The following is a 72,089-nucleotide window of genomic DNA, read 5'->3' on the forward strand; positions in this document are numbered from 1 at the left end:
ACCACAGATCAAAAAATATTTCTTGGTTTTCTAGATTGACTGGAAACTGATAAAGTTAAGGGAATAGCCCTCTCCTAGCTCAGGTCTTATTTGATTTGATTGATAATAGTTTATAGATTTAACTGAGTTATCTATGCATTCTAAAAAATAAAAAAAATAAAAAAAATTGGTGTTCACACATGGTTCTGGTCTGGACTCAATGCTCTTTTCTCCATACATTTCATCCACTACTTAGCATATCAATTTCCATGGTTATGCTATCAACATGCAGTTATACCCTAATTTTCAGCAAAGCCAGATGAGAGACACAAGCCTGTGAACCAGGTGCTGAATAACTTACTCATACTTAATTTCAAACAGAGAGAAAATACTTTTATAAGCAACTAAAAGCAAGCTTTCTGATTTTCTGATTAAATCACCAGAAATTTCAATTGCATCATCATGCAGCAGTAAAGGACCTTTGTGTGATTATTGACTCCAAACTCCAATTTGAAATTCATGTAGCTAATATTACTATGATAGCCTTCTTTCATTTCAGAAATATTGAAAAGAAGTTTAATGTCACTACATAATGTAGAAAAATGTAGTTCATACTTTCTTTCCTCGACAATCTAGATTAGATTATTGTAATACATTGCAGTCCAAATGCTATAGAAGGTGCACACACAAGCTCCAGAATTCCAGAGACCTTACTAGAACCATTCCTGGAAAAATGAAATCACACCTATTTTATCTACAATGCATTGGCCCCCAATAAAATCCTGTAATAATTATAAAATACTTCGGTTGTGCTGAGCTGCAGAATTTAAGCAGTCTTTGTTTAGTTATCCACATCACCCACTTTGATCAAAAGGTACAAGCTCTTTTTTGAAAGCTAATATGTTTATGAATAGTGAAGGCTAAATCTATAATTTTTGCCTCACATAACTAACCTGACTTGATCATGCAGATTTCAATTTTACATCTTCAGGAGGATCTGTCCATTTTAGGGGATACTGCCACTTATGTGTCTGCAAATGCTATATACTACACTTAGCTGCCAATATATGAGGGATACTTATTTTGAAGCTACAATCAGTAGCCAAGTATTCAATTCCACGTACCATATAAGTGCATGTACTATATAGCTGCATACAATAAATAAAATAGATCTTTTTATTAATGGTGTAGGACAATGTTTTTAACAAGGCCTTTAATGATTTAAACTGCAACCTATTACCATTCTTATGGGCTAAGAGTTGGAAATGAAATGGAATATTGGTTCTGGAGTAACACTACATTACTCATACTACTACATATTTCAAGTAAGTAGTCACATTTTTCAGAGTCATTAAGAAAGCTTTCAAATAAAATAAATAAAAATATATAGTCTTAAGATTTCAAGATTTTAATTTTATTTTTGAGAGTGTATTTGAATAGACATGCAAATTGAGACTACATTTAATTATTAGAAAAGTTAAGGTTAAACTAACAGAGGTGAGAATAAGCACTAAAAAAATGTGCTCTAGCAACCATTTGCTTTGTTCCCTGGTCAGTAAGAAGCTTGCAAGGTTCTTCTAGCCATCTCAAGAACTCCCTCCTTGGTTTTGTTTCCCCCAATGAAGCCATTGGCATGAACAAAGACACAATCAGGGATTCCACTGAATTCAGACAAGGCATTGTCCCTAAGCCCACACCAGTCCTCCAGCAGTGACAGCCTGTATAATGAGTGGATAAATAAAAAAAAACCTGATAAATAACAGGAAAATGCCAAAATTTATTAAAGTTATCACAGTACAACATTAGTTCTTGTGGTTAGATTTGGACAAATCACAGCCATATTCCAAATTCTAGTGAAAAGCGTTCACAGAAAAATAACTACAGTAAATTAAAGCAATGAATAAAGCAATCAACATACTAGTTAAAAAGTGTTTTCTTCATGCTTACCCAAATCAAAACATATAAGTTCCTGCTTAGCACTGCCTTTGTATGTACATTTATGGGCAAATGAAAGACATTCCTTCAATTCGGTTTTTATTTTAGAGGGCCTAAAGAGTTGTTTGGCCCTCACCAACTTCAATAAACAAACAAATGACTACAGGTGTCAGCAATAACAACAAAAACGTCTCATATTTCAAAATACTTCATTATTTTCACAAAAAGTAAAGCATCTTTGTTTTCATGGCGATGTGAATCAGTGTCAGAGTTCCAGATGCTGCCAGTCAGCTAAATGGAATTTCCCCATTTTTTGCTCACAGAAATGCAACTCTGTGTGGTAAGGCTCATTGTGTTACCTTGTGTGTTTACATAACACAGAATGGTGCAAGAACTCTGCTTGTTTCTAATTACTGCTCATTGCTTGAGGAGTTTTTGACAGTTAGGTGCAGACCATTTTATTTACCACTGGAATTCACCACAGTTTTCATTGTCAGAGTGTACATTCCCATCAGTGGTAATCCTAAATCGGCACTTTGTGAACTCTACAGGGCTATTAGAGATCTGCAGAATGCTCACTCTGACGGAATGTTTAATACTGTCATGTTATATTATAATTATTATAATTATTATATTATTATATAAATATTATGTTATATTATAATTATATTATAATTATATCATCAATACAGTAAAACCTCACAGATCCACGTCTTCTTTATAACATTTTCATGCTTTTTAATGTGAAATTATTAAGAAAAAATTTGTTTATTAATTTGGTAATATAAATATAAAAGTAAAAACAAAATATCAATATAAATAAAATATAAATGTTATTGTAATGATATTGAACGTCGCCGATATCAGGTATGTACAGTACAGCCATTACAACACGCTATTGGCTGGAAGGGTTGGAAGTAGCCAATCACAGAGCATTAACAGTTTTACCTAGCAGCTGATTGGCTGGTAGCTACAATGCTTTGTATGTATGATGTCGTTTCATCTCCCTGCACCTTGTGCTCGGTTCAACACGTGCGTATGTTCTGTAAGTGTGAATAAGTGATCTCAGATTTTTCCTTGGTTTTTATACAGGTGATACTGTACTCTATTTTTATGCCACACATTTATTTCTTTTTTTAAGGTTAATGTATTAAGCTAACATTTAAATGAAGTTAAAGTGTTTTGGGAGCATGATTGGGGTCATATTTACAGTACAGTAGCATTTTTAGTGACTCCACCGAACATCCGTGAAACCTCGTCATTCGCGATGGGTCCTGGAACGTAACCTCGTGGATGTGTGAGGTATTACTGTATTATATATTATATTAAATTATTATGCACATGGTCAGGGAGGTTGCGACCAACAGCAATTCCACCAACTTTGAGGAGTATTTGCCATCAGTGACCAGCTACATCGGCAAGTGCGTCAATGATGTGACTGTCCCCAAAGCCATCACCATTCACTCCAATCAGAAGCTGTGGATGACCGCAAAGCTGTGTGCGTGCTGCTGAGGTCCAGAGACTTTGCTTTCAGAGTAGGTGGCAAGGTGACCTTAACAAGAGGCCCGAGCCATTCCGAGCCATCAGAGAAGCAAAGCATGCACATGCCCAGAGAATCCACAGCCACTTCTATGACAGTGGTCACCACTGTCATAGAAGTGGCTGTGGATTCTCTGGGCATGTGATTGGGCATCACCTGTGACAGTGATGCCACCCTTCCTGATGAACTGAACAACTTCAATGCTTGGTTTGAGATGCAGAACAATGTGGAGGCGAGGAATACCATCCCTCCTCCGAAAGATCAGGTGCTCTGTCTACAGCTGATGTGAGGGGAACTCACATCAGCTGTAGACAGAGCTGGACCATTTTTGACAGGGTGCTCAGGGAGCATGCAGAACAGCGAGCAGATGTCTTCTCTGGAATCTTCAACATTTCCCTGAGCAGCACCATTGTCCCTACCTCACTCAGTTTGGAACATTGGCAATACAAGACATGGTTGTTGACTTCAGAAGAGCACAGAGCGATCATTCTCTGAATAACGACAGATCCTCCATGGAGATCGTGAAGAGCACAAGTCCTTTGTGTTCACCTGGAGGAGAATATTACCTGGTCACTCAACACCAGCTCCATCAGCAAAAAATCCCAGCAGCATTTCTCCTTTTTACAAATGTTGAGGATAGCCCATCTCCCTCCACCCATCCTGACCCAGTTCTACCGAGGAACCATCGAGAACATCTTAGTGTTCGAAAGACCCTACAGCTGATAATGAGGACAGCTGAGATGATCAGAGTCTTTCTTCCCATTTACACAACACGCTGCATCCTCAAGGCCAACATTGTGGATGACCCCACTCACTCTTCACACTGACTCCTCACTCTACTGTGATCTGGGAAAAGGTACAGAAGCACTCACAAATACTCACTGTTCTCAAGCTATCAGACTCCTCAACACCCAGAACCAGACTGAACTGAAAACGAGTGCACACACATTTTATATACACCGATTAGCCATTATGACCATCTGCCTAATATTGTGTTGGTCCCCCTTTCTGCTGCCAAAACAGCCCTGACCCATCGAGGCATGGACTCCAACTAGGTCCTTGAAGGTGTGTTTTGGATCTGGCACCAAGATGTTAGCAGCAGATCCTTCAAGTCTGCGAGATGTGGCCTCAGTTGATCGGACTTTGTCCAGCACATCTCACAGACGCTTGATTGGATTAAGATCTTTGGAATTTGGAGGCCAAGTCAACATCTCAAACTTCTTGTGCTCATCAAACCATTTCTGAACCATTTTTTGCTTTGTGGCAAGGCACACTATCCTGCTGAAAGAGGCCACAGACATCAGGGAATAATGTTTCCATGAAAGGGTGTACATGGTCTGCAACAATGCTTTGGTAGGTGGTATGTGTCAAAGTAACATCCACATGGATGGCAGGACCCAAGGTTTCCCTGCAAAACATTGCCCAAAGCATGACACTGCCTCCGCCACCTTGCCTTCTTCTTATAGTGCATCCTGGTGCCATGTGTTCCTCAGGTAAGAGAGGCATCATCAGACCAGGCCACCTTCTTCCATTGCTCCATGGTTCAGTTCTAGGGCTGCAACTAATGATTATTTTGATAATCGATTAATCGGACGATTTTTTTTTTTTTTCGATTAATCGGATAAAATCTAAACAATTTTTTATTAGATGCTTTGCTTATTATAACTATATAAAACCCTAAATCAGGGTATTTGTGTGTCAAAGTATACTTTTAAAAAATGCAAAAGACACATATTGAGGTTAACTATTTTTTAAACCTTAAATAAAACATAAAAGTTTGTCCAGTTTTTGAACAGTAAAACTTCTTTAAATATCCAAAATATAAACAAACAAAACAAAACAAGCATTGAGTTATACTTGTATAAAATTCACATCATAAAATTAGGACAGGAAAACGTTCTGTCAATGTTCAAAGTTGTTTGTTTCTTATTCACTTTTCTAAAATTTAGAACTGGAATGCAAAAATGTCAGCATGTCCAAATGCTCTGGGTTGAGGCTGGGTCTTTTTTTGCAAGCTATGTAAACTGAAGCGGAGAACAGACACTCAGATGATGTTGAGGTGCCTGGGATACACAAGTAGGATTTAGCTAATTTGGCCAAGGTGGGGTATTTATCTTTATTATCTCTCCACCAATCCAAAGGATTTTCTTCCTTGGCTAGGGGCCTCTCAACAAAGTAAGCCAGGACTGCATTTCTTATTTGAGGTCCTCCTCAGCTTTCTCCTCTCTGCTATCTTCCTCACTGCTGCCTCCAGACTCAAGGAGTGAGTCAAGCAAAGACTTTGAAGATATAGCGTCTCTTCTTATGGCTGAGGTGGTTGTTTGCTGCTGCTGCTCCATCTCCTTTCTTGCTGCAAGTGCTTCAGTTTGCACTTTAGCCTGCACAGTTATAATTTGTTCAGGTGACAGAAATTTCAGTCTTCTGAACCTTGGGTCCAAAGCAAGGGAGAGAATCCCAGGATTATCTACCTGTTCAAAGAGTTGCTTTCATCTGTTTTGAAGCTGCTCAACTGCTATGGCTTGGAAGGACTTCACTGGAGCCGAATCAAAAGCAGCACCTTGAGTGGACTTCAACAGCCCTTTCACAAGTGGAGGCAGTGAGGAGACTGCTACATATTCCTGCCCGATCATAAAAACAGTTGCACATATAAAAGGCTGAAGAGCAGTGGAAAGCTCTTCAAGCAGGCTCTACTGATCTGGCTCCAAATCAAGATAGCATTTGCCTCTGTGTGTGATAGATGGGTCAGATAGAGTAGCAGTTAAAGGCCACCTCTGCTCAATCAGTCTGTTAATCATATAGAATGTATTGTTCCATCTGGTATTTACGTCCTGAACAAGCTTGTGCTCAGGTGTGCCCATTTGCTTCTGTTTTTCTTTGAGCTTACTGCAGACTTGCTCACTTTTTTTGAAGTGCTCCACAATACATCTGCAGCTCCAACAGCTCTTTCAATTGCTGTGTTCTTTAAAGCAGCATTAATCACCAACTGCAAGGTGTGGCCAGTGCAGGATATACTGGTCCACCCATGTTTCTCCTCTAGTAATTTTTCAGCAGCCACAATATTTGCACCACTGTCATGTACGATGGCAGTAATTTTCTCAAAAGGGATTTCAAATTTGACTGCTACTTCTTCCAATCACTCTGCAATGTTGGTTGAGGTATGTCCGTCTTCGATTGGCATGGAGGTAAGGCGGACAGACATCATCTTCCAGTCATTCCCAATGTAAAAGCATGTAATGTCAAGGTATACTCCGGTGGCAACACTTGTCCATATGTCAGCAGTTAAAGCCATTCTGCTGTTGGTGGTGTTTATAGCAGACTTGATTTAAAAAAAAAAAGAGGAAAATATATGCATTGATGCACAAATGCATAAGCATTCACTGAAAACCACAATAGTTACTAAAAAATTTAATATTTTACTGCTGCTATTATTTGCTGCATTGTACCATTTTAATTCAAGCTATTCTATGGTAGCGCCATCCATCACTATGTTACGAGCAAGGCTAATGCGCAACCACCTGATGCTTCCGAGTCAAGGCAGAACAGATCTAGTGCGACTGTCCCGAAGTTAACAAACAAACATTTTACACAATAGCACTTAATTAAGCGATACCATTTTCACATGATGAGGACATATAGTTTCTGCTTACCGTGCTGTTTCGCCTTCATCCGTGACACCAGTGTGTTTTCTTTTCATGTGCTCGTGCATCACTGTGGTACTTCCATGCCACACAAGCTCAGTTTTGCATAACTTGCAGTTTACAGTCTTCTTGGTTGCGTTTAATATAAAATGCTCCCATGCCTTGAATGACTTGGGACGCACACTTTTACCTGCTGCTGGTTGATCTGTACTCTCTGCCATTTCGCAAGCGGCTGTGTTATTTTGCCGACACACTCCCCCGTAATATGAGCAACCCAACTAATCGATAACGGCAATGATTGACAACAAATGTCATTATCGATTATTATCGATTTTATCAATTAGTTGTTGCAGCTCTATCCAGTTCTGATGCCCATTGTTGGCGCTTCTGGTGGTGCACAGGGGTCAGGGGACTGGTCTGCAGCTATCCAGCCCCATACACAACCAACAAACTACGCACTGTGTATTCTGACACCTTTCTATCAGAACCAGCATTAACTTCTTTGTTGTCTGTTGGCTCAGACCACAAGGGCCAGTTTTCTCTCCCCATGTGTATAAATGAGCCTTGGCCACCCATAACACTGTTGCTGGTTCACAACTGTTTATTGCCTTTTGATAGATACTGACCACTGCAGACCGGGAACACCCCACAAGAGCTGCAGTTTTGGAGATGCTCTGATACAGTCATCTAGCCATCACAATTTGACCCTGGTTAAACTTGACTCGCTCAAATCCTTACACTTGCCCATTTTTTCTGCTTCTAACACATTAACTTTGAGGACCGAATTTTATATATACAGTAATCCCCCGTTTATCGCGGGGGTTACGTTCCAAAACCACCTGTGATAAACGAAAATCCGCGATACACGGACGCCACCCCAAATGCAATACTGCAATATACCGGGACCGCGATGTAGCGGGAGATATATATATATATATATATATAAAAATAATAGGAGTAGACACACCTGCCCAGACTGTAACACCACCTCAACAGTGGCTCTCCTTGATGTCTCTAACATCGTTGGAGGCCATCATTTCTGCTCAATGTGAATCGACTTTCATCGGAGAACAGCACTGAGGCCCACTGGTCCCTCGTCCAGCGTGATGGTGGTGTGGTCAGGTACCCTTGCAGGTCATATAGCACGCAGACCACGCTGATGTAAATGGATTTGAATGGTCTGATGTGACACTTAGGTGCCTCTCAACTCCCTTAAATGTGCCTGGAGTTGAGTGGCATTCATCATCCGGTTCCGCAGGGCACTGTTCACAATGAAGCGGTCATCAACGTGGGATGTGGCAAAAGGATGTCCACTTCTATGCCTTTCCGTGACTCTTCCAGTCACTCTGTATCTCTGTCCCAACCTGCTGATGACACACTGTGACACTCTAAGCTCAGTGGCCACTTCTATCTGAGAACATCCTGTTTGAAGCCTCGCAATGGCGAGGTACTGTTGATCAATTGTTAGGTGTTGTCTTGGTCTCATGATATCATGTGAACTGCATGATGAGGAGGACTGTTTAAATACCAATTCTAATTAAACCAGAAAATTTATTGGTCGATTCATGGATCAAACACCAGTTCTGAATTTTGCCATTAAGCACCTTGTTAGAGAACAGCAAGTTATGCAAAAAGTACTGAAACACTGAACAGTTGGACATGTGCATTTAAAAGTGTAGAGAAGGTCAAATTAAGTTCACCTGTAAAGGTTATAGTGCATTTTAGGGGCATCCTGAAATTTCACCCGAAAATCCTTAACTTTTTGTGAGTAGTGTATGTATAAATTACATACATACATACATACATACATATATATATATATATATATACACCCACACATATATATAATTTATTAGGGATGCAACAATACAGTTAACCCACGGATCAATACATACCACGTTTTTTTACCCACGGTTTTCAGTTCGGTTGGCAAATTAAAGTTTTTTTTCATTATTCTTTGCTTAGGTGACAGGAACAGTAAATATGTTAAGGAGGAAAAAAAAACTGGTTTTAGTTGCAATTCTCTTAATTTTACTTAAAAGCAAAAATCAACTTGTACACATTCATAGTGTACTAAAAATAGTGCGATATAAAAATTAGCGCTTGTATGACTTTCTTACAGGGGACGGGTTTGGAGTACAGCGCTCTTTTTTTCCCAATACGCTATGTAATGAACAGTAAGGGTGAGATAACCCTGTTGCCCGTGAGGTCCAACTATCTGTTATTAGAGCAAGGCTTTGCGCTTTAGCCAATTCTCGATTTTTTTTAGCCAGTTTTCGATTTTTTTGCGCGTTTTTTCGTAGAGGTCAGGAAAAAAGGCTGTGTCGGTAGTGTGTAATGTGGTTTGAGCACTTTTATAAGTTGCCAAAAGCCCACATCACCGATCACCCAAAACGGCTGCAAAAGCAACTTCAAAGAAGTTAACTTCACCTGTTATGGAAGGTGTTAAGTCCTGCTGGCACACACTGGACTCTCCACTGCCCATTTTGGTCTGGGTAGAGCACAAACTTTATTGTGATATCCAGTACAAGTTCTTTTTCCAACAAGAAGAGATGTTCTTTCCACGGGCATCCACCTTGCGCCAGCAAAACTATCTCTCCACTTGCATCCACCTAGATATGAACAGTTGGTATAAGAATAAGCATTGTAACATTGAAAATAATTATTGCAAATCTTGGTTACCTGATGCCTTGTCTTAATTGCACTCTCCACCATCACTCGTGCTGGGAGCCATGCATTTTGATAGTACTGCAACCGGTCTAAGAATTCCGCTCCCACCAGGGCAATAGCTTTGTTAAAACCCTCCTATGTGAAATTTTATATATATATATATATATATGAGAGAGAGAAAAAGAGAATCAGATGGAGTAGTATTCGTTTTAGGTAGGTTAAGTTAACTGATGTGAAGCACCTAAAAATGCAGGAATCTTCAGCACACCATAACTAAGAGAAATTATGATAAAATTATAAGTACCTGATTGTTAGGCTACTTGCAGTATCAAAGTAATAACTATAAGGCAATAAATGTTAAATTAAATGAGATTTATTGAAATACAGGAAAATTTAGAAACTGTAGTTAACTACATATCTTGGAATAACTAATTCTAAATTGGTACAGATTGCTTCTTTTTTACTGGATTCTGTGACTACAGTACCACCGCAGTGTGTTCTGAGCTACAATAAAACATTCCTGCTGAACACTACTTCCGAGTCCACTGGTCTGCTTCTGTGAATTCACAAAAGAAATTGGAACTAAACAGAACGACATAAAGTAGGTCAAACACACTGTTGGAGTAAAACTTTTTTGACTACTGTAAAAATGTAAGGTGAACTATCCTTGCTTTGTGGTCCTGATTCATTTTACAGGATTTGCAAGATGCAAGAGTTCTTTTTTGTCTACATCAAGCAGCAATCATCCTTTCTACATCCCTCTAAGCTGAGTGGACTATACAAGGCATAGCAGAAGCCCCAGGTGGCTGAAGTTTGTTCAACACAGTCCAGGGTTGTTTCCTAGTAGACTGTCCTCCTACAGGTCAACTAAAAGTTGACAGTATGAACAATTCAAAATGGGCTATAAACATTAAAAAAAAAAAAAAAAAAAAAGCTTACAACTAGAAACATCTAGGCAGTTATCTTGTAGTAATCGCTAAGCAGACATATAACAACAGAAAGAAACCAATGAGAAATGTGAGCTTATAAAAAGGATTAGTTGTTCTTTAATGGAAAAGAGGCATATCTGAATGCCTGAGAAGAAAGTAAGGAACTAAAGGACTGTGGACAGTAAAGATAAACTGTAACACTACAGCATTCAAAGACAACCAATATAAATGTTTTCTTCAAACTTATTATTTGCCATGATAATTGGTGATTACATCCCATTGTCAGCTGATCAGACAGCAGCATGCGATGCCATACACAACACTGTGGCTACGCTACAGTGTCAACACCCTGAGGCATTTGTGTCCATAACCAGTGATTTTAGCCATGTTAATCTGTTTTTTTGACTGTTTCACACAGGAAAATAGAACACTGGAGCGCATGCAAATGTGAAAGACGCTTACAGTGCCACTGCAATTCAGATCACAGTCTTGTCTTTTTAACACCTCAGTATGATCCTTGCAGTTTAAAGGCAGCCTGTCTCCACGAAGACTGTGAGGGGGTGGACTCAGGAAGCCAGTGAGACTGCTTTGAGACAACAGACTGGAATGTACTTTGTGAACTACATAGGGATGCCATTAATAGCGTCACAGACTATATTATCTTTTGCCATGACACTATTATCCCTACTGAACTGGAACTGTATTATATTATCTGAACAATAAGCCTCGGATCACCAGTGACCTGAAAGACCTGTTAAACAAGAAGAATGCCTTCAGGTCTGGTGACAGGAAAGAACTTACAACAACAAGAGGATACAACAGCAACTGAAGACAAGACTGAAGGAGAGTAAAGACTTGTACCGGCAGAAGCTGGAAAATAAACTTCAGCAAAACAACATCAAGGACATGTTGATAGGCATGAAGCAGGCGTCAATATGAAGTACTATCAGCAGGGGGGCAGCTTGGACAAAGCCAACAAACAGGTTCAGCACAGGATCCCCTGCTGGGCCATCACATACGCGAACAATCTTTACACCCTCTCAGACACCAAATACACATCCACAGCAACATCACACAGGCTTTTTGAGTATCCCTGACCACTACCCCCCAATTCCTACCTCCAATGGGCCGTGCACATCCACTTACTTGACTGTGACAGCCAACCAGGTGAGAAGACAGCTGTAAAGACATGATCAAAGTAAGGCTTCAGGCCCTGATGGTATTAGTCCCAGTGTTCTTAAGTCCTGGGCTACTCAGCTGTCTGGTATCCTGATGTACATCTACAGTCTGATGCAGGAAAGGGTACCGGTGCTACAGACAATATCTTGTCTAGTTCCAATACCTAAGAAAGCCACCCCATCTGTCCTCAGAGACTACAGACTGGTTACTTTAAAGTCACATGTCATGAAGGTGATGGAGAGAATAGTTCTAGGTGAAACTCGCACTGGACCTATTCTAGTTTGCATACCAGCCTCATGTGGGTGTCAACAATGTTTTCATCTATCTGCTCCAGCATGCTGACTCCTACCTGGATGGCAGTGCTGGTACTGTGAGGATCATGTTTTGTTTTGTTTTTTCTTCTAGTGTCTTCAACACCATCCAACCATTCCTACTGAGTGAGAAGCTGCTTAGAATGGGTGTCAACTCAACACCATTCTGGACTGCTGACTACCTGTCAGATAGGCCCCAGTTTGTGCGACTGGGGGCCTTCCCTGTCTGACACAGCCCCCTGAGGTGCTTCTCTGTTACTGACCACTGTCTTTTCTCCATTTCTGTTCACTCTGTACACATCAGACTTTCAGTACAAATCATGCCACCTGTTTTCTTATGACACTGCAGTGGTGGGGGTGTATTAGGGATGGACAGGAGTCTGAGTACAGGGGACTTCTGCATAACTTTGTGGACTGGTGCACTAGGAATTACCTACTCCTAAATGTGATTATGACCAAGGAGATGGTGGTGGACTTTAGGCTGACTAAATCTTTGATAGAGCCCATAACCATCACGGGTGAGGAGGTTGGAATTTTTCAAGATTCAAATAACTATTAATCCCAGGGGGAAATTCCTTAATTGGGTCACACTTAAATGACTGCCTGGACTGGAGGACCCATATTGATGCTATATACAAGAAGGGGATGTGCAGACTATTTTCCGAGGAAGCTCGGATCTTTCAGTGTCTGTAACAAGATGCTGGAGATCTTCTACAAGTCTATCGTAGCAAGTGCCCTTTACTGTGTTGTGGTATGCTGGGGGGGCAGCACCAGGGATACCAGCAGGATTAACAAGCTAATTCGCAAGACTGGATCTATCATTGGACACAAAATGGAGACGTTTAAGTCAGCAAGGAACAGGAGGTCACTGAACAAACTGCTCTCCATCATGGACAATCCATCTCACCCACTCTACAATACACTACAGCAGTGGCGGACTGTCAGGGCCAGCAAGGCCTTCTCTGCTGGCCAAAAAAGCAGTGATCTGAATCACTGACTTGCATGTTAATATATTTAATATATTTTTCCATGAATGTGTCTATTCTGTACATTTCATAGCTTTTCTCTTGGTTGCGCTGCTTCCAATAGTGTATATTTAAAAGAGTATTTATCCAATCATATTTCAGCTAGTGGCTGACATCATGTGTTGCCAGGCCTTAAGGATCAATAGTGCAGGTGCCCGTAGCTTAAAGTAAGTGGCAATGAAATTGTTCCATTAACCAATCAGATTTTGAGTTGGCATCACTGGAGCCATGTAGAGGGCATACGATTATCTCAGCAATTTCACGTCTTTTGATTGGACAATTGGAGTAGTCAGAGGCAGCGAACTGCACAAACTAAATAAAATATATATATTTTAACTCACAATGGCAGACAGAGGAGAAGAAATCGATTTGGTCACGGACATCCTTACAAATGCATATTCAAGGCGGACTTTTCAAGATAATCCTTTTGATTCTTTAAAATAGTTGGTAAGCTTTTTCCAGAACCATTTACACTTTTGGGTTTTCTTTTTTTTCTGGGTTTTCAGATTGCCTTCATTCCAGATCCCCGCGGTGGGCTGTGGTTTTTTTTTTTGCTGCAGTGAAAGGAAACTTGTGAGACTGAATTGTGTTAATTTGTTTTTTTGCTATATGTAATGTAATTTTATTCATGTTTGCTACAAGAGCCTGTGACACAACGCACTGTTATACATTGTTTCTATATTCGCTGCGTCTCATTTCAGATGCTGCATCTTCCAGAGATTGCAGTTTGCTGCATACGTCATCAAGAATGTCTTTTTTGAGAAAAGTAACAGTAATAAAATTGACTATTCCTTGTGAGGTGTGAAATTCTGTAGCCCGATTTCTATACTTTGCTATTCAGCGGTTGATTAATATCTATTGCCGTGGCGTCATCATGATGCTATAGAGGTGGATTAATTCAGGAAGGACACCAGTGAAGGCCTAGGTGTGAAATGCACGGCCCGCCACTGCACTACAGTCAGTGGAGCTCATTCTCCAAAAGACACATTCAGATTCATTGTCCTTCCTGAATTAATCCACCTCTATACCATCATTATGACACCACGGCAATAGATACTAATCAATCGTTAAATAGCAAAGTAAAAAAGAAATTAGTCTACAGTTTTTCACACCTCACAAGGAAGTCAATTTTATTACAGCCTGCCTTGAAAATGCTCTGTCAGCCATTGTGAGTTAAAATGTACAGCTTTACCTCAGTGTTCGATCTTAATTCGTTCCAAAGGTCTGGTTGAATACCGTTTTGGTCGAAAATCGAATAATTTTTCCACATAGGAAATAATGTAAAATGAATTAATCTGTTTCAACTCGACGGTTGATCTCACAACTCTCCTCTTGGCAACACTGATCCCTTTTTTGGAGACATGGCTACTGAAATTATACCACAAAAGAGTGTTGGGTTATAACAAGCACTCACAGATGATGCTTTCAGAACAGATGACCTGCGTAAACTGCTTCATCTCTATTGTCTATGCCAGGGTACGTCGCATGGAAAGCATGTGCGGCATGGGTGTCTCTAGGCCATTTACAGGGGGGCTTTAACATTTTTACTCAGCCCCCCTAAAAATTCTGCGATTCTCCATAAACTGTACACAAATTCGTGATCTCAGTCCCCTTTAAATTTCAGATGAAAACAACAGCAGACTTCGGTTCCTCCCCGTCTTTCTGAGGTACGACTGTATATATTTTATTTAGTTTGTGCAATTCGCTGCCTATGACTACTCCAATTATCCAATCAAAGGACAGGAAATTGCTGACGTAATCGTTTGCCTGCTAGATGGCCCCAGGGACGCCAACTTGGTTAATGTAACAATTTCATTGCCACTTATTTTAAGCTATGGGTGCCTGCACTATTTATTCTGAAGGCCTTAAGACAGATTTCTATCACCCTGGCAACACTGATGTCAGCCACTGGCTGAAATATGATAAATTTTGTAAATGTAAATACTGATGCATACTATGGTATAGTTCAGTATTCCACAAGGTTCTATTTAAGGCCCATGTTTTTTTTTCCCTTATATATGATACCTCTGGTTAACATTATAAACATGGTTGTGCTCCACTGTTATGCTGATGACACAGTTATGTCTCAGCAAAATGAGACAAGAGCTCATAGAGATAATATTACTAAGACAGACGTCTTTCATCTTCAAAATACTGCTAAGAAATATAATGTTTCCTCATGATGCAAAAAAACAATTTTATGTTTTCATTACCTATAGGTTGGACTGTATTTCTGTCTGGACTTTCCAGTGAATGCATAAGCACACTGCTGTTAGTCAAGAATGCTGCTGTTAGAGTCATAACTTGATGCAGAAGATATGAACTTATCACTCCCATCTATACTGCATTAGCTCCTAGTCAAATTTTGCATTAATTATAAAGGTTAAATAAAACTATTGACCTATAAAGCAGTGAATGGTCTTGGGCCACAGTACCTGAACGTGCTTTTGATTTTTTCATGATCTGCCATGACTACTTCAATCAAAAGGTGCAGGCTATTTGTTTTAAGTTTTTACAAGAAACCCTTATTTTGAAGAAAAAAAAAGTTTGTTTCTCTATTAAAGCTGTTTGGAAGGCACCACAGAATATTCAAATAAAGCAAACTTAGAATTCCTTGATCACTGTCACAGTGATGCATGGACTTTCCTTAATTTTCTAGAATTTATACATCATAACAGTCTATGAGGTCAGGGAAACATGTTCACAAAATGTTAACAGAATATTCCAAGATATATTGTTATTCGATGAATTTTTTAATTAACAAAATGAACAAAAAAACATAAGGGATTTTCCTTACTAACCTCTGTGTCCTGGCAATCACTGTTCCACCATGGGTTAAGATGACTGACACGAGTACTAAGAGTTGTGCTAACAGTATAACGTGCCTCTCCATCATACTGAGAAATTCCATTATCCACAGCATCAACTTCCTCCACAAAGTTCTCATACATCTGAAAGAAAAAAAGACAGCAGATTAAGACAATTATGTTTAATAAAAACATCTGCCAGAACCCCAGCATTAAACAGTGAGGCAAATGATGACAATTTGGCAGCACAGTCATGAAGCAAGTAGTAATAAGCCAAAATATCTTACAGCATATTATGGTCAGTGAACTGGATGTCCACGCACTCTGAAAATAGTCTGGGCTATATAGATAATGGGCTGCATTTAAGGGCCAAGACTTTAAGTATGGTATGCGTTATACTCTGAAAGGTGATGCTCTCATTTCCTGTACTATAGCCCAGCTTCAGAACAGGACCAGATAATCCTATAACAAGCCTAGACAAAAAGATTAACCTGCTCACTTTCTTGGTGTCTCAATCAAGTTCCACTACACTGAGACTATGACTGTTTTGATCAATGAGAGCCCAGTGGAGAGAGTGGACAGCTTCAGATACCTCAGTTCACATCATGCAGGACCTGTCATGGTCCTTTCACATCAACACTGTGGTGAAAAAGACCCGGCAAGGGCCTTTTTCCACCTCAGACGCTTGAGAGACTTTAGACTGCCTGCTAAGGTGCTTATGAACTTTTACTCCTGCACCATAGAGAGCATCCTGACGAGAAACATCACCACGTGGTTCGGGAACAGCCCCATGCAGGACAGATGAGCTCTTCAGAGGGTGGTGCGATCAGCTGAGTGCATCATCCGTACCAAGCTCCCTGACCTGCACTCAATCTACAACAAGCGGTACAGGACCAAGGCCAGGAAGAACATGAAGGACCTCAGCCACCCCAACAATGGACTTTTCTCTCTGTTGAGGTAAGGGAAGCGCTTCTGCACCCTGAAGGCCAACACAGAGAGACTGAGGAGAAGCTTCTTCCTGCAGGCTGTATGGTCTCTCAACCAGAACGCCACATAGGACTCAACTAATTGGACTTACTATGTTTCCTCAACTCATGTTGGAACACACCACAACCAACCACTCTGAACATTTGCACATTGCAGGACTGATATACACAAAAAATGTTCCTGTTTACACAAAGAGGACTTGTGCACAAATGCACTTTAAAGATGGACAAAAGATGTCATCTCATTTCACTCCATGACCACCCCGTACTGCTGCTGTCTGTACGTTGCACATTTCACACACTTTACATAGTTTTGTTATTTATTACAGTTTACATTTTTATACATATTCTACATACATATTATACCTTACCTTATTCTATTAATATTTTATTTATATTTTATTTTACCTACTATAAAAATTGTAGTTTTTATATTTTATATTTTTATATTTAATCCTTTTCTTTTTTCTGTCCTTATTCCTTTTTCCTTTTCAAAGGTCAAAACAGTCGTGTAAGCATTTCACTGCATATCATACTGTGTACGATTATGTATGTGACAAATAAAATTTGAATTTGATTTGTTCCCAAAACTAAAGATGAATGCAAAACATTTACATTTCTGGCATTTGACAGGAGCTCTTATGTACAAAAGTGCTTTGAATGCTCCATCAATGAATACATCATCACTGGTTCAGTAGGTCACAGACTTGGCATACCATCAGCCTAAAAACTAAGGGTTTTTTTTTATGTACATACAACAATACTTAAAACAAACAGGGAAAAATAAGAGCTAGTTTAAGTGCTTCAGGAAGAGGTAGGTCTTCATCCATCGTTTGAAGACAGTCAGTGACAGCTGTACAGACATCATGGGGAAGTTCATTCCACCACCTCGGTGCCAGAACAGAGAAGAGTCTAGATGTATACCTACCTTGTACCCTGAGAGATGGTGGGACCAGTTGAGCAGTGCTAGTGGATCTGAGGAAGCGAGGTGCAGTGCAAGGAGTAATAAGAGCTTTGAGGTAAGATGGTGCTGGTCCATTCTTAGCTTAGTAGGCAAGCATCAGTGTTTTGAATCTGATGCGTGCAGCAGTGGGGTGGTTTATTATAACTTAGGCAGGTTTGTGCAGCTGCATTTTGGATCATTTGCAGTGGACGAATTACATTTAGAGATAGACCTGCCAGTAGAAGGTTGCAGTTTCCAGTCTCAAAATGACAAGAGACTGAACAAGCACCTGAGTAGCCTGTGTGGATAGAAATGGCTGAATTCTTCTGATGTTGTACAGAAGAATTCGATATGAGCATGTGATATTAGTAACATGGGAAGAAAGGGACAGTTGATTGTCCATGGTTACCCATTGCATTTAGTTGTGCAGAGAAGTTACATGGTTGAGGAAAGAGGGGCGAGAAAAGTGTCTGTAGCTGAGTCCAGGGGTAAAGATTAAAAGGAGTCATGGGCAGGAAGAGATTTTTTTTTTTTTTTTAAATTGATTTTTTAAATGCCATGTTAGCTTCAATGGCTATATTATGGCAAAAGTTTGAATGTAGTTAAAACATAGGGTGATATTCAATAGATAGGGTTACATTGCTATGTAAGATAGCAAGAAGAGTTTATATAAGTTTTTTGAGGTTTAAGCTTGTTAAGAAGTTCAAAATCTTGTACTGTGTAGCTGTCGAAGATATTTTCTAAAGTGTCTTCTGAATAAAATTTCTGCCTTATAGTGCTCAGGGCAGGGCAGTGGAGTAGAATGTGTTTTATTGATGTAGGTCTTTTGCAGGCTTGACATAGTCGTGGTTCTTCCCCTTTTAGCAGGTGGCCATGGTGAGTCTCATGTGGCCAATGCGGCACCCTGTGTATACTGTTTGGTCAAGTCTACTTGAAAAGTGAGGGATTGGTCTCCTGTGGATAGTAGGGTTAATTTCATGTAATTTGTTGTGGGGGTAGTTGTCCCATTCCGCTTGCCACTTATTTGTGGTGTAAGAAGTCATTATAGGTCTGAGATCTGAAGTAGGGATTTGGCATCTGGTTAGTTCTTCATTAAGAGCTCTGTTTGCAGCATTGTCTGCTTGTTCATTTCCAGAAATGCCCATGTGACATGGGATCCAGCAAAACGTGGTGTCCAGATTCTGGCCCCTTAAAAGGTTTAGTTTATCTAAGATGCTGACAATGATGGGATGATCTGTCTTGGTCAGGAAGAGATGAAACAATGTAGGAAGCTACAGAGGAAGGGGAGATAGAGTGAAGGTTTCGATGCTGGGAGTTTAGGTAGGATAGGGAGAGTAATAGTGAAGAATACCAATTGATGATCAGAGATATGAAGTGGGGTAGCAGTCATGTCTGTAGCTGGGGAGGGACAAGTGTGTGCCCTTGTGTGTGGGAGGGCAGCTGTTGAATGACAAGGAAAATTAATTCAGAAGAGACAGAAGGCCAGAAGTCTGAAGCTTGTTGAACGGGAGATTGAAATCTCCAAGGACCATCAGAGGGGTGCTGTCAAAAGGGACAGCAGTGAGGAGTGTGTCCATTTCTTCCATTAAGTCTCCACGGGGACCAGGAGGGCGGTAGATGACAATGATGAAGAGGTTGATTGGAGAGGTAACTAAAACTGTATGGAATTCAAAAGCAGAGATGGTTAGATGAGACAAGGGGAGAGGTGTGAAACACCATCTCTGTGACAACAGCAGACCTGTGCCACCACCCCAGCCTGATTCTCATGGTGAGAGAGAGAGAAAGCATAGGTAGAGGATAGAGAAGCCGTTCTAGCAGTGCTCTGTGGGGATATCCAGGTCTCGGTTAGCGCCAAAAAAGTTGAAGGCGTAGTGGAAGGCTAAAGCTGAGATGAAATCGGCGTTCCTTACAGCAGACTGGCAGTTCCAGAGCCCACGTGCCACCACTGTTTGAGGCTGAGATAACAGATGTAGATGTGATTGCTTGAAACATAACCTCTGCTCTGTGGATGAGAGTGCTTGTGTCTGTAAGAGGTAACAACAGAGATGAGTTTGAGGCACATGTCTGTGGTCTAGACAAAGTGGGATTAAATATGAATTAAGAATGAAACAAGAAAAAGTATGAGTGAGATACATAGTATTAAACATGTCTTGACAGAGCTACCCTCAAACCGCTACAGACACTCAATTCAAACAACACAACTATAGAACCAACCAAGTTAAAAAAAAAAAATAGTACACAAATGTCAGAATCCTACCTTTTCAGATGAGAATAGATTCAAGATGAAGAGCTAAAGCACACTAACGATTGAGCTGGTTACACCTTCAACATAAATTAGTAAGCCCCAGTGCTTAATTTGTAACTGAATAATATTCGGAACAAAACCAGCAATTTCTCACTGCTGTGGCCGACACCAACCACACAACTTCAGTTTTCCCAGAACATGGTGTCACTAAATGGTGATATCGCAAGTATAATCATTAACAAGTTTCTGAATGGTCTTGTGTATTATTCTTTTCCATATATGGGCCAATCGTGGATTTTTTTTTTTTTTTTGGTAAGCTGTTCGAAATACTCTAGCAGTCATTTCAGTCCGTGCATTAACAACACTTTGTATAATTGTATACTGACCGGCTCTTTGCAAAATGCTTTCTGCTGCTATATGTGATTTAGTACAACTGTGCTCAAACACTTTTTTACGAAGTGTCCTTTGCTGTTTTGTTTTATCTGGAGCTGTGGATGTCACTGCACAACTTACCCACTCAGATGCTAATTTCATCCAAATGTTTGGTCAGATCTGAGTGATCCCACACACTGACATGTTTCACTCACTCATTCACACACACACACACACACATACACATACACATACGCTGTCAGGACATGTGTTTGTGTGTATAATACTGTGCAAATGTTTTAGGCAGGTGTGAAAAAATGCGGTAAAGAAAGAATACTTTAAAAAACAGAAGTGTTATTAGTTTGTTTTAACAATTAACAAAACGAAAATCCAAATCAAATCAACATTTGGTGTTCTGCTGCAGAATAGATTTGAGGATAATAAGATGCCTCCCCTGATGGTATTTCATATAACTTTGTAGAAGCAGTCTCCATGACTAGGTGCTTGATTTTATACACCTGTTGACATGGAAGTACGGAAGCCCAGAGAGGCCATGTGATATTTTTGCTTTTGTTTTCTCGTGATCTCGAGATAAAAGTTGTTTTCTCGTGATCTCGACTTAATTTTCTCATGATGTTTGGGACAACTGTTTTCTCGTGATCACGACAATCAGAACCGCAGTGAAGTTAGTTTGATATTCGGACATTAGAAATGACATTTGGAAGCGGTGGTTTAGGGACCGTCAACAAATTTCTGTACGACTGAAATGTGGTACTTGTTACTTATCTGACTATGTTCCCCAGTTATTCTAATTTCTTCTTAAACATACAAATGGCATGCGGCATTGCAAACAGCATTTGTTTATTTATGAATAAAAACTGAATTAATTAATTTAATTAATTAATTAATAAAAAAAACCTATTTCTTCAATAGCTTCTAGGTCATGTGACCCTGTGACCCATATCTAGTAGCAAAATGATCTACTTGGACACCTCCACAAGGTACACCTTTTTGTATCCCAAAGAATCTCTTTTTATTTAAAAAAAAAAAACACTATTTATTCAATAGCTTCTAGGTCTTGTGACCCTGTGACCCAATACTAGTACTAAAATGATCTACTTGGACACCTCCACAGGGTACACCTCTTTGTTATTCCAAAAATGTCTTCCTTAATTTTTCTTCATTTCTTTATTTTCTTCATTTGTTTAACTCCTTTTTTGTATAAACAAACAAGTCATTTTTATCATGATTACACAGCGTTTTTTATTGTAATTACACAATAGTCTTCTTAAACACACCAGCAGCATTTCCATTTGTTTTTTTCTGGCTGTTCGAAGCTGCAAAGTGCCACACTGGACCTGTTGAGATAATTTGATATATTTCATATACACTATATTGCCAAAAGTATTCACTCACCTGCCTGACTCGCATATGAACTTAAGTGACATCCCATGCCTAATCCATAGGGTTCAATATGACGTCAGTCCACCCTTTCCAGCTATAACAGCTTCAACTCTTCTGGGAAGGCTGTCCACAAGGTTTAGGAGTGTGTTTATGGGAATTTTTGACCATTCTTCCAGAAGCGCATTTGTGAGGTCACACACTGATGTTGGACGAGAAGGCCTGGCTCTCAGTCTCCGCTCTAATTCATCTCAAAGGTGTTCTATCAGGTTGAGGTCAGGACTCTGTGCAGGCCAGTCAAGTTCATCCACACCAGACTCTGTCATCCATGTCTTTATGGACCTTGCTTTGTGCACTGGTGCACAGTCATGTTGGAAGAGGAAGGGGCCAGCTCCAAACTGTTCCCACAAAGTTGGGACCATGGAATTGTCCAAAATGTCTTGGTATGCTGAAGCATTCAGAGTTCCTTTCACTGGAACTAAGGGGCCAAGCCCAGTTCCTGAAAAACAACCCCACACCATAATCCCCCCTCCACCAAACTGTACACTTGGCACAATGCAGTCAGACAAGTACCGTTCTCCTGGCAACCGCCAAACCCAGACTCGTCCATCAGATTGCCAGATGGAGAAGCGCGATTCGTCACTCCAGAGAACGCGTCTCCACTGCTCTAGAGTCCAGTGGTGGCGTGCTTCACACCACTACATCCGACGCTTTGCATTGCACTTGGTGATGTATGGGTTGGATGCAGCTGCTCGGCCATGGAAACCCATTCCATGAAGCTCTCTGCGCACTGTTCTTGAGCTAATCTGAAGGCCACATGAAGTTTGGAGGTCTGTAGCAATTGACTCTGCAGAAAGTTGGCGACCTCTTCGCACTATGCGCCTCAGCATCCGCTGACCCCGCTTCGTCAGTTTACGTGGCCAGTTTACGTGGCAGTTTACGTCAGTTTACGTGGGATACTGTCGTTCCCAAACACTTCCATGTTCTTATAATACAGCTGACAGTTGACTGTGGAATATTTAGGAGCGAGGAAATTTCACAACTGGATTTGTTGCACAGGTATATATATATATATATATATATATATATATATATATATATATATATATATATATATATATATATATGAAATATGTGTAATTATATTACACATATACAAACACACACACACATATATATAGACGTGGCATTTAAGAATGCGCGTCAGAGGGACAGGAATCCCACGACGACTCACGGCATTGTGCGGCATTGCGAGTGCAGGAAAGACGAGACCAGTAGGCGGCAGTCGTGTTTCACGTACATTGAAATTTATCAACATAACGTGGCGCTGCGGAGAGCAACTGGCGTATGATATCAAAGTACCACAAAAGCTATTTAAAAGCATTATCCATTATTTTAGTACTAGTTTTGGGTCACATGACATAGAAGCTATTAAAGAAATAATGTTTTTTTTAAATAAAAAATAAAAAGAGATTCTTTGGGATACAAAGAGGTGTACCTTGTGGAGGTGTCCAATTAGATCATTTTGGTACTCGATTTGGGTCACATGACCTAGAAGCTATTAAAGGAATAGTGTTTATTTTAAATAAAAATGAAAAAAAAGAGGTATAAAAAAAAAAGAGGTATAACCTGTGGAGGTGTCCAAGTAGATTATTTTAGTACTAGTTTTGGGTCACAGGGTCACATGACAGAAGCTATTGAAGAAATTGTGTTTTTTTTTTAAAATAAAAATAAGAGATTCTTTGGGATACAAAGAGGTGTACCTTGTGGAGGTGTTCAAGTAGATCATTTTGGTACTAGATTTGGGTCACATGACCTAGAAGCTATTTAAGAAATTGTTTTTTTTTTTATTAAAAAATAAATTAATAATAGCAAATTAATTCACATGATACATAATTAATACTATCAATTAATTCAATTTTTATTTATAAATAAACAAATGCTGTTTGCAATGCCGCATGCCATATGTATATTTAAGAAGAAATTAGAATAACTGGGGAACGTAGTCAGTTAAGTAACAAGTATCACATTTCAGTCGTACAGAAATTTGTCGACGGTCCCTAAACTACCGCTTCCGAATGTCTGTCTAATGTCCGAATATCAAACTAACTTCACCGCGGTTCTGATTATGTTGTTTTCTCGTGATCACGAGAAAACAAAAGCAAAAAAAATAATATCACATGGCCTCTCTGGGCTTGATTGGAACAACTGAATTCAATGATTTGGAGGGGTGTCCTAAAACCTTTGGCAATATTATGTATGCATATATATATATATATATATGCATATATATATGCATATATATATATATATATATATATATATATGCATATATATATATATATATACATATATATATGCATATATATATATATATATATATATATATATATATATATATATATATATACACATATATATATGCATATATATATATATGCATATATATATATATATATATATATATATATATATATATATATATATATATATATATATATATATATATATTATATATGATAAATATATATATAAATATATGCATATATATATATGCATATATATATATATATATATATATATATATATATATATATATATATATATATATATATATTAGAGAGAAAGAGAGAGAGAAATATTCTAACATTATTAATAATGGATATTATATTGTGGATATTGATATTAATAATGAATATTATTAAAGTAATAATAATAATAATAATAATGTAATATATAATGAATTGTATATGTATGTCTAAAACCACCTTCCTAATGTTGTGTAGATCCCTCTTGTGAGGCATTAAAAAACTCTGTAAGTCCTGTAAGTTGTGAGGTGGGGCCTCCATGGATTGGACTTCTTTGTCCAGCACATCCCACAAATGCTCAGCTCAATTAGACTGAGATCTGGGGAATCTGGAGGCCCAAGTCAACTCCTTGAACTCTATGTCATGTTCCTCAAACCATTCCTGAACAATTTTTGCAGTGTGACAGAGCACATTATCCTGCTGAAAGAGGCCACTGCTATTAGAGAAATACTGTAGCCAAGAAGGGTGTGCTTGGTCTGCAACAATGTTTAGGTAGATTGGAGAAATTTGTCATTTTTTTCTGCTCTCATACTGTTGTCATATGCAATGTATTGCAACATGAGAAATATAAATGCATGCGATTTACACCACTGCATCTGACACTTTGCATTGCACTTGGTGATGTAAGGCTTGGATGCAGCTGCTTGGCCAAGAAAACCCATTCCATGAAGCTCTCTACACACTGTTCTTGAGCTAATCTGAAGGCCACATGAAGTTTGGAGGTCTGTAGCTATCGACTCTGCAGTTGGTGACTTCGACGCACTGTGCACCTCAGCATGTGCTAACCCCGCTTTTTGATTTTAAGTGACCTACAATTTTGTGGCTGAGTTGCTGTTGTTCCCACTACGTATAATGAGTATCACAGTGAGCAGTTACCATCAATTACACTGATAGTAAGTGGGAGGAGAGTGCCTCACAAAACTGCAAGTACCCTTTTCCTGGCAACTGCCAAACCCAGACTCGTCCATCAGATTGTTACACAGTTAGTCATATAATTCCCTACCACTAGGGTTTTCTACATACACATGGTCAGCAATAGTTCTAAATACACACAACCAAACAAGCGAAAGCAACTTGATAAATCGCATTCTACACCTAGAAAAATGCACATGGTTTACACAAAAAAATACTTGTATGCATGATTGAAAAATGGAAGTTCAGCAAATTCAACTATCATATTGTCCTATTTGTATATTACTGTAGCTACATTCCCTTCCTCTGTTGAAACCTAAACCAGTAACAAAGGTTGGTGCTTTGAACCAAGAAATTCAAAGCACCCATTTCAATCTAGTATTGAAAGTAATAAACTTGGAAATGGTAATGGTAAATCCTTCGGGGAAAAAGACAAAACGTGGAGAAAACATGGCACAACAGCAGTGACATTACTGAGAACACAACATTCCCCTAAAATTGATGAGAAGACCAGGAGAAAACTCAGGGAGGCTGCCAAGAGGCCTACAGGAACATTAAAAGAAATTCAGCAATTTCTGGCAAGTACTGGTTGCTCTCTACATGTGACAACAATCGCCTGAATTCATCAAATGTCTGGGCTATGGGGAGGGTGGCAATTTGAACGTTTTTTTTTTTTCAAAAAACCAAAAAACAAACAAACAAACAAAAAAAATAAAAAAACAAGCCTGGCTAAAGTTAGCAAAAAAATACATCCAATCTCCCAAAACCATGTGGAATTATATGAAATGGTCTAATGAAACTTAAGTTGCATTGTTGGCCCATAAAATCACAGCACATTATTAAAAGAACACCATCCCCACATTAAAGCATGGAGGTGGCAACATCATGGTTTAAGGCTGCTTTTTGAGCTGGAAGTGCCTTTAATCGTGGAGGAGAAAATAATTTCCTGTGTTCAGATATCAGTCAGTTTCCAGCTCCAGATATCAGTCAGTTTTGGTGCTAAACCTTAAGGCTTCTGCTAAAACACTTTTTCACCTTGCAGCATGACAGTGACCTGAAGCAGACACACAAATCAACAAACGAATTGCCCAGCCAGAGTACAGATCTAAATCCAATCAAAAATCTGTGGGTTCACCTGAAGAGGGCTGTGCACAGGAGATACACAAAACTGACAGAATTAACATCCTCTTGGAGAGAAGAATATTGATAAGTCAAGAGGATTAAAAACCCGACCCCAACCCCTGTCAGCTATCTAACTATAGGCTAATATTAAACCTCCCCTTTATCTCCAAGATTGTAGATAAGGTTGTAGCACAGCTACATATCTACAGAGGAATAACATTTATGAAATGTATCAGTCAGTATTTGATACTGGTTACAGTCGTAAATGACTTCTTACTGACCTCTGATCAGAGTTGTGTCTCCTTGCTGGCGTTGTGTGATATGTGCAGCTTTTGACACAACTGACCATAATATTCTACTTAATACTGGCTAGAAAATGTTGTTGGTGTTAAGGGAAAAGCCCTCCTGGCTCAGGTCTTATCTGATCATTATCTGTTTGTAGATAAAATGGTGACTTCTCAAAGCATACTAAGGTTCCACAAGGTTCTGTTTTAAGCACACTGCCTTTTTCCTTATATATGCTTCCCTTGGTGCAATTATTCATAAACATGTTATTAGCTTCCACTGTTATACTGATGACACAGTTGATGATAAGCCAGATGAGAGGCACAAGTTAAGACAAAAAATATGTAAAGGACGGTAGACTTCCGGTTAGGCGTTACATGGAGTAGTGTGTGTTTACGGAGGATCCTGCAGAATTCCACTAAATATCGGTATTAATGCACATTGTTGCCTATTATCGAGAATCTATATTAAAGCTTATTTGGTTGGGTTGAGTTTTCCTTGCTCTGGATAAGTTAAAATGAAAACTAGAGCCAATAAACTCGGTAACGAACAGACAACGCAACAGCGGCCCGCTACCGTTAGCTCATCCATGGCAAAGAGTGATTCAGCTAGCCCCGAGGAGTGGACCGTGCTCGAGATGACTTCAGGCTGTGAAAGTGGAGTTTTCTAGTAGTCTTATTTCGGTGCATGCTGTCACTGAAAAGTACGGTGAAGGATATGGGACAGTCACTCTCTACTTGTTCTGATGATATCACCATGCTGGAGGACAAGGTGGACTCTCTATTGGCCACTGTGGCAAAATTGGAGGATAAGTGTGAAGACCTGGAAGCCAGATCTCGACGCAATAACATAAGGATTATAGGAATTCCGGAAGACAATCCCTGTACCACCCTAGCCGTCTCTGAATTACTCAAGAAAGTACTTAATACTGACAAAGACATTATAGTTGACAGATCACATCGCACGCTGCAGCCCAAGCCGGGGGAGCGTCCATGAGCTGTTGTGGCAAGGTTGCATTATCACTCAGACTGTACTGCGGTTCTGCAGCGTGTGCAAGAGGTGAGGCAGTTTAAAGTTGGCAATATGAAAATAACCATCTTTCCCGATCTCACTGCAAAACTGTTCGAGCTCGATCTGCCTTCAATGAGGTCCATCAGCAACTGCGGAGGATTCCGATGGTGAAATTTGGATTTCTTCATCCAGCCAAGCTGCATGTTACTTACGATGGAGTGGAGAAACAGTTTAACTCACCAGACTTGGCTAAAGAATATGTCAGTACTTTACTATCTCACCAGACAGAAACAAATGTTTCTTGAGTATCTGAGCATGTAAGTAGGGTGAAATAGCTTCTTGATACTATGCTCTAAGTATTGCATTGTATAATAGGCTATTATGGCCCAGACTCTGTTCATGTTGTTTAAAGGGTATTACAGTGTTTTACAAAAGACATTTTGAATATGCTCAGTGTCTGGATGTAGATCAGTCTTTGTCACGGTTTCTTGATTGAGGTAAATGCATATGTAGGGGGTTAGTGGTTAAGCTGGGGTAAAGTGGGCCTAATGTTGCAATGATTAAAATATTGTGCGTTTTTGTTATTGTTAATGATTGGGACATTCTGCAGGTTTCCATCCTTTTTTGGGTTTCTAATCATGAGAGTGAGGTGTATGGGTTGGCTCCAATTGGAGTCTGCACATAGTTTCACATCGTTTGGGGATGTGGATATTGGATGTGCATATGGGTGGGATGCATGTTTGTTTGTTTTTTATTGTTTTTTTGTTTTGTTTTATTTTTGCTTTGTTTTGCAGAAGGTATGCTTACATGTTTGTATATTTTTTCCAGTGGATTAAATGGAGTAAATGGCTAATTTTTCTGGTTCTTTGCCTAATCCAGTCTATTCCACAATTTGATTTTTACCTTGGAACATTAAAGGCATGGGTAATCCCATTAAAAGATCAAAGATTATTTCACATTTGAAGAGGCTAAATGCTGATATTGTTTTTTTGCAGGAGACAAATTTAAGAAGTCAAGATCATGTTAAGCTGAAATGCCCCTGGGTCAGTGAAGTGTTTCACTCAAATTTCAATTGGAGAGTTAGAGGGGTTGCAATATTAGTTAACAAAAGGGTTCAGTTTACTTGTACTAAGGTAATAGCTGATAAAAATTGAAGATACTTAATTGTTGTTGGCTCGCTGTTACAGAACCCTGTGCTTCTTGTTAATGTCTATGCACCGAACTTTGATGATCCTGGGTTCACGAATAGATTATTTTGGATTCTACCCTCACTGAATAGCCACTCATTGATATTTGCTGGGGATCTTAACTGTGTAATGGATCCGGTTATGGACTACTCTAGCTCTCAGTTAAGGGCTTTGTAATCAATGTCAAGGTCAATTGCAGAGTTTATGTCCAGCAATGGTTGTGTTGACCCTTGGAGATTCTATAACCCTCAAGCTAAGGTATTTTCCTTTTTCTCTCAAGTTCATCAGTCGTATTCCCGCATTGATTATTTTTTTGTAGATAGCTTATTACTTCCTAAAGTAACATCGGTTTCATACCATATTTCATATTGTTGTTTCTGATCATGCTCCTCTCAGTGTGGATATGCAGTTGTCTGCACAACCTCCATATTCTCCATCGTGGAGGTTTAATTCTCTGCTTTTGTCTGATGATAAATGTATAGATTTTATTTCAACATCAACTGATGACTTTATGGCTACAAACCAAGATGGCACAGTTTCTTATTCCTTACTGTGGGAGACACTTAAAGCATACCTCCGGGGGCAGATTGCTTATTCTGCAAATGTATATAGACATCGCACTGTAAGAGTATGTGAGCTTACTTCTGCTATTTTCCACCTTGACCAACAGCTGGCTAACTCCCCTTCACAAGTCCAGATGAACAGCGTCTGGATCTGCAGGCTGAACTTGATATCATTCTGACAACTGATGCTGAACGGCTCCTGTTGCATACTTGTAGTTCTTATTATGAATATGGTGATAAAGCTGGTCGGCTCTTGGCACATCGGTTAAGACGCCAGGCAGGTAGTCACTTGATTCCACAGATTCAGGACTCATCAGGTAATTTGATATCTGACCCAGAAGTTATCAATGCTGTCTTTAAATCTTATTATTCTATCTTATATTCATCTGAATCTCCACCGGACTCCCATGACTTGACTTACTGCAGATCTTGAAGCCCCTTTAGATATAGAAGAAATTAAACAAGCAATTAAAATGACGCAGTGTAATAAAGCACCTGGGCCTGATGGCTTTCCAGTTGAGTTTTTTAAGATATTTCAAAGTAAATTGTCCCCATTACGTTTGGGTGTGTATGTGGAATCCTTAGAGAAAGGTTTCCTACCAGACACACTAACACAAGCATCCATAATTCTGCTCTTAAAAAAGGATAAGGATCCCAAGTCTTGTAGCTCCTACAAACCTCTGTCTTTACAGAATGTAGATGCCAAGATTTTGGCCAAAGTGTTGGCTTTTCACCTGGAAAACATACTTCCAAAGATCATATCTGAGGAACAAACATTATTAGGGGGAGACAGTTATATTTTAATGTTCGCACTCTTCTAAATGTAATTCATTCCAAACATTCTGTTGTAACACCTGAGGTCGTGATTACATTCGATGCTGAGAAAGCATTTGACCGAGTGGAGTGGGAATATCTTTTCGCAGTGCTTCAAAAATTTGGGTTTAGGGATAATTTTATCTCTTGGATACGCCTTTTATATGCTTCTCCCCAGACAAGCATACAGACCAATAATGTAAGATCCAGCTATTCCTGTGCTATGCCCGATTCCCATCTGTTTCAGTTTTTACAGGTTAGACACTGTGCTGCCACTCTGTTTCCTAACTACCCCTCTTCACCTCCTATGCAAGAATGGGAAGAACTTTTGAAGTTTAACCCTCATCATAAGTCACAAATTTCAAGAATTTATGCTCAGTTATTATCTTTAGATGGGAGTGCTATTGATAAAAATTAAAAGAGCCTGGGAGGGTGAGCTTGGAGAGAATTTTGAAGAGGAATGGTGGGCCGCTGCATTGGATAGAATACGTTCTGGTACAATATGTGCTCGTCAGAGCCTTATACAATTTAAAATACTACATAGAATCCATTTCTCTAAGGCCCGCTTATCTGCAATATATTCTACTATAGAGGATAGATATGACAGATGTCAAGCATCTCAGTGCACTTTGAGTCATATGTTATTCACTTGTTCTAAACTGCAAACTTACTGGGTTAATTACTTTACAGTGATGTCCGAGGTGCTCAGGGTCAGTATCGATGTTTGCCCTGCTATCACAATTTTTGGGGTTCCAAGGGTCTGGTCTCAGTTTAGTTCCAAACAATTGGATATTTTGGCGTTTACGTCTTTATTAGCTAGGCGTCGTATTCTAATCCAATGGAAATCTGATAAGCCTCCTACCACATCTCAATGGCTTGTAGATACCATGTTTTTTCTCAAACTAGAAAAGATTAGATGTTCTGGGAAGAGTAGCTTCTTTTATCTCCTATTTTAAGTCTCTCAAATCTCTGCCTTCTGTTTAGTTTATTTATTTGTTTATTATTTTTTATTATTATTATTTATTTATTTTTATTTTTTTTAGTTCGTTTGTTTCATTTTGTTTTAATGATTGGGGTGTGGATGTTGGTTCTTGATTGATTGTACGTGATGTTTGTTAGTTGTTCTTTTCAAGTTTATATTGTTAAAAATGGATAATTGCTTAAATCTTATTTCAGTAATAATGATGATTACACAATAAAAAAAGTTTGAACCTAAAAATATGTAAAGGACATTAGACAGTGGGTGCTTACTAACTTCCTCCTGCTTAATTCTGACAAGACAGAAGTGCTTGTACCTTGGACCTTGGTGTGACCGACTCCAGTCTTTCATTTGAAGTTCATGTAGATAATATCACTAGGGTAGCCTTTCTTTCATCTCAGAAATATTGCGAAGATAAGAAATGTTAATATCATTACATGATACAGAAATATTAGCACATGCTTTTGTTACCTCTAGGTTGGATTATTGTAATGCCTTACTGTCTGGATGTTCCAATAAAAACATAAACAAGCTTTAGTTAAGCCATATCACAGCAGTTAGAGTCATAACTATAACCAGAAGATATGAACACATTACTCCTATCTTTTCCACACTTCACTGGCTCCCAGTCAAATTTTTAATTGATTATAAAATACTATTACTGACCTACAAAGCACTGAATGGTCTCACACCACAGTACCAGAGCAACCACTGTTTTTTTATGACCTGCCAAGCATACCTCGAACAAAAGGTGTTTGGTGTACTGGAATGTTTAAATGCTGTTGTCTTATCACTCTCAAGTTGCTCAGGTTTGCTGACTGTGGAGTGTTCGGATGCTTTATGTCCCAGGAAGCCCTCATGTCTTGTGCCAACTTCTGGCTCTTCCTTTTAGTTATGGCATCATAGCTAGTCTTGCCAGTCTCTGCCTGCACTTTGCACATAATTTGAAAATGTAGATTGTCTTTAACCATCAAATAATTACAAGCATACCTAATATTTTCCCCTCTTTTCTCTCTGTCCATTTTCCACTCTCTCGCTCTCTACATGCCATTTTCAAGCTCCTAGTGTTTGCAGTTCCCAGTGTGACCACTTCTTCTTTCCAGACCCGCCTGGTTTATCCTGATGCCCTACTTCTGTTTGGAATCTCCTTACTTGGTGGTGCACACTGCTGCTGGGGATGGCTCCGAATGGACAGCACGTGACCCATGGGACTGCTGTGATTTAAACAACTTGGAGACTAATGCCATCTTTGAACTGCTGAAGACTTCTGCAGAAAGGAATTAGTGTTAAGAAGGGCTGAAATGATTCCTCAAGTAACTCGAATACAAAAAATCATCGAGGCAAATTAGTTGCCTCGAAGCTTCGTTTTGCCCAATTACTGTAACTACACACAGAGAAGATTCAGGCCAAAGAAAACGGCAGAAAGTTTTCAAAGTTTGGGATCATTTTAAACTAAAGCAGACAGAAACCTCTGTACAGTGTGATTACTGTAAGACTGAACTGGTGTACCACAACACTACAAGTTCCATACTTCAATATCTGAACCGCGGTGAAGTTAGTTTGATATTCAGACATTAGACATTCGGAAGCGGTATTTTAGGGACCGTCGACAAATAAAAATTAGTGAAGAGATATTTTGGGATAACAAGAGGTGTAAGTCGTGGGGGTTTCCAATTAGATTATTTTGGTACTAATTTTGGGTCACAGGGTCACATGACCTAGAAGGTGTTGAAGGAATAGTGATTGATAGTGATCACATGACGCATAATTAATACTATCTATTAATTAAATTAATATTAATAAATTAACAAAAGCTGTATGCAATGACGCATGGCATATGTATATTTAAGAAGAAATTAGAATAACTGGGGCATGCAGCCAGGTGTGTTAAGAAATTATGTGTATGGACTCTTGTTCTTGTTCCAAGTTACCTTCCTTTCCACTAATTTTTGCCTCTTACAAAGGAATACAGTAAAGGTTTATGTCATGCTTAAGCTGTAGTTAGACTGAAACATCAAAGTTAAGTTGCACAACAAAAATGCAATGTTTAGATATTATTATTATTATTTTGTTTTAGACTGTGCTTTGTTTACCTTTTTTTTTTGAAGTAATTAAGTTTTTTATTTATATATTTGTATTTGCATTTTTAATATGTCAATTAAATGCACTAAATAGATTTAGATTTTATTTTCACTTTTGTAAAAAATAGGAAACAACTTAGTTCTTCATTTTAAGAGACGTCTTATTTTCTCTTGCATATGTAGTATTCCTCTTTAATAAAGAAAAAGTACTTCTTATCCGATTACTCAATTAATCAATGGAATAATCGGTAGAATACTCGATTACTAAAATAATCGATAGCTGCAGCCCTAGTGTTAAGTCTACAATGAACTTAGGAGCCTAGTTAAGGTTATGTTTAGTTTTCACATTCTAAAAGACTGCTTTGTCTCTTGTCAGGTATGTTGGTTGTTAATTTATATTTCATTGCATGAAGGTTTTCTTGGGCCGTTCCTGCATTATCTTCTATTCCACCAACACACCCACACTGGGCTAGTCAAATGACAACTGGTCTAAATTAGAAGTTCTTTCCCCAACATCATACTGCCCTGCCTATCTTGGCATCCTATTCTCTTAAGTATTATAAGAGTTCACCATGTAAGAATCATATGATGTTTCTCTATGCTATGAAAATGAATTGTTTCCCAAAGACTAACCAGATCCTGCAGAAACTGCAAATGTTTTTTACGACACACACCTTCAACAATGGTCAATTGTTACAGTCAATCACGCATACACACTCACAATTAATATTTGGACTGAGCCTTTTCCAATTTCATGCATCATAGAATAGGTTCTCATAACCGCACATGCAACACATTTCAAAGTCGGTGCAAATAAGAAAGGTGTTCCCATGGGCAAGCCTTAGCATCAGCCTAGACTGTGCTACTGAACCATAACTAATGTGTCCTGCTACAATGGCTCTAATGCTGGAGATGACTTAATTAAATAAACAGAATTAAACTGAATTAAACAGAGATTAATTCAACAGTTACATCCAAGGTCTGAATACTTATGTGCACAATTTCAGAAAATCACTATGCATGCTTAACACATCTGAATAGGGTCATACCTAAATTACCAAAGATACCTCTCCATTATAGCCAAATATATAGACCCATGGCTTTTTTATGATAAAAATCTAAATCTAAAAAGTAAAAAATCTAGATTAATACTTTATTTTACACAACATTTTTATGTTTCTTGCATAAACTAACCTTATCATAGAGGATCTCCAACTGGGTGGTTCCCTGAGCCAAGTGTGTAAGATGAGAAAGTATTCGACGCCCAAAGTGAAGATAGACCAAACCTGCTGAGCTCAACCTGGTTACCCATGGCTTCTCCGGGCATAAGCTGTTGAAAGTCTCTTCAAAGGACCTGGGAAAAAACAGGAGCCATATTTACAGCCATGACTTATTGCCAGGAGGTCTATTTGGCACTAAAATCTAAGTAAAGCAATAATTTCCCCTTAAAACCTTTTGTTTTGTTCAGGTTCTGTATGAGTACTGCAGAAATCCTGCATTCATTTACCAGCACATGTACTTGGATTTGGGCAATATTGGAAGAAAATAAGAGCAGAAAACAACTCTCAATTAATTAATTTATTCTTTTTTTTTTTAATTCAAAAACATTTTTTTTAGTTCTTACATTTTACAATGGAAAAATAATACTTTTTAATTAGACCTTACCACATAGATAAATTGTAAGAGCACCATCTATAGCAAATTCTGCAAACATTTTTTCTTTTAAATAGAGGATTTTTCTGTTTAACAGAATCATTATTTACAATGTTTGCTATAAATGGGACTTATACCACTTTTACAGAACTTAATAAGGCTGTCTTTCTCAGCAGAGTAAATGGTTACCATGTCTTCAGCAATAGGAAATGCCACCACATGAATACTTTCAACAGTGGATCTTCTTTTATTATGGGACAGCATTAAAAAATGTTTCACCTAATGTTGAGTTAAAATTAAAATTTGAAATCTTGAAGCACCTTATTCACACTGGATGCACAGGCAGACCGAAGCAGCACAGATGCAGTATGTAAGCAAAGTGCACTCACTGTGTTTCCATACTGGCATCAATTGTATGACAACTGAACCATGCCTTCTGCACTGCAGATAAAGAAAGTTTACATTACTTTTATTTTAAAATGCAAACTGTATTGAAGTTGATGCACGTAGGAGGAAAAACTTCAATAGGCTTTTTTACATAACTATTGATGTAATTTATTTATTCACATTGCTTTCGTTCTCTTTGTTTTCTGTGTAGTGTCATTACTAAACAGAAGAAAGGCCATCTTGTTTTATCCGGTGCTAAGCTTAAGAAGAAAGAAGAGACACAGTCTTTGGGTTCATACCAGTCATGCCTGTTACATGCTTTTATTTTATTGACTGCCAGCATTTTCTGTGGTGATGTTATAGTGTTCACCCACCCATAAATAGTGTATCAGCATTTACCATACTATGTATATGTAGTTTGTATGATAAAAATAAGCTTTAATTTGAGGTAGACTTGAACTTGAATATTGACTTGAAAAGTGAACAGTTGAAAAGGAAGCTATAACAACTTCATAAGTTACCCAACTAAATGTCTTAATTTACATAAAAATAAAGTAAAAAAAAGTTCGGCTTTTCACCAGGCAACACTATCATGAATACAGCAACAAGTTGAGCAGGCTTGTAGCCTATGAGTTCAAAAAAGAGCGAACTGATCATACAATAAAATGTATATCCAATACAAAAGATCACAAAATAAAATATGTGCTGCAATCAAGTTCTCTATCCTTGACTTACACTACTCACAAAAAGTTAAGGATATTTGGCTTTTAGGTGAAATTTATAGAAAATGTAAAAGGTTCACGCTACAGTGATATTATATCATGAAAGTAGGGCATTTAAATAGAAGCATGCAATGGTGATTTCCTCATCTCACACAATTTATTGAAACAAAAGCCAACAACAGTGGTGGGTATACCATAACAAAAAATGTCAATGTCTCAATAATTTGTCATGTGCCCTTGACCATCAATTACAGCTTGACAACAAGCAGCTTGCTGTTCACGAGTCGACTTATTGTCTGCTGAGGCTTGGCATTCCATTCTTCTTGAAGGGTGGCCCTCAGGTCATTGAGGTACTGGGGTGCATGGTTACAAGCCTCTACACGGCGACTCAGCTGATCCCATAGGTTTTCTATGGGATTCAGGTCTGGAGAAAGTGCAGGCCACTCCATCTGAGGTACCCCAGCCTCCAGCAGCCGTTCCCTAATGATGCGACCTCGATGAGCTGGAGCATTGTCATCCAGGAAGATGAAATTAGGCCTGTGTTGTTCAGGCAGGGGTACAATGACTGGATTAATGATGTTATTCAAGTAGTATTGGCTTATCACTGTACCATTCACAAGATGTATGGCAGTTCTGTATTGAGTAGACACACCTGCCCAGACTGTAACACCACCACAACAGTGGCTGATGCATAGCGCTCTCCTTGACGTCTCCAACATCGTTGGCGGCCATCATTTCTGCTCAACGTGAATTGACTTTCATCAGAGAACAGCACTGAGGCCCACTGGTCCCTCGGCCAGCATAAATGCTCCTTAGCCTGGTGGTGTGGTCAGGTACCCTTGCAGGTCGTCTAGCACACAGACCACGCAGATGTAAACGGTTTCGAATGGTCTGACGTGACACTTGGGTGCCTCTCACCTCCCTTAAATGTGCCTGGAGTTATGTTATATATATATATATATATATATATATATATATATACACACACATACATACATACACACACACACACACACATACATACACACACACACACACACACACACATACATATACTATATTGCCAAAAGTATTCGCTCACCTGCCTTGACTCGCATATGAACTTAAGTGACATCCCATTCCTAATCCATAGGGTTCAATATGACGTCGGTCCACCCTTTGCAGCTATGACAGCTTCAACTCTTCTGGGAAGGCTGTCCACAAGGTTTAGGAGTGTGTTTATGGGAATTTTTGACCATTCTTCCAGAAGCGCATTTGTGAGGTCACACACTGATGTTGGACGAGAAGGCCTGGCTCTCAGTCTCCGCTCTAATTCATCCCAAAGGTGTTCTATCGGGTTGAGGTCAGGACTCTGTGCAGGCCAGTCAAGTTCATCCTCACCAGACTCTGTCATCCATGTCTTTATGGACCTTGCTTTGTGCACTGGTGCACAGTCATGTTGGAAGAGGAAGGGGCCAGCTCCAAACTGTTCCCACAAAGTTGGGAGCATGGAATTGTCCAAAATGTCTTGGTATGCTGAAGCATTCAGAGTTCCTTTCACTGGAACTAAAGGGCCAAGCCCAGCTCCTGAAAAACAACCCCACACCATAATCCCCCCTCCACCAAACTGTACACTTGGCACAATGCAGTCAGACAAGTACCGTTCTCCTGGCAACCGCCAAACCCAGACTCGTCCATCAGATTGCCAGATGGAGAAGCGCGATTCCTCACTACAGAGAACGCGTCTCCACTGCTCTAGAGTCCAGTGGTGACGTGCTTTACACCACTGCATCCGACGCTTTGCATTGCGCTTGGTGATGTATGGCTTGGATGCAGCTGCTCGGCCATGGAAACCCATTCCATGAAGCTCTCTGCGCACTGTTCTTGAGCTAATCTGAAGGCCACATGAAGTTTGGAGGTCTGTAGCGATTGACTGCAGAAAGTTGGCGACCTCTTCGCACTATGCGCCTCAGCATCCGCTGACCCCGCTCCGTCAGTTTACGTGGCCTACCACTTCGTGGCTGAGTTGCTGTCGTTCCCAAACACTTCCACGTTCTTATAATACAGCTGACAGTTGACTGTGGAATATTTAGGAGCGAGGAAATTTCACGACTGGATTTGTTGCACAGGTGGCATCCTATCACAGTTCCACGCTGGAATTCACTGAGCTCCTGAGAGCGACCCATTCTTTCACAAATGTTTGTAAAAACAGTCTGCATGCCTAGGTGCTTGATTTTATACACCCGTGGCCATGGAAGTGATTGGAACACCTGATTCTGATTATTTGGATGGGTGAGCGAATACTTTTGGCAATATAGTGTATATATACATATACATATATACACACACACACACACACGCACATTTAGAATGTACTAATTTATCCATAATGAGCAAGTTAGAGGTGATGGTGGCAAGGGAAAAACTCTGTCTGAAGAAACAAAGAAACCTGTAGAGGAACCATACTCAAAAAGGGAAGTCCACTAGGGGACACCAGTTATAATATTTGTAAAGATTTAAAAATTAAAAAAAAAGATTTTGTAAAGAAAAGAAAAAAAAAAAAGAATAATTTATAATTATAGTAATATATGATCACAAAGGTTTAAATATATACCAGAAAATTCATTTAGTAGTAGCCTGAATTCTGCAGACCTTTAAGAATGTTTGTTAGAATTCAAATAAATGTCTTGTGCTTCACACAATATCTACACATATGTTGCACAACACATGGTAGGCCAGTTCAGACTGCTCTTGACCACTGCAACTTGGCAATGATTAGTCTTTACTGAATCTTTACATTTTAAATCTTTAAACAGAAAATGGCTGCAGTGTAGATTTCATAAATTCCCAGAAAGGAAAATTCATTTTAATGTGCCATTTGAAATTCAGTTGAAATATCTGCTTTGGTGCCAGAGTAATGGGGACGTGAATGTTTTCTTTTGTTAAATCGTATACTGCCCTCAAGTGGCCAAATTTCATGAAACTTGGTGCATATCCACTATTGCGAATACCAACAAAGTGTACAAAATTTGGTATCATGCCAACAAAGCACTCCTAATTGATATGATTCACTTCCTGTTTTGGTGTCTTTACCATGGAAGTTTGTTGGATACAGTGGATGAGTCAGTTAACTTCATTATGATTCACGGTTTAAAAGTTATGAGCAGAAATGTTCTTAGAAATTTGGCCTGTTAGTGGTGCTACAGGGATTGATGCATTGACTCCAAATTTGGAAGCTGAATACCTTGCACTGTGTGCTACGAGTGTACCAGATTCCACTATAATCGACCTAAGGTTTCTATGGTCACCCATAGTGGTGCAACAGATCACAAAAATCATGGTTCGGATAACATTACAGTTTTTGAGTCACAGATCGGATCATTTTTCGGATCAGCAAAAAAAGGGGAGGAAACAAATTTAATTTGCTTTCCATTTATTACAAGAACGTTACAGCAAGGAACTTTTGGTTTTAACAAAAATAACCTAGCGCTCCAACATGTCATATGTGGAATTCCATCTTGTTGTGACATCGTGTATGAGCTTGTGGGCTGGTAGCTGTAGTCTCATTTCTTGCTTGGTCTTAAGCACATGATCTGCTGTTGTACTTCTGTGGAAGAAGGAAACCACCTTCCAAATCCTCCCAAGGAGGTGATCCATCTGGTTCACTGAGATTCTCCTTTGGCATGCTAAATTTATCACATGTGCAAAGCAAGATATCTGCAGCCCCAGTCCAGCTTCCGTCACTGCATTTACTTGGTTTCTGGCATTATATGTGGTGACTGGGATATTGCTTCATGCATTGTGCCTCTTTAACTTCCACTCTGCTACTGCTTCTATCAGTACCTGCGCTAGTTTTTCTGTGTGTGACTCTAGTAGAGGGGGCGTGTCGTGATGTAGTAAGCAGTCACAGTTACGTGGCTTTCTGTAGACCTTAATGTCCACCCGTCAGTGGTGATCTCAATAGTGGACGCATCTGATACGTCCGTGACGATTATGTTTTTTTTCCTGTTCGTAAAGTTCAGGCACGATCTTCACGCTGAAGTGGGAGCATGAGGGTATTTTGTAGCATGGCTCAAGCACTTTCAACATGTTTTTAAATCCTTTGTTTCCCACAACAGAGTATGGCCTCATGTCTGCCACGGTAAACATCCCGATAGATTTGGTAATCCGCATGGATCACGGATCAACTGCGATCCGTTGTACCCCTAGTCTCCCATAGAAAAACTTTGAAAAAAATAATACTAAGATGGCTGAGAAACAAAATGGCTGACACACAGGTTTCATGCATTTCCAGTTCACAAATCACTTGCTTTTGATCCAAAGTTATATGCATAACATGTATATTTTTTCAGGTGCCAAATTTAAATACAATACAGTTCTCTTAATAAAACAAAGAAAAAGCAATCAATAAATAGGTGTGTGTGGGGGGGGTTGTTTCAGGGTTAAATTTTTCATTAATTCCTTTCATGGTCATACAGTATTTCCAGTGGTGGGCCGTGCATTTCACTCCTAGGCCTTCACTGGTGTCCTTCCTGAATTAATCCACCTCTATACCATCATGACGCCACAGCAATAGATACTAACCAACTGTTAAATAACAAAGTAAAAAAGAAATTAGGCTACAGCATTTAACACCTCACAAGGAATAGTAATTTTATTACGGTTACTTTTCTCAAAAAAGATATTCTTGATGCCGTATGCAGCAAACTGCAATCTCTGGAGGACGCAGCAACCGAAATGAGATGCAGCGAATATAGAAACAATGTATATGTGCGGTTTGCTGCCTCTGACTACTCCAATTATCCAATCAAAGGATGGGAAATTGCTGACGTAATCGTATGCCTGCTAGATGGCCCCAGTGACACCAACTCGAAATCTGATTGGTTAATGTAACAATTTCATTGCCACTTATTTTAAGCTACAGGCACCTGCACTATTGATTCTGAAGGCCTTAAGGCACATTTCACTCCAGACTTTCACCCCAGTCTCTCGAATCCAGTGTGGGTGCAGGTGAAGGGCAAGATGCTCTTGAGATTTTTCAGAAATTGAGCAGTTCAGCCAGGAAGGTGTTGGTTTTCACCAAATTAACTTTTTAACGTAATATTCGTACAAAATTGTTTGAGTTATAACACTACTGGAATTGAACTTTCTGAATTGGTCAAGTACAGGCTTATATCAGCATTTAATGAGATTCTGTTTTCTATTTTTCAATATAAATAGCAGAAATCACTCTATTGGTACTTATTGCCTTAACAATGGTCCTTATTTAAATCAAACTTTTTTAGAAAGCATGCTATTCACACAAATTTGTGTGCTGCGATACACTGGATTTAATCCATCCAGTACATGTGTCACCAAAATTTAATTTCTTCAGGACTGAGAATAGATATGGAGACTCAATCCTGTTCCATGTTTATTCTGGGTCCAGTGATAGTACTAATGCTGGTTTATTGTATAAAGATGCATGGTCAGTTATATTTAAAAACCTCAGAATGTTGTTGGAGGCTTTTCAATGCCTTTAAATGTCAGACTAAGCAGGATTAAAAAGCTGTGGCAGCAAATCATCTAGTCTATGTGCACTTAATTTTGATGTTATACTGAGGTCAACTGGAAGTAATAAACAGAATGAGATGCATTCTGCGGCATCTTTTTCTTTCTTTTATATCAGTGATATTACAGCAGTCTTCATTAATTTAGGCAGAGTTACACAATCAAAAGAATTTGTAATCATGGGCGTAAACAGGGGCTCAATTTGAGACCAGAAGGATTTATTTAAATGTATCCAGGCCTGTAGCTTTTTTGTGTATATGGGTGATTCTCACGAAACCATTGAAACATCATGGCACTAATGATTTTAAATATAAAATGTGTAATTTAGTAATATAAAAAAGCATCAGAATAAAGACTGTTCTCTGCCTTGCACAATGTACAATTTCAACATGAGAATTAATTATTTTTCTATTTTACTGCATTTTCTGCTGAAATTCTCATTACCACAATGCGTCCGGCTGTGTTTGAATGTGTGTTATGTTGTAATTTAAACAAATTAACATAAAATTTTTTAGAAAAAAATAAATGGATGTTCTACTAGATTATTCTAGATGACAAAAAAATAATTTACTGAATATTCATGTATAATAACAATGAAAAAGTAGGAAAATGATGTGTCCATGCCTGATTCACTTCCTGATGCATCCTCCACAACATTTTTTAAGGACTGTCTAAACATTCATACAGAATGTAAATAAAGTTTGATTATGAATGATAGAGCACATGGGGCAGTTACTTCAAGATGGCAACCAGGTAAGATCATCTCTTTATATCTTTCCATTTAAATGTTAAATATTCTATTGTCAGAAGTTAACACGACTTTTTGATTATCATTACCAAAACAGGAAGTTTTCTACATTTCAAACATTTTTAGATTTACAATTTTTTTATGAAAATGTACTTTATTAAGGTCTAATTATATGCACTGAGAAAAAATTAGTAAAGCCATCATGGCTTCTCTATTGTTAACAAAACATCCTGAGGCACCTCATCCCCCGCAACACCATTCTCATATACCGCAACCATTTAAGCCCAGTTGCAGTAAAGAGAACTTATGTTTCGGGAATAAGAATTTAAGCATATTGTTTATGACTTTCAAATATCTCTTATGAATTTAATATTAAATATTAAATATTTAAACTGTTGATATTTTGCTGTATGATTTGTTTCATTGTAGATAGTCAGGAAGTGAGAAAAATAACTTTAGCAAAGGCCAGGTTGACAAAGTTCAGGGAAAAATTATACAGCAACCCAGAACTGCTGGAGGAGTACAGAAGGAAGGAGAGAGAGAGGTTAAGTTTGGAGATGTTACAGCAGGTGTAATTAGCAAAAAAAACTATAGTGTTAAGAAATGTACATGACATACACACACACACCCACCCCATAAGCCACTACTATAACAGGACTTTGGTGCTGGATTGAGTGTACTGTTCATACTATGAGAAATTCCCGCCACTCTAAGGCAGGTAGGTTGTGTGATTCTTAAGGTGACAGCAGCCTAATAAATTTGCTGCATTCGGTCATTAATTTTAATTAAAAACAAACTTCAGTAGTTTAAATTGTTAATAATTTTGTTATAATATAGTAATAATTTAATTACATAATAAACAGTTATTTGTTCTTCTGTTTGTCATTTGTTCATTTTTTTTTATTTTCTTGTTTACTATATTTTTCAATTCATTTCAAAGACTAAAATTAAGCTCTACCCCACCCCACAACTACAGGCCCAGTATAGAACACACACACATACACAGAGAGAGAGAGAGAGAGAGAGAGAGAGAAAGCATCAAGTCTATACTATATGATGATGTATACATAAAATGTTTTTTCCCCCAAGTTAGAGACATGCTAATTTAATTTAATGCTTTCTTTCCACTTCCAGATATCCAAAACGAAAACAAACTGGCAAAATAAAGAAAACTGAAGAGCTGACTAAGAAGCAACATGAAAAGAAAAAAAAAGACAGTGGTCAGTTATTTTTTAGTGCCATGGTAAAATGGTTCATGTTTTTTTAGGTACACATTGAAATGTTGCCCTGTTTCTTCCTGTTTTAATGTTTTTCTTATTTTTTATTTTTTTGGCTTTTGTATTTTTGAAGCACTACACAATAAAACTGTTTTGAACTTGAATGCATGATTGTGCAAATATTATCTGTTTTTTTATTCCTCATTATCTCAGACGAGTATACTAGTCTCAGTATAAATCTCAGACTAGTATACTTATCATTACCGAAATAATTAACCACATTTCTGAAACCTATATATCATTACCACAACAGATGTTTATTAGATGTTAATTTAAATAATAGAAATATAGTACTTTGATTTTAAATGCATGTGCAGAATCTACAAATTATGTTCTTTCAGGTTTGTCACGTCATTTTGAAAAAATGTCAGGTTTCATCGAAATATAAAAAAAAAATTGGTGTAAACTGTGAAAGGTGTTGCGGTAATGAGAGAAATCAATCAAAATTTTAAAAAAACTTAAGTTAAAAATAAATATTATTTCAGAACTTCAAGTAACTGTGCATGATTAATATCCATTTTTAAAAATGTGAAAATGTATTTGTTTTTCTAATAATGTTGATGTTTTTAGACTGTTGCGGTAATGAGATTTTTTAGGACTTATTTTGGAAATGAGGTGGTAAAAAAGGTCAAAAAGGTGGTAAATGGTAAACAAAAGTTTTTAAATTAATGTTCACAAATACTCCAGACTTTGTTGCTAATGTCTGAAAAAATAAAAGTTAATTTAAGCATTTTTAAAATTTTCATGTTTGAAATTTTTAAAACCAAGATTTTGTGAGAATCACCCATATACACTACTCACAAAAAGTTAAAGATATTCAGCTTTCGGATGAAATTTCAGAATGCACCTAAAATGCACTATAACCTTTACAGGTGAACTTAATTTGACCTTCTCTACACTTTTGAATGCACATGTCCAACTGTTCAGTGTTTCAGTACTTTTTGCATAACTTGCTGTTCTGTTGGTGTTTGATCGATGAATCAACCAACAAATGTTCTGGTTCAATTAGAATTGGTATTTAAACAGACCTCATCATGATGCTGTTCACATTTTGACATCATGAGACCAAGACGACACCTAACAATTGATCAACAGTACCTCGCCATTGCAAGGCTTCAAACAGCATGTTCTCAGAGGGAAGTAGCCACTGAGCTTAGAGTGTCATCAGCAGGTTGCGACAGAGATACAGAGAGACTGGAAGAGTCACAGAAAGGCATAGAAGTGGACGGCCTTTGGCCACATCCCACGTTGATGACCGCTTCACTGTGAACAGTGCCCTGCAGAACCAGATGATGAATGCCACTCAACTCCAGGCACATTTAAGGGAGGTGAGAGGCACCCAAGTGTCATGTCAGACCATTCGAAACCATTTACATCAGCAGGGTCTAGACGACCTGCAAGGGTACCTGACCACACCACCAGGCTAAGGAGCATTTATGCTGGCCGAGGGACCAGTGGGCCTCAGTGCTGTTCTCTGATGAAAGTCGTTTCACGTTGAGCAGAAACGATGGCTGCCAACGATGTTGGAGACGTCAAGGAGAGTGCTATGCATCAGCCACTGTTGTCACCAGACGAGCCTTTGGTGGTGGTGGTGGTGTTACAGTCTGGGCAGGTGTGTCTACTCAATACAGAACTGCCCTACATCTTGTGAATAGTACAGTGACAAGCCAATACTACCTGAATAACATCATTAATCCAGTCATTGCGCCCTGCCTGAACAACACAGGCCTAATTTCATCTTCATGGACGACAATGCTCCAGCTCATCGAGGTCGCATCATTAGGGAATGGCTGCTGGAGGCTGGGGTACCTCAAATGGAGTGGCCTGCACTTTCTCCAGCCCTGAATCCCATAGAAAACCTATGGGATCAGCCGAGTCGCCGTGCAGACGCTCGTAACCCTGCACCCCAGAACCTCAATGACCTGAGGGCCACCCTTCAAGAAGAGTGGAATGCCATGCCTCAGCAGACAATAAGTCAACTTGTAAACAGCATGAGACATCGTTGTCAAGTTGTAATTGATGGTCAAGGGCACATGACAAATTATTGAGACACCACTGTTGTTGGCTTTTGTTTCAATAAATTGTTTGAGATGAGAAAATCACCATTGCATGCTTCTACTTAAATGCCCTACTTTGATGATATAATATCACTGTAGCGTGAACTTTTTACATTTTCCATAAATTTCACTATTTCACCCAAAAGCCAAATATCCTTAACTTTTTGTGAGTAGTGCATATATATATATATATATTTATTTATATATGCACTACTCACAAAAAGTTAAGGATATTTGGCTTTGGCTTGTATTATGTAGCCTTCCACAGTAAAATCTAAAGTGAAATTTGTTAAGGAATGTGAGTAACATGAAAGAACCCAAAAGCCAAATATCCTTAACTTTTTGTGAGTAGTGCATATGCATGTAGTGCATATACATATAGGTGCTAATGGTCTGCATAGGCACTCTGACCTATACGCAACAAGCGACGATTCACTTTATACAGCAATTTGTGCTACAGTAGCTCTTCTGTTGGATAAGACCAGACAGACTTGCCTTTGCTGCACACACACATTAATGGCGGCCATGGGGTCATTGCCTGGGTCACTGATTTTCATTCCTTGGATCACTTTTGTCAGGTACTAGCCAATGCATAATTGGAACACCCCACAAAACCTTCTGCTATCTATCACAATTTAACCCTTGTCAAAGTCACGCAGATACTTACATTTGTTAAATTTTTTTTGCTCCCACTAGGATCAAGTTCAAAAACTGACTGTTCTTCTGGTCACTAGTATATCCCATCCAATAATCAATGTTTTTCATTTCACCTGTTAGTGGTTTTAATTTCCTTTAATATCCTTTCCATTAGACTTCCGGTTGGTGCGGCGGACTTCCGGTTGGTGCGGCGCCATGTAAAGACGTAGAGTTGCTGAGCTCCTCACGAGGAACTTCAAATTTCGTTTATATTGCTCTTATCTATAGGCATTATTGTGCTAAAGCTGCATTTGTTGGATATTAAGTGCCCAACAGTCCTGCTGTTTCGGACTAAATTTGGCTTTTGAAGCAAGATGAATAAGACCCGGAGCAACCGCAAAGAGGTAGTGCTGTTGTTAGCCATCATGCTAATGTTAGCCCCAAACTGCATGAGGCTTCAAATAAAGAAACGGTCTCAGCGAGTGACAACAGCGCGGTTCTTCAAGTAATTAGTTCATTGAAAGTGGACTTGATTTCAAAAATCGAAGAAAAGGCCGCTGCTCAATCAAATGAACTCTGCATTCAAATCGACCAGCTACGGACGGAGTTACGCAGTGCCATTGAGCACGTTAGTGTCAGAATGGAAGCAGCGGAGAAGCGGGTGACCGGACTGGAGTCTGCCTTGGGAGGCCATTCGGACTCTATTACTACACTGGAAAAGGAGTTCAATGTCATGAAAAAGGAGCTGGCCCTGCTGAGAGAACGAAGTGAAGATCTCGAGGCGAGGTCTCGCCGTTCAAATCTTCGCATTACGGGAGTTAAAGAGGGGCGAGAGCACGGTGAACGTATGACTGATTTTGTAGCTGGCCTCCTGAAAGATGCCCTGAACCTTGAAAAGGCTCCACTTTTGGATCGGGCCCATCGCACTCTTCGCAGCAAACCAATTAACGACAATGAACCGCCGCGCACTTTTCTGGTGAAATGTCACTATTTCTCTGAAAAAGAGCACATCTTGAAGAAAGCCGTGGAAATGAAGACAATCACCACAACCCACGGAGATCGACTACGGGTCCTTCCTGATTTCACCCAGTCAGTGAGCAAGCAACGTGCAGCTTTCAACGAGGCGAGGAGTTTACTTCGCGGCTGTGAGGGCATTCTTTTCGGGCTGAGATATCCTGCAATCTTACGAATCACGACACATGACGGGCAGGAGAACAGCTTCAAGGACGCGGGAAAAGCTAAAGAATTCATCCTGAAGTACATTAAGTGCAAAGATAAGTGATGACCGCGCGCATACCAACGGCTAGCGACTGCTCGGGCAGCAGGACGACAGTGTAAACTTACGATCACATCATTCGGACCGGTAATATGGAGGATATCAAAACGAAACTATAAAGGGCCGCATGCTTAGACTCCACTGAAAAACAGTGCGTGCTACGGATTTAAATTTAGAGGTTCTGGCCAGCAGATGGACAGTAATCTTTAGCCACTAAAGACTGAATAATTGTTTCCCTGGTCCTGTTTTAAATGATTTCCCTGGTCCTCTTTTAATTTTCATTGTAATATATGTTCATTATTGTTATTTCTGAGGTTCAGTTTGTGCCAGCTAATTGTTGAATTAATGTAAGAGCTGTATAGTATGTTATCCAAGTGAGGGCTCACATGGTAAGCTATTTAGGAGTGGGAACAGAGCTTGCAGGTTCATACGCAAGGGTTTAATACTATGTTTTTTTCCTGTTGTTAGTCGTTCTACACGGTGTGAGTTTATGTATCCGAAGTTTATGTATGTTATAAACCCCCCCCCTTTTTTTTACTCACCCCCCCCTCTTCCTCTCTTCAAGGGGTCCCTCTGGTGGTACTGTTGAGAACTCTTTACGATGGCCTTCAGTAACATAAGCGGAGCAGAGACAAGTCTTGTCAGTTGGAACGTGCGGGGGCTTAATCACTCAGTAAAATGAAACCAGGTTTTCACACATCTTAATAATTTGAAATCTGATATAGTATATTTGCAAGAGACCCATCTGCTGAAAAGAGACCACCCTAAACTACACAGAGGAGGCTTCACGCAGATATTCCATTCTAATTTTAATAGCAAATGCAGGGGAGTTGCCGTGTTAATACATAAGAATGTACAGTTTGTTGAGGAGGCAACTGTGCGGGACAAAAATGGTAGATACGTGATAATCCAGGGTAAACTTTTTAATATGCCTGTGGTTCTGGCCAATGTTTACGCACCTAACTGGGACAACGTACGATTTTTCAGTGACTTATTTTCACTTCTGCCTAGCTTAGACACATATAACCTAATTTTAGGAGGGGATTTGAATTGTGTCCTACACCCAGTTTTGGACCGCTCTAGCTCTAAAACTATTATGGCAAGTAAGTCAGCGCAGTGTATTAACTCCTTTCTCCAGACGTATGGTGTAAGTGACCCCTGGAGATTTAAGTATCCATCATCCAAGCAGTTCTCCTTCTACTCACCGGTACACCAAACTTATTCCAGGATCGACTATTTTTTCCTGGACAGGAAGCTCTTATACTCTGAAATCGTATGTGAGGGGACAAATTATTTCATATCAAGCAGGTGTAAATAAAAAGAAATCAAAGCGGATTACAGAAATTATGAATAAAATAAATACGATCGATCAGTCGCAGTTAACGTCGCCCTCCAAGGAACTGCAAAAGGAAAGACTCCTGCTTCAAGCTGAATTTGACTCTCTGACCAGCGAGCACGCAGAAGATCTGCACTTGAGGTCACGCCAGATTCATTATGAACATGGCGAGCGAGCTGGCAGGCTTTTGTGTTATCAGTTGAAAAATCTGCAGCAGCTGGTTTTATAACAGCAATCAGAAACAGGATTGGCAATACTGTTACTGATCAACAGGGAATTAATGATCAGTTTAAACTTTTCTATGAAACTCTTTACAGTTCTGAGTGACACTGATCGAATAGAGGATTTTTATAATAATCTAGAATTGCCATCCCTCGAGGATTCAGATAAATCTATTTTAGAAGGTAATATAACTGTGTTCGAGATTTGTAATGCAATCAAGAAACTAAAATCTGGAAAAGCTCCAGGTCGTGATGGCTATCCGGCCGAGTTTTACAAAAAGTTCTCTGCCAAGTTAGCACCTTTGTTGTGTAAAGTATTTGAGGAGGCCCTTGTTTCAAATTCTCTTCCTCTATCCATGACACAGGCTGTTATATCGGTCCTTCTTAAAAAGGATAAGGATCCATTTAAGTGTGAATCTTATCGTCCAATCAGTTTACTCTGCTGTGATTATAAGACCCTGGCTAAAGTGTTGGCAATCAGAATCGAACCGATCATGAGAAAGGTAATTCATCCAGATCAAACTGGTTTTATTACTGGTAGGCAGCTTTCTTACAATCTTCATCGCTTATTTAATGTTATCTATTCACATAAAAATAATATAAATCCAGAGATCTTAATATCTTTAGATGCCCACAAAGAATTTGATAGAATTGAATATGCTTATCTACTTACAACACTTAGAAGGTTTGGCTTTGGCCCCATGTTCTGTTCTTGGATCAAAATTCTATATACTAGGCCCCAAGCATCCATTCGAACAAATAATATAATTTCTAAGTGCTTTCCTCTCTCTAGAGGGACAAGGCAGGGTTGCCCTCTCTCCCCCCTGCTCTTTGCTATTGCCATTGAGCCTCTCGCAATCCTGTTGAGGAATACAGAGGGCTTGCCTGGTATACTCAGGGAGGGATATGAGCATAAGGTGCTGCTTTATGCAGACGATCAGCTCCTCTTCCTGTCTAATCCAGATTCCTCTATACCAAAGGCTCTTACAATTCTCATATTTTGGAAATATTTCAGGATATAAAATTAATTTAACAAAGAGTCTTCTTTTCCCTATTAATCAAAGTGCACAACAAATGTCTTTCCAATCCTTTCCATTCTCAGTAAGCTCTGATAAATTTCTCTATCTAGGTGTGAATGTAACACGCAAATATAATGATTTGTTTAATAATAACTTCAAATCAGCACTGGACAAAGCTAAGCGAGACGTGGCACGGTGGTCAAATCTACCTCTATCTTTAGCCGGGAAGATTAACTCCATTAAAATGACAATACTACCAAGATTCTTGTTTTTATTTCAGACCATGCCTGTTTTCATTCCCAAATCATTTTTCAGAGATCTAAATAACTGTATTTCCATGTTTCTTTGGAATAAGAAAATTCCACGCATAAGAAAAGAATATCTGGAAAGGAAGAAGGAGGAGGGTGGATTGGCAATGCCAATTTTTTTATATTACTACTGGGCAGCCAACCTACATAAATTGATTTTCTGGCTTTCTGATATGTCAAGTGATGAAGCCCCACTCTGGTTGCTGATGGAGCAACACACATGTAATCCAGTATCTCTACGTTCACTGCTATGTGCTCCAGTCCCAGTCAGCAAACATTACTCTACAAATAACCCAATTATCTGTGGATCACTCAGAATATGGTCACAGCTCAGACGTCACTTTAATAGTAAACAAGCGTTACCTTCTGCCCCTATTCTTTTGAATCCTTTGTTCCCTCCTTCCCTTATAGATTCGACATTTCAATTGTGGTTCAGAAATGGAATAAGCTGTGTTAAAGACCTTTTCAAAGACGGCATATTTATTTCATTCCAACAGCTAAGAACAGACTTTGAGATCCCTCAGTCTAATTTTTTTAGATACTTACAGGTCCGTAGTTTCATTAAGAAACATTTCTCTCCTTCCTTGAACCGGCCAGAAGGGGGCTGGATAGATGAGTTGTTAAATATGGACCCCTTGCAAAGGGGTATGATGTCCATTTTATATGAGATCATTCAAAGAACTGCCTCCCCATCTCTGGATCATATAAGAAGGCAATGAGGGGAGGAACTGGGAATGGAGATATCGGATACAGCCTGGCAGTGTGCAATAGAGTTGGTACACTCATCTTCTGTATGTATCAGACACGGACTTTTACAATTTAAGGTGCTTCATAGGCTTCATTTGTCTAGGAGCAAGCTGGCTAAAATGTATCCAGGGTTGGACTCATCTTGCCCCAGATGTGGTTTGGAACCGGCAGATCCAAGTCATATGTTCTGGGGATGCCCCAGATTAAAAAATTTCTGGATAGACATCTTCGCAACATACTCATCTATCTGTAATATAGATATAGACCCTAATCCCCTGACTTCCATTTTCGGTGTAGTATCGGAAGAAATGCGCCTATCAGCTAATCAGTTAGAAATTATTGCCTTTTCCTCATTATTGGCTAGACGCCTGATTGTTTTCAGCTGGAAAAAGGTGAGGCCACCATCTCACAAACACTGGGTATTGGAGGTGTTGTCTTATCTTAAACTTGAGCATCTTAAGTACACCGTCCGAGGCTGCTCTGTGAAATTCTATAGGGTCTGGCAGCCCTTCTTATCCTACATTGCATCATCATGAGCCGTTCCATAAATGAACATAATTGACCCCCCCCCCAACCCCCCTTTTCTTTTTTTCTTGGAATTATCTATTTATTTATTTACTTATTATTTATTTATTTATTTTTCTCTCTCTTTCCCCTCTCCCTCTTAAGGGGTGTGTGTTTGTAGTTGTGGTTTGTTGTGGAATATGTGTTCTAAGCAGAATGTCATATGTTTGCAGGGTTGTGATTCTTGTGCAATATTGAAAATCAATAAAAACATTTGAATAATAATAATATCCTTTCCATTAAATTAGATCCGATCCGATTTACCTTTGTCATTGTGCAGAGTACAAGTATAAGGCCAATGAAATACAGTGAGCATCTAGCCATAATTGCAAATAGTAAGGTATTTATATAAACAGATGTATTTGTGTAAATACACTAAAGACTGTGCAAAATTACAAGGTATAGAAGCACACAAAAAGTATAAACACAAAGAGTGCATTAAATATATATAGATATTGTACATACTGCATATGTATATGGCCAGCAAATACAACCATACTTGTACGCCACTGAAGTATATGGTCATGTATGATCCACCGTGGCAGTGGTTCTGAAATGGCACCGTTCTTTTAGCACCAACACAATTTTGAGGTGAGGAGCAGTTTTCTGTTTGCATGTGGTGGTGTGTGTGCCACTGTCACAATACCTCATCAGTATTTCTAATACCTCATTCTGTATAATGTACACTCTGTGTATATATTTCTTCATTTGCATCTTGCATTCATTGGCCATATACTAAAGAATACATGATCATATACTTCAATGGCCATATGCTTGTATTCACTGGCCATATACATATGTAGTATATACACCTCAAGACAGCAAGAGAGTTTGTGAGGCAGGACAAAAAACACAACAACGGTTAGCAGTCCAATCAGGAGCACCATAGAAACTCCTCACCCTTGAGGGAGGAGAACAAGGCTCAGCAGGGATAGGGAGGTAAGACTCCACCAAGGACAGGCTTGACAATGCTCCCTTGTGACTGCTGAGCCTTCACCACTATTCTGGTTCTGCCTTGCTATAGCCCAGAACCACCTGATCACCACCCTCACCAGCTTTAGCCTCCCAGTACTGCTCCTGAACCTGCACTGAAAAACACTGCACCCCCCCCCTGCACTTTGCATTTTTATAACACTCAATATAAGAGCACAATTTCCCTGTCCCCCAAATCCTGAGAGTTTGTGTTCTGCCTCGCTGCAACAAGTGACAAACTGGAGGAGAGTGTGAGCATGAGCACAGAACTGTCAGCACTGAAAAGTGTCTCCCACACCACCACCATTCCTGTCCCCAACCGACAGTGCGTCCTGAACAAAATGATGGAAATCACTGACATGGAAAAGTTTCTCTATATGTTCAAGCGCACCATGGCCCGTGAAGGTGGGCCAACCTCCTTGCTTCCTTTCTGTCCAGGGAAGCCCAGCACACCTATCAGACACACTTTCCAGAGGAAGCTTCCGACTACAATACAGTGAAGAGCAAGATCCTCGTGCACAGTGGCGGTGGCTGGTGGAGTTTCAAAATAGATCACAACAAACTGGTTTCAACCAGAAACCCTCAGTCCCACTGAAGTGGCCACAGACCGTTTCTACAAGTACTGCTGCCTAAAGAACGCAAAGCTACCAGCCTAAACGGGACCCACAACCCCAAATGCTGGACGTTCTCGAGTGTGAACTAGTGATGATGGTGTGGGGCAGGGGAGAAAGACTGGAACATCAACACGGCCCTTGCCAACCCAAAGCCTACTGCCGCTCAGAGCCAGACACGTCTGAGCAGAGGAAAAGACCAGAAAGCCGCCGGTCTGCATGGCACAGGAAGCCAAAGCCTCCTCTCCAATTTTTTAAATCAGACCATTCCACTTTCCCCTTCACTATGTTCTAAGATACATTTCAAACAAAACAAAATTGTTTGTAGGAAAACATGTTTTAAGGTTACTCTAGAATCTACTGTAATATACATTCCTTTTTGAATAATAATAATTTACATATCCCAGCTCTCACCACCAAAGGGTGATCAAATCAGATCAGGACCTGTGAACTAGGTGACAGTTGGGGGGCCAACTCTGGGGGTCGTTCTCCTATTCAGTGCTTTGTTTAAGAGTATCACCTCTAGGCTTTTGCATTATCATACCAGGGAGTTGACACCTGTGAGGTCCACCTCCCCCTGGGAGTTTTTATCACCTCTAGACTTTTGTATTTGCAGTGTGTTCTGATCTCCAATAAAACATTCCTGCTGAACACTACTTCCACGTCCCCGGTCTGCTTCGGTGAATTCACAACATGGTCTTATAGTGATCACTGTTACACTACAGCAAGCAGTGACTATCGTTCTACAGGCTGCACTGGGAAACTTTGACCATGTCATGGTCCATCTGTTTCCTGCATACAGGCAAAAGTTAAAACTTTCGGAACCGGTTGTGAGGACATCAAAACAATGGACTAGGGAGGCTGTACAAAAGCTTCTCTGAGGATATCAAAATCACAGTTAATTAAATAGAATCAGGTTTAAAGCATCACAGTACAAGTTTAGTAAGGTGGTGAGAGAAGCTAAACAGCTGTACTATGAGAAATTACAACAGCAGTTTTCAGCCCATGACTCGGTTTCTGTCTGAAATGGGCTCAGATCACAAACTGCAAACCTAAAGACCCCCCCCCACACACACACACACACAAACACTCTGCTGTCAAAAGAGTGGAGATGGTTGCAGAGACTTTAGGAAGAACCCCGCATTACGTACACCTATAATACCATGTGACTTCAATACTTATTTCACAATATTTCATTTACTGGATCTTCACCCAGGATGTCAAAGGGGTAGTAAGATTCTGGCTGACCCCTCTTACCCTAGATTTCTTTCAGGTTATGCAAACTTTAACTGTATAAAATTTCACTGATGAGTGAAATATTTGGCATGCTAAATATCTAGACCTGTCGGCGACTCAAAATCCTGCAGTGTGAAAGGAGTTCTAACTGAAAAATACCTCAGCAATGACCTACAACAATATCAGCAAGCATGGCTTCAGTTGGAGCACAATATTAGAGTTTATTAGAGTTTACAGGTTTTTATCAGAAAAATGTCAAATATAGTTATAGCAGAATAAATAAGCTTAACAATAGCATCAAACAGAAACATTTACTTGACCAGCAGCACATTGCAAACTTATTCATTTGTCCAATTATGCAGAACGCACAATCCTTTTTCCCCGCACAGACCAATTGGATGTGGGACTTTTGCATGGTACCATTTCCAGTCTCGCGCGAGAACCCTGATCTCACATGTGATCTTGCGTTATTTCCTTATTATTTCTTATGTATGTTCGGTTGGTTTGGTACAGTTTGGTTTGGACCAGACATATTTGTCGGGCCTATAGTGAAAAGTACAACATCCCCACTGTAAAGCACGATGGTGTCTCATGTTTTGGGGCTGCCAGTATTTTCTGATAACATGCTGCATTCATCTTGCCATGAATTTTGACTAACTTCCCTGTGCCACTGGATTATTTTTCATGTACGTTCAGTTGGTTTGGTGCATTTTGCGGACCAGACAGAGTTGTCGGGCCTATAGTGAAAAGTACACCATCCCCACTGTAAAGCACGGTGGTGTATCTCTTATGTTTTGGGGCTTCCCAGTGGCACAAGGAAGTTAGTCAAAATTCATGGCAAGATGAATGCAGCATGTTATCAGAAAATACTGGCAGACAACTTGCATACTACAGCACGAAAGCTGCGCATGGGATGCTCTTGGATGTTCCAACGTGACAATGATCCAAAGCACAAGACCAAGTTGACCCTCCAATGGCTACAGCAAAAAAGGTAAAGGTTCTGGAGTGGCCATCACAGTCTCCTGACCTCAATATCACTGAGCCACTTTGGGGAGATCTCAGACATGCAGTTTGTGCAAGACAACCAAAAAATTTACAGGAACTGGAGGCATTTTGCCAAGAAGAACGGGCAGCTATACCACCTGAGAGAATTAAGGACCTCATGCATGATCATTACAAAAGACTGCATGCGATTATTGATGCTAAGGGGGACAATACACGATATTAAGAACTAAAGGTATGTTGATGTTTGGGCCATTCTGTTATACCTTACATATGAACTTGAGTCCTGTAGGAAATAAAATAGGTTTGTTTTGCCTTCTCACTCATGTTTTCTTTGAAAAAAATGGTACATGTCTTGCAGATTCTCCCAAGGTATGCAAACATTTGAGCACAACTGTATATATGTTTTTACAGAAGTGTGTGCCAATACAATCAGCTTTAAAGTTTTAAAAATGGCTGTATTCTACTGTTTCAAAAATAGATATAGGGAATAGATAGACTCAAAATTTGACAAAATGTTATCATTTAACAATTTCATGATTGACAGGGGGATGACAGCATTTTGTATAGTTATCTTTAACAGTATACCTCTAAATTTTATAAGCCTTTTATTAAATGTATCTGAGTTCCACGGGCAGTTCACGTCCATAACATTTCAGAGGTTAATTTTTAAATTTTCTTTGATTAAAAGAAAGTCCAGGAACGTCGCATGCACACTCTAAAAATAGCTCACTGAAAGTTCTAATGAGCAGGTATCGCAGTTTGGCAGGTATTTGCACAATCAGCGATTAAACGCCAGAAGCAGCAACAGATGACTTTAATGTCAATATGGATGAAAAGCGTTGGTTGATTCAGTAATACTAGAAAAACTAAAACTAACTAACAAAAACAAAAATTAGCCCAGGCCAAGATAATCATATTTACTGTCTACACCTGTTGATGAACTGAGCATTTGACTGAGCTAATGTTAACATACACTGTTGGTGCTAGGTAACTTCAGATTGTTAGCTAAATATTTAATGTAGATTAGAACATTCTGTGTACCATGAAAACGAGTTGGCTTTAAACCGCACATTTTCTGTCAGCAATGTATGACAAGCAGACTCTGGATGCTAGTTTAATGTTAAACTCAATATGAACATAACTCAGTCGTTTTCATATCAGAGGACAGATGGGGTGGATAGTTAGGACACATGGATGGTTAGGAGATGGGATTGAATGGATAGATGGAAGACAGTGAAAAATTTCTTTATATTTAAGTTACTTTTTTTTTTTTTATGTTTGGGAGATTGTGTGACAATCTTGCATCCTGTGTACCAAATTAGTAGTGTATCTATTGTGTTATCAATTTTCCCATCCTTTTGGATTAACAGAAATAAGAATTACAGATCCTTACTTCCTACCCTGCTATAATACAGTGTTGGATGCATAAAAATGATCTACTTTAATAATTAAGTTGTGCTGCACAGAAAATTAGCACCAGGAATGTAAATATTTTAATTTGTTCATTAACTAAGGGTGATTGTTTATGCATGAAAGACAATTACTAAAGTAATGATCAACAGTTTATATAATTACATATTAATTTTGCTGCTGACTATCTGTAGCAATTGTAATTGATATTACAAAATAGTGATTCAACACTCAAGTCTTGGTGATCGGCCCTTATTAAACAATAAAGTAAGACATCTTTTTTATTTACCTATTTTAGTAGCCTGCTCTTCTTTTTGGAAGAATTTATCATTATAATCAACTTAATTATTTAATTATGTCTCTAAATGTATGTAAATGCTGGAAATGGGATTTAAATCGAAAACACCCCCCACCCCACCCCTCAACCAAAGTTACACCCTTGGTTAGAACCAGACACCATGTAATCTTTATGTATGCAGATTATCTGAAAATACCTTTGATGATGGTCGTAACGGTATTGTTTGTGATCATAGACTCCGCCAACGTCGACCACAATATCACACCTGGCCAGCTCTACAGGATCACGAGTCCGAATTATTTCAGCATCCTTGCAGGGAAAAAAATAACATTAAACGGCATCACATTTACTGCTTGTACAATTGGTAAACTTGGAATATATTTATGAAGCTATTTAAACAGCGATTCTTCTCATTGTTTATTACATAAGTTTCAGTAACTACTAATAAGTTAACCTTGTACTCTGGTAGCTGACGTAGAAGATAGCATGCCAAAACTTCATCACAGTGAAAAGTACCGTTGTGTGTGCCAATTTTAGCAGAAGACATTTTTTATTAAGCAACGTTTTTGCTTGAATCTATATGTAGCCCCTGAATTTTAAGGATGTGAGATTCCTTTTGCAGCCGTCTAAACTGGATTTTGATAGTACTAACGAACTACGCCTTCAAAAACGAAGAGATGTGAGAAAGTATATGAAAACAATTCAGCCCTAGATCCCAAAGCTAGTAGTAGTAGTAGTAGTAGTAGGAGGCTTCTTCGTCGTCGTCTTCTTCGTCGTCCTCTTCTTCTTCTTGTTAAAAATGGTTTATAGCGGTTGGCAAACCAGCTTACTCCGCCACCTACTGCAATGGAGTGTGAAGCGTTACCGTTTGAAGGATTACAGTTATTAATAAATTCTTAAATCCTGTTCAGTATCAAATCTATATTTCAGATATTTAAACAGTATGGTATACACGTCTGAAGATTCTACAGTAAAGATTGAGTAATTCCTATAGATATTTCATTCTTAACCTTCACACTTTATTACTATTAGGACATGCTCAACTGTTTCAGGAAGATCGCATCTACTTTTTATGGTGACTGAGAACTAACAAACAACAAACAAAATAACAAATCCAAAAACAAAATAACAAATCAGAAAACACAATGACAATTCAGGCAAGCCGGAAAAAGTAGGTATAGTTTGCGAATGGAATTTTTACTGCTGATTGGTCGAAACAGTCAGTCAATAGTCAAGTCAAGTCAAGTCAAGTCAAGAAGCTTTTATTGTCATTTCAACTACAAACAGCTGACACAGTACATAGTGAAATGAAACAACTTTTCTCCAGGACCCTGGTGCTACATAAACATACAAGATATAGTTTCATACACAAAAACAACAACACAGAGCTAGGACAGAAGTTTGTCCTAGCCACATAAAGTGCAAAGTGTGCAACTAGGTGCAAACAGAGCGAAGACAACACAGTGTAAAAACAATAAGTAACACAAAACAGGACACATAGCATCGAAAAAGAACATGTGCAATGAAATGAAATAAAATAAAATGAAATGATGTACAACTTTGAGAACCCGGGTAACTAATAACTGTAACATATATAATATATATAACAGCGTAGTGCAAGTAGAGATAAACATATACATAGCAGCGGATGAAATATTTTAATGGTGGTTGAGGTAGTGCAATAGTAGTGATCAATATATTGTGCGTCTGTTCACACAGGTGAGAGAGTGTGTGTGTGTGAGAGAGAGAGTTTTGTACAGTTCAATCCTGGGTGTGTGTGTGTATGTGTGAGAGAGGGAGTTTTGTACAGTTCAGTCCTGGGTGTTGAGGAGCCTGATGGCCTGTGGGAAGGAACTGTTACACAGTCTGGTTGTGAGGGCCCGAATGCTTCGGGACCTCTTTCCAGATGGCAGGAGGGTGAAGAGTGTGTGTGAGGGGTGTGTGGGGTCATCCACAATGCTGTTTGCTTTGCGGATGCAGCGTGTAGTGTAAATGTCCCTGATAGAGGGGAGAGAGACTCCAATGATCTTTTGAGCTGTCCTCACTATCCACTGAAGGGTCTTGTAATCCAAGACGGTGCAATTCCCAAACCAGTGATGCAGTTGCTCAGGATGCTCTGAATGGTCCCTCTGTAGAACACAGTCAGGATGGGGGAAGGGAGATGGGCTTTCCTCAGCCTCCTCAGGAGGTAGAGGCACTGCTGGGCTTTCCTGCTGATGGAGCTGGTGTTGAGTGCATTAGGGATAAGATAAAATAAAATAAGGATAATTTTTTTTATAATTAACTAACTAAAGTTTTATAATTTAATTTAATAATTTATTTTTAGTTATTTAGTTTTTTTCCCCTCTCTTTTCTCTGTTTCTCTTCTTTTGTAAAGCTGCTTTGAGACAATGTCCATTGTAAAAGGCGTTATACAAATAAATTGAATTGAATAGAATGAACACCAAGGAATTTGGTGCTCTTGACGATCTCCACAGAGTTGATGAACAGCGGAGAATGGCCACTCTGTGCTCTCTTGAAGTCAACAACCACCTCCTTAGTCTTGTCGACGTTCAGAGACAGGTTGTTGGCTTTACACCAGACTATTAGTTGTTGCACCTCCTCTATATACAATAAGATAAAATATACAATAAGTAGGAAATTGTGTATCTACCTTTTTTTTCTTGTACATGTGTGCAGTTCTTTAAATCACTTTTTCCATAGTGCAACTTTAAACCTAAGAAAATAAAAAAAAATCCCTTAGCAAGCAAAGAGAAAATGGAATTCATTCAATGCTACTTGAACATTCTAATGCTATGATTTTGCAAATGCTGATAGCATATAATTGCATAAATTAGTTTGCGATCTCTAAAAACACACTGCATGTTTCAGAAGAATGCAGGCATGTTTTGAAAACAAAACTTTTCCAGATTAAATGATGTGAGGAATGCTATGAACCTTTCTATAGCTATAAAATGTTCTACTGCCACAGTCTGCTATACTGTTTCTTCCAATCTGCAGTAAGAATTCTCAAACTATACCTAATTTTTCAGGTTTGACTGAATTGTTTTCAGATTTGTTATTTTGTTTTGCACTTCTCAGCTAACATACTGTACTGCTTCATATGTCACTTCTCAGTGTTATGGCACATTTGTTGCATTTCGAAATAAACTTTTACATCATACAGTTGGTTGTTTTAACTTAAACATAAAAGATGAAAACGTATGAATTGTAATCAAACATTATAAAACACAGAAAGAATTATTATAAAGTAACTATTGTATATCTGTGTGTGGAAAAGAGGGGTATAGAGCTCTTTGTACTTCCTTCACCACAGTTAGACATTGCATGTGTCAGCGTTCAAGGGAACCTGTAATCTACTTAACTAAGTAAGCAAAAATGTATAGTTTATACAAAAGTTTCGATGCCATGGAATTCAAAATATGTTGAAAACATTTCTTTGAGATTCCATGTTGACATGTCTGCATCATGAAAGTGCTGCAGATTTTTCCGAAGCATTTTCATGCTGTTCAATCTTCTGTTCTATTATCTCTTTTGTTTGTGAGTGTTAATGTAGTTGAATTTGAGTTTCAACAGAGTGTAATGTAGTGTGATGTATAGTGAATTAGTTATTTATTTGAGTCTGAAGTATAGCAGCTGTGGATAAATAGACTAAAAGATATCGTAAAGAACGAGATACTGTGTAGTCATTGTATTTGACATTGTCAAATATGGACCACTGTTGCTAAGCCATACGAATGGGCTATTTCCTGGTTTGAAAAGTTTCAAACCTAAAAAATAAAAAGGGTAAGGTTGCAAATGTGCTTCAAGTGGTTTTTGCTTTGTATGAAGTGACTGTTATTGGAGCTGTTTAAAACATTCATTCAGTGGTATAAAACATACTGCGATAACTTAAGTGTATCACTTAAGATGATGTCAGCTTCAAATCTGCCTTAATTAGCAAGTATGCAAGTGACACATTTTTCTGAGCACAATGACATTATTGCAAAAATGTTTTACAACAGCAATACTAAATCAAAGATATCACATCCTGTGTCAGCAGTAGCTCTGTAGGAGTGGATGCTACAAAGTTTTCTGGAAAAATGAGGGCCATGCTACTGGGGATAAAGAAGAGAAACTACCTTCTTATAACTCTGATAACCTCCAAGTGTGTTATTCATGTGGCCAAGAGGTGCACATTTCCAGGGAATGCAATTTTTTTCTAGGAATGCAATGTGTAAAATTCACATTAACAAGTTACAGGGTTCAGTAAACAAAGGAGCTCAAGAATCTGTGTAACTCCCTGACAGCTATTTATCACCAAGCCACTCAGCAAATTTGCATCAGACAGAAAAACAAGATGTATTGTGATTGGGATGTGCACCATCACAAATTTTAACTAAGAAAAGAATTACCAACATGGTCTATGGTCCTCTAACTGGGTTAGACCATGCAAAGTGTTGATGTAGAGATTAAGTTTATATCTGCCACAAAACCTAAAAACAACCTGTTAAGAAACAGTTCTACATTGATCAATTAAAACCATTAAAAAAATCTGATGGCAACCCTATGGAGCCATGTATATTTGGGTTTGTAAAGTTTTCAGTGGTGTGTGAAAAGGTAGGGTGAATTCTTTATGTCTGCAGGTGTTTTTCAGATTTTCCACCCAAAAAGAAATAAGCATTGGCCCGATGGATTAGGATGGCAGACTTTCTAAAGATGCCAGAAGAGTGCCCAGAGCACAAACCAACTCCTCCATCGGTTGTGGTGGTGAGACTCTATCTTGGAGTGCTAATCAACAACTTTTGTTTCAGTCCTAGTCAATTTGACAGTGTGGAGGCAAACAATGCAACAGAGAGAGTGTGATAGAAATGTATAAGGACTTCTTGTCAACAGCATTCCTGAGGTATACCAGTGCTGTAACCAACAGCCTCATACCTTGGAATGTTGTAAATGTTTAGTGTTAATTTGTATTTATTTTTATGTTACAATCTTTTTGATTGCATTTCTTTCAATTTGATTGAAGCAGGAGCATTCTGTCCATTTTTATTGCTTTCTTGTTTTAGTTATCTAATGTACTGGTTTGTAAATCACTAAAATAAAAAGATTCTCAGAATAGTGAGAGAATCATGATGTCTATTTTAAGCAAAAAAAGTATAACATTTTTATATAAAAAAAAAAAAATAAAAAAAAAAGTAGAATGGTATAGTTACTTATTGGTTTCCCCTCTGAAATGTGCAGATAATTGGCCCAGCTTCTCTCAAGGATTTCTAACATGATTTATGATATGGTATGTTTCATTTGAAACACATCTGTACCCTATTCTTCTACCTGTACTCTTAGACCTTGCGCTCCCCTTTCTCTGTGTCCATGTCTTCTCTTATTTTATTCTCTTGCTCTTTTCACTATACAATTGCCCTCAAATGTACCCATCTTTTCTCTCTCTACTCCTCTTCCTATATCCTCAACTCTTCTTGCTCCTTCTCCTCTTCAGCTGTTCCTCTCACTCTCTTTAATACCCTTCTTCTTCTCTCTCCACCACCTCTCACTCTTAGACATCCACCTTTTCCCCTTCTCATTCTTCTACTAAAAATAATAGTTTTTTTTGTTGTGTTTGGAAAAATGGCACAAAAAGGCAAGTATGGCAAGTATTTTCCAAAATGGTCTTTTTCCTTCTGACTTGCTTATTTGGTCTGTTAAAGTAGGATTGTGCAACAGGCGTTGTTAGACTACACTTCCCGCCTGTTTTAATCTGTGCAGAATGATCATAATTTCTGTCCTTTCGACCTGACTGACTGAAGGCTAAAAAGGGATACCATATCACAACTGTATTTGGCATCACTTTCTCCTCCCAACTAAGTGCCATCTGAATTTCTACCAATTCTGCAGTGCACGTCAATGTCCCGTTATTTAATCTTCCATAATTTCCAAAATGAAATTCTGATACGTAGAAAGCTGCTCCTGTTCGTCCTGCCTTTGAATTTTTTAGCCATGGGTGTTCACAGGCCAAGGGCATTTGCGAATGATTTCCGTTTTGTTCCGAAGAAGATTTCCGAAGAAAATGGGAAAAATATTTTTTATATTAAACATAATACAACTGCAATAATTACATTTGTTACATAAAACCGTTAGGGAAAGATTCTGTACACTTATACACATCTGAAAGAGGCGTGGAACGCGTAAGGAGAGGCGTCACGTTCTTGATTACGTCACTGGGAACGGAAAAGAACAAAATGGAGGAGTACGCAAGGGAACCGTGGTAAGGCAAACCTGTTAAAATAACTTCTTAATTGTATACATTACATGAAATATACTTCTGTTTTGCTTTGTTTTAAGCCCAAATCAGTTTTAAATGAAACACCTAAGTAGCGGTTGATTTATGCTTCGTACAATTCAGTGCTACTATTCATGCTCTATATTAGCTCATTTGACATGTTATGACCTTGCTTTAACATTGTTAGTGTTAATTATGCTTCTAATGCTTAGCCTACATGCTTACATATGTGTACTTATTTTGATGTTGGACGGAAGTTGTAGAGTACATTTATTATTTAGTCTTAGAATTATAATTCTTACAATAATAAGATACTATAGTTTAAATACTTAAATAACCTATTAAGGTTGCAGTTTACATATGTCAGATGTAAGGGCCCTCGGCCAAATACTGTCTACTGAGTCCTTTTTCTGATCCTCCGAAATTTTACACTTTTACCCATCCAGAATTGACAACAAACCCGTAACCACATGGGCTCACATCTCAGCCTGTTATATACCGCGTTTCCGCATATTAGCGTCATCACATAGAAAGGCAGGCAGAGACTCAGGCCATGTTTATATGCTGCATTCGCCTGTAGGTCGCATCTCCGTCTGCGGAAAAAAAAAGAAAATGCCCCAAACTTTTAGTTTAATAAGTGTCATCAAATCAGCTGAAGAGAAGTAAAACATTCATATTGCCGATCAGATGTGGTTATATTGTCATCTACATGGTTAGTTAGCAAATTGTCTGGTGTTAAATTAATATTCTGAATCTGTTCCCAGGTACAGTATTTTCAATTTTGTTATCTCTACATTGCTACAACACATTTAGGTATTGGCATGGATACTACATATTGAAAGGTGTACTTCAGTGGTGTTGTTATTCCTAGTTCATTCTGATACATTATTAAATAAGAATCTATCTACGTTTTCTGTTATTGTGGAGGGATGCTGTGATCTAACAGATGTAAGAGCTTTTGTACAGCTCAGAAGGCTCTCCTTCCATGATGTTTGGAATACTATCAGTTTAGTTTGCAGCCATTTACTTAATTTTTGGGTGGTCTCTGCAAGTATCCGGGTGCTAGTATTGTCTCTATAATTATTATCTTTCAAGTGGAGCTACATTATCTAGAATGTTGACTCTAAGCATTTAGTCACAAAGCTCTGTGGGATGAGATGGTGATTCAATCAAAATTGATTGGGAGATTATTCATAAAAATATCTGCAGTAGCTGATGTGAATGTGAGGGTATGGCAAAAAAGACATTTTAAATTAAATAACGTAATGAACTGAGCTAGCTTCAGACTGTGAAAATGTCCAAATGTTAGTATTAATCATGCGTGACCCCCATTATTAGTGGGTCCTGTTATGTTCTGATTAACCCTAGCTGAGTGTAGAATGGGCACACATGCTATTTTGAAGGTCTTGCAGTTACATTCTGACATAATTTTTGGCATCACAGTGTTTGATATTAATATTATACTATGACAAAAATGATGCTGTTCCAATTATCATGTCTGAATTTTCATAGTATCTGTTACTTGCTCTGATTGAAAATTTGGTTAAGGGTTTCTGAAGAAATGCAGCTTAACATTATACATTACAATTAATTCATTCTCAAAAGATAGGGTCGGAAATAGCTGACCCAATTTTCCTCTTTTTTTGCCATATCATTTTGGGAAGTGAGTACTGTGGAAGAAATGTAATAAATCAACTTTCAGAAGAACAGATCTGTGGCAAATAATTTAAGCTTTGTTGCAACATTACAGCAAATTTTCAATAGTATTTTCAGTATTATTGAAGATTTGGTCCAAGACACAAAAAGAGAAACTATTGGTGTTTGCAATAGACAAGACATTAAAATAAAAAACTACAATTTTGTAATTATCTAATGATCTGTTAAGCAGGTTCTGGTGATTTTATGATTTCTATGTACTTTGAGCAAAAGTTTGTGAAGAAATTTCAATTATTGTCAGTCTAATATGGCATACTACTGCAACAAGAAACATGTTTCAATCATGTGTTTGAGTATTTTTGATTACTTAAAAAACATGGGTTGATTCAAACAAAGGGCACCATATTCTAAGCTGTTTGACACATTTACCCTTATTGAACACTTAATTTGGAATCCTGTGACAGCAGTGCAATCATGTAGAAATGGTCCATCAGCCTCGGGCAATTTTAACAGTCACGTGATTTTGATTTAACTGTTTCTGTAACTGATGATCTTCTATGATTTTCACACACAACAGTTTCTAAAGTTTATTTTAAATGGTGCAATAAAGAAAAACCCTCCAAAAGCAGTTTACACAGAAACACCATGAATATACAGAATTATACAGAAACACCTTGCTGATAAATGAAGTCAGTAGAGAATGGCCAGACTGGTTTGAACTGACAGAAAGGCTACAGTAACTCAAATATCCACCTTGTACAATTGTCGTGAGCAGAAACATCTCAGAATACACAACATATTGAAATTTGAGCACGAAAATGACCACGTTAGGTCCAGTTATTATTTTGGTTGAAGGTAAAAAATGTAATTGTTTTTACCTAATTGTTTTGGACAAACTTAAGACAGTAAACCTGATTCAGCTAAAGAGCACTGAAAAAAACCTGTAAAGTTAATTAAAATTTATAGAAATAGAAAATGTAAATTATTTGGACATTAACCCAGTTACTGTAGCCTTTTCTGTCAGTTCAAACTAGTCTGGCCATTCTCCACCGACTACAGATGACTGTGGGGATGAGATTATATCTTTGTCACAGGAAGAAACTAAAGATATCTCATTAATTTCTGCCACAGAATAAATATTTGTTAATGTAGGCAACTGAATGACCTGGAGTGTCTTGTAGTCTGAAGCTGAATTGAGGTAGACAAAAAATAGGATCTTTGAATTATAGAAAATTATATCAGCTGTTTTTAGATTCCTCTTGTAAAGTCATTCAATAAGACTGCTGTACCAGTTGCAAGATTTAACCTTTTACCATTTTTTTCTCTCAAGATAACTATTTTGGCTGGGTACCCATCATGTCAAACAGGTGTTCTGAAAGTGAGAGAAGAAGAATATATGTGTACAATACCACCAGTCGAGGCTAATTTGTGTTTATACATTATCTGTAGTGTTTGAATGTGTGTGACCTGACCAGGGTGTCCCCCACCTCATGCCCTCAGTTCCAAGGGAACATCTAGGATAAGCAGTACAGAAAATGGATGGATTGGATTTTCTTCAAGAATTTTATGGCTGTTTTTTAAACCTCATCTTTCAGTATATGTCTTCTTATGATAATCATCTGGACACCTCTAACCACATAATCAGCAAGAGGGTATAGGTCCTTCAACATTTTGTGGGAAATTAAGCAAGCTTATAGAGTTGGTATCAATTTGAAGGCCCTGATATGATAAGCACATTTTTTTAGTAATGAAAGGTTGTCTTTGATTATACAAAACTGAGGTCATTTCTGCAAATTGTGGAGGCTCATAAAGATACCCTTGAGCAATTATCATATCATTTTGGTAGCTAATGCTGTCACAAGAGACATTCTAGGCAATTCTGACAGGGGTTTTACCAAAATACCCAACATAAAGGCAATTTACATTCTCTTTCATGAGCTCTGCAGTGATTAGTGTTTACTTGCCAATGTTAGTCTTATGTTCTTGAAGCAATATGTTTACTAATTGCTTAAAGTAACCATGCTTAGCTTCAAACTCTTAACTTTTGTGTGTTTTGAACATGCCATATACATTTGTTTTAAATGAGCAGTCCTTAAACATACAACTTAGAATGTCTCATGACTGTGCAAGTGACCGTTTATATGGAAAAATAATCTTTTACTGAAAGAACACCAGTAACAGCAAAAACATGACAATTTATTATTGTCCCTTTGATAGAATTTTGCTGTTGAGGTTGGAGCTCAAAAATCATGCAAGTTCAGCATTTCTCAAGTCCTTTATCCATGTATACATGGATAAAGGAAAATGTGAAACAATCTGAGACCACTTTGTTTTTACAGTTTGTTTGTCCATTTTCTATACAAATAAATTGAATTGAAATGGACACCACTTGACCCAGAGTCACACTCCATGTTCTGGATTTGTTGATAGCAAGTGAGATTCCCAGTGCTTGAATTTTGTATTTCTGTATTGCATTCTGGGTATTGTAGCTTTCTAGTTTCTTCTGCTAGTCCTATGCCTGAATTCTCCAAGATGTTATGAGAAAATAAGCTCAAATTTGATCAGAATCTGATGGTACATGATGTTCACAGCTGTAATTTATATGAGTACTCTGCATTCAGGAAGTAATTTCCATGTAGATGAAGTGCAACAGATTGTGTGTCAGTGGCTGCACAAGCAAATGGACTAGGGGAAATATGGACACTTGAACACTTACACTGAACGAAATGGAGATTGTGTAAAAGCATTGTGCTTTTGTGGCTATTTCCAAAAAACTAAAATGAGATACATAATGATTTTTATTTGATTCACTCCTGTATTTCCTTTTTGGTCTCCTTCTTTTAGCCCCTGGAGGATAGTGGACGATTGTGGGGGTGCCTTCACTATGGGAGCCATAGGTGGAGGAATATTTCAGGCTGTCAAAGGCTTTAGAAATTCACCTTCTGTATGTTTGTCATCTTTGTACTTTCTAATTCTTTTTTACTCTTACATTTTTTTGTGTGTGAAATTCTCATCCATATCAATTAACTTTTGATGTATTTATTTATTTATTTATTTTTTATCATAGGGCATAAACCACAGGGTGAGAGGGAGCTTGACAGCCATCAGGACCAGGGCTCCACAATTAGGAGGTATGAATACACCTCAGCATTTTTAAGTCGTCTTTTCCATGAACACTTTGTCTCCATCATACAGCACATGCAACAAATACAAGCCCTGTATAATCTCTTTCATGGCTGAGGGCATTCACTACTTTCCCATTATATAATGCTAAGAAATGTTAAAGATTACTGTAGATAAGTGAATAATAATTCATCTGAAATATTCATTTAAATTTCAGTTTAAACTGCTTAAATTGTTTACCAGAAAAAATACTTTTGAATAAACGTTGGAAGTCATTTCATTACTGATTTTCTTTCACTGCAGACAAACAAGGCCCATAACGCTGACTCTTGTGCAAAAAAACAGTGTTGACAGTGGGTGCAAAGCAGGATAGAAACAGATTTAGTACAGTGAATATAGCAGCAGAAGTAACAGAAGTAATTTAGTTATAACAGATACATTTAATTAAAGTGACATGTGTATTTAAATATTCAAAAGTGAACCGTTATAAATATTTAAAGTAACATGTACATGTAAACAAGATCAATGTAAAAGTGACGTGTGCATGTAAACAAGACAAATTTTGTACATGTGTGTATATATGTATGTGTTTCCAGCTCAGTTCAGTTCTTTGTTGAGACCAGCTCTCTGGTGTGTGTGTGTGAGACACCGTGTCCAGCACAGTTCAGTTCTCTGTTGAGATACCTGATTGCCTGAGGGAAGAAGCTGTTCAACTGGTTGTGTGGGTCCGAATGCTTCGGTACCTCTTTCTGGATGGCAGAAGGGTGAAGAGTGTGTGGGGTCATCCACAATGCTGTTTGCTTTACAGATGCAGCGTGTGGAGTAAATGTCCATAATAGAGGGAAGAGAGACTCCGATGATCTTTTTAGCTGTCCTCACTATCCGCTGCAGGGTTTTCCAATCTGAGACGGTGCAATTCCCAAACCAGGCAGTGATGCAGTGATGCTACTCAGGATGCTCTCGGTGGTCTCTCTGTAGAAGGTAGTTAAGATGGGAGGTGGAAAATGAGCCTTCCTCAGCCTTCACAATAGAGATGCTGCTGGGCTTTCTTGGTAATGGAGCTGGTGTTGAGTGACCAGGTGAGGTCCTCCGCCAGGTGAACACCAAGAAATTTGGTGCTCTTGACGATCTCCACATTGGACCCGTCGATGTTCAGTGGAGAATGGTCACTCTGTGTTCTCCTGAAGTCAACAACCATCTCTTTCGTTTTCTCCATGTTCAGAGGTTGTTGGCTTTACACCAGGCTGTTAGATGCTACACCTCCTCTCTGTACGCTGACTCGTCGTTCTTGCTGATGAGATCCACCACGGTCGTGTCATTGGCGATCTTGATGATGTGGTTGGAGCTGTGCATTGCTGCACAGTCATGAGTCTGCAGAGTGAACAGCAGTGGACTGAGCACACTGAGAGCACAGTGCTGGAGATGCTGTTCCTGATCCGGACTGACTGAGGTCTTCCAGTCAGGAAATCCAGGATCCAATTGCAGAGGGAGGTGCTATCAGGTGCTAAGGAATGATTGTGTTGAATGCTGAACTGAAGTCTATGAACAGCATTCGTACATAAGTGACTTTATTGTCCAGGTGTGTGAGGGCCAGATGGAGGGTTGTGCTGATTCCATCTTCTGTGGAGCGATTTGGACGATACACAAACTGCATGGGGTCTAGTGATGGTGGCAGCAGGTTCTTGATGTGCCAAGCCTCTCGAAGCACTTCATGATGATGGGTGTGAGTGCAACGGGACAGTAGTCATTGAGACAGGACACTGGAGATTTCTTCGGCACAGGGATGATGGTGGTGGACTTTAGGCACGTTGGGACAACGGCACTGCTCAGGGAGATGTTGAAGATGTCTGTGAAGACATTTGCTAGTTGTTCTGCACATTCCCTGAGCACTCTCAGGAATGTCGTTTGGTCAAGCAGGGGGTTAACTCTGCGTAGAGTTTTCCTCACGTAAGCCGTGGTGAGACCGAGCACCTGGTCCTCTGGAGGAGGGATGGTCTTCCTCGCTGTCACGTCATTTCGTGCCTCAAACTGAGCATAGAAGCTGTTCAGTGCATCTGGAAGGGAGGCATCACTGTCACAGGCAGGTGGAGCTGGCCTGTAGTTGGTGTTGGACTGAATGCCTTGCCACATGCGCCGAGTGTCACTGCTGCTCTGGAAGTGGCCGTGGATTCTCTGGGAATGTGCGCACTTTGCCTCCCTGATGGCTCGAGACAGTGCTGTTCTTAGGGCGTCCGTGTCCCCAGCTCTGAAGGCAGAGTCTCTGGATTACCAACATAACTAAAACCAAGTTTTTAGTGCATTAATGAAATCTCTTTTTGTATGTTAATATTTTTGCATGTACAAATTCCTAATTCAAGGTATCAGAAATTTAAGTTGTATATGTTCTGCTAGATAAGATGAAGCAGCCACATAATATGTGAGGTGTATAAAATGTTTTATTCTTAAGTGCCAACTTAAGATCTGACTGTTGCAGGAAGCTTTGCTGTATGGGGTGGGCTTTTCTCAATGATTGATTGTGGTCTAGTAAAAGTGCGTGGAAAAGAGGACCCATGGAACTCAATAACAAGTGGAGCCATGACAGGTGCTATTCTTGCTGCAAGAAGTAAGTATATATTTGAGCTTGCATTTTATTATTGTTTGTAAGTTGGAAGTAAAAATAGTGTGTATATTGTGTCACTGAAAGAAATCAAAATAGACCGATTATCGACTCCCAACCACCAGTTTGCTCTTTTGGCCATCTATCTTTAGATGGGCCTGTGGCTATGGTTGGGTCTGCAGCTATGGGAGGCATACTTTTAGCATTGATAGAAGGTGCTGGAATCCTTCTCACGAGGTTTGCTTCCTCACAGCTCCCAACTGGTAAGTGTGCAAAATATGAGTATGGCTTGTAGCGTATATTACAAAATTCAAATATCTTTTAACTTTATACATTAAAAATCCAGGAAATTCATTTGTCCTTTTTGTCAGGTCCACAATTTGCAGAGGAACCACCCTCAATGTCTGCCACATCCTTTGGTGACTATAGACAGTACCAGTGAGCAGTCACATAATTTTCAATACATTTTAAATATTCCATGAACTGATGGGGTATTTAAATGTACATAAAGCGCCAATGGAAGGATGCAATCCACCCTTAAAGATGTTTGTGGGAAAAAGAAAAAGGAAATGCCTTTTTTCACACTGGGCTTTCTACAGCATAGATTTTCACATTCTCAGCCAGTTGTTTTCTGTTCTGCCTATTTTAAACCAGAGTCTCTTTTTTGCTTGAATGCCTCATTTGTGCTTCTCTGTTGATGTGTTTTTATTCTTGTTTTGCTTTATTTTTCTTAATCATTCTTTAAGCAATAAAACAAAGACAGCTTGATAGGCATTCAAGAAAACAATTTTTTCTTAAAGTATGCTGGTTGTCTTGATGTGTGAATGTAAGCATCTTTTCCTGTAATCAATTTCATACATCTTGACCATTTGAATATATCCCTAAACTATTCATTTTTGAAGCATATATTTATTATGTATTTCAGGTTAAACAAGTGATTTGAGTGGT

At 38.8% G+C, this 72,089-nt stretch overlaps 2 protein-coding genes across 4 annotated transcripts in view; one reads left to right on the forward strand and one right to left on the reverse strand.

Moving 5' to 3' along the window:
• Window positions 1-1,375: 1,375 nt before the first annotated feature.
• Window positions 1,376-58,308, reverse strand: myg1 (myg1 exonuclease). 2 transcript variants are annotated; one of them, XM_058373363.1, is made up of 7 exons: window positions 57,968-58,307; window positions 57,710-57,822; window positions 34,696-34,855; window positions 16,008-16,157; window positions 9,775-9,897; window positions 9,523-9,704; window positions 1,378-1,697 (listed from the first exon to the last, which is right to left on the reverse strand). In XM_058373363.1, exons 1-7 carry the CDS (start codon window positions 58,058-58,060, stop codon window positions 1,532-1,534), a joined length of 987 nt encoding a protein of 328 aa, XP_058229346.1. In that variant the 5' UTR covers window positions 58,061-58,307; the 3' UTR covers window positions 1,378-1,531. The 2 variants fall into 2 exon arrangements, with proteins under 2 accessions (XP_058229347.1, XP_058229346.1); XM_058373364.1 differs by lacking the exon at window positions 9,775-9,897 and having other exon boundaries at window positions 1,376-1,697; window positions 57,968-58,308.
• Window positions 58,309-63,627: 5,319 nt separating this feature from the next.
• The window catches only part of timm17a (translocase of inner mitochondrial membrane 17 homolog A (yeast)), an 8,493-nt gene continuing 31 nt past the window's right edge, over window positions 63,628-72,089 (forward strand). The window contains exons 1-6 of one of the 2 annotated variants that reach the window (XM_058373365.1): window positions 63,628-63,751; window positions 68,267-68,366; window positions 68,490-68,553; window positions 71,019-71,147; window positions 71,267-71,404; window positions 71,513-72,089. The exon at window positions 71,513-72,089 is cut by the window's right edge and continues 31 nt beyond it. In XM_058373365.1, coding sequence (XP_058229348.1) covers window positions 63,726-63,751; window positions 68,267-68,366; window positions 68,490-68,553; window positions 71,019-71,147; window positions 71,267-71,404; window positions 71,513-71,583 — 528 coding nt within the window. In that variant the 5' untranslated portion in view covers window positions 63,628-63,725 and the 3' untranslated portion in view covers window positions 71,584-72,089. The remainder of the gene's footprint in view (window positions 63,752-68,266; window positions 68,367-68,489; window positions 68,554-71,018; window positions 71,148-71,266; window positions 71,405-71,512) is intronic. The other variant, XM_058373367.1, reaches the window with a different exon arrangement.

This window comes from Hemibagrus wyckioides, linkage group LG21, assembly GCF_019097595.1.
Source record: "Hemibagrus wyckioides isolate EC202008001 linkage group LG21, SWU_Hwy_1.0, whole genome shotgun sequence".
In the NCBI taxonomy this organism is placed as follows: Eukaryota; Metazoa; Chordata; class Actinopteri; order Siluriformes; family Bagridae; genus Hemibagrus; species Hemibagrus wyckioides.

Bases quoted from the DNA above. Each gene is read 5' to 3' on its own strand.
- myg1 (XM_058373363.1), bottom strand. From the start codon at position 58,060: ATGTCTTCTGCTAAAATTGGCACACACAACGGTACTTTTCACTGTGAT. The intron at 57,823-57,967 runs GTTAACTTATTA...TTTCCCTGCAAG, and splicing joins GTCAGCTACCAGAGTACAAG to GATGCTGAAATAATTCGGAC. The intron at 9,705-9,774 runs GTAACCAAGATT...GTTCATATCTAG, and splicing joins CAATTAAGACAAGGCATCAG to GTGGATGCAAGTGGAGAGAT.